The sequence below is a fragment of the Quercus robur genome, chromosome 7 (assembly GCF_932294415.1).
Source record: "Quercus robur chromosome 7, dhQueRobu3.1, whole genome shotgun sequence".
NCBI lineage: Eukaryota > Viridiplantae > Streptophyta > Magnoliopsida > Fagales > Fagaceae > Quercus > Quercus robur.
The window spans coordinates 12,964,735-13,036,823 of record NC_065540.1 but is presented as its reverse complement, the minus strand read 5'-3'; the positions used below and the strand labels follow the sequence as shown (position 1 = coordinate 13,036,823).

The 72,089-nt window shown below is 36.3% G+C and overlaps 2 protein-coding genes and 1 long non-coding RNA gene across 3 annotated transcripts; all 3 read right to left on the bottom strand.

Annotated features, from left to right (window-relative positions):
• Positions 1-15,514: 15,514 nt before the first annotated feature.
• LOC126692320 (uncharacterized) lies at positions 15,515-39,794 on the bottom strand. The gene is made up of 2 exons (XR_007644964.1): positions 39,382-39,794; positions 15,515-15,869 (listed from the first exon to the last, which is right to left on the bottom strand). It is a non-coding gene; the product is annotated as an uncharacterized LOC126692320 (long non-coding RNA).
• Positions 39,795-44,020: 4,226 nt separating this feature from the next.
• Positions 44,021-46,350, bottom strand: LOC126692319 (transcription factor DIVARICATA). The gene is made up of 2 exons (XM_050387881.1): positions 45,192-46,350; positions 44,021-44,706 (listed from the first exon to the last, which is right to left on the bottom strand). The coding sequence occupies exons 1-2, from the start codon at positions 45,614-45,616 to the stop codon at positions 44,205-44,207; spliced, it is 927 nt and encodes a 308-aa protein (XP_050243838.1). The 5' UTR covers positions 45,617-46,350; the 3' UTR covers positions 44,021-44,204.
• An 11,793-nt stretch (positions 46,351-58,143) lies between these two features.
• On the bottom strand, positions 58,144-62,794 carry LOC126692318 (laccase-4). The gene is made up of 6 exons (XM_050387880.1): positions 62,616-62,794; positions 61,095-61,246; positions 60,560-60,804; positions 59,860-59,988; positions 58,818-59,747; positions 58,144-58,525 (listed from the first exon to the last, which is right to left on the bottom strand). Exons 1-6 carry the CDS (start codon positions 62,703-62,705, stop codon positions 58,395-58,397), a joined length of 1,677 nt encoding a protein of 558 aa, XP_050243837.1. The 5' UTR covers positions 62,706-62,794; the 3' UTR covers positions 58,144-58,394.
• Between the last annotated feature and the right edge of the window lie 9,295 nt (positions 62,795-72,089).

The window sequence follows — 72,089 nt, the reverse complement described above, 5'->3', positions numbered from 1 at the left end:
ACATAATATACAAAATGAAGTGATACAATTATTAGCAAATGAAATTAAAAGTAAAATTATAAAAAAGATTAAAGAAGCAAAATACTTTTCAATTATACTTGATTGTACCCCCGATGTAAGTCATCAAGAACAAATGACTCTCATACTAAGATGTGTGGATATTTCAACAAGTCTGATAAAAATAGACGAACATTTTGTGGAATTTTTAAAGGTAGATGATACTTCTGGAAAAGGTCTTTTCAATGAAATTATAAATGCAATAAAAAATCTTGAACTTGATATTAATGATGTACGTGGACAAGGATATGATAATGGGTCTAATATGAAAGGGAAAAAACAAGGGGTACAAAAAAGAATTCTTGATATAAATCCTAAAGCATTTTACACACCATGTGGTTGTCATAATCTCAACCTTGTCCTGTGTGATATGGCTAATTCTTGTCCTAAAGCTATTTCTTTTTTTGGAGTAGTACAACGAATATACACATTATTTTCTTCTTCCACAAAACGATGGAACATTTTACAAGATAATGTGACAGGTTTAACTCTTAAGCCATTGTCACAAACACGTTGGGAAAGTCGAATTGAAAGTGTGAAAGCAATAAAATTTCAAGTTCTAGAAATAAGAGATGCTTTGTTACAATTGGCAAAAACAAGTGAAGATCCCAAAACAAAAAGTGAAGCTGATTGTTTAGCAACATATGAGATTGAAAGTTTTGAGTTTTTGCTATCTGTGACTATTTGGTATGATATATTATTTGCTGTTAACTCTGTTAGTAAAAATTTACAATCGAAAGACATGCATATTGATATTGCTATAGATCAATTAAAAGGTCTCATGTCTTTTTTAAAAAAATATAGAGAAGATGGATTTACATCTGCTATGAATTCATCTAAAGAAATTGCAAGCAAAATGGAAATAGAGCCTATATTTCGTGAAAAACGTATCATTCGTAGGAAGAAACAATTTGATGAGAATGTCAATGATGAGACAACACAATCCGCTGAAGAATATTTTAGAATTAATTATTTTTTATATATAGTAGATCAAGCTATTTTTTCAATTGAAAGTAGGTTTGAACAATTTCAAATATATGAAAATATTTTTGGTTTTTTATTTAATTTTGAAAAACTAAAATCACTAGATGATGATAGTTTGAAAAAAAATTGTCTTAATCTTGAATCTTTTCTTACACATGAAACTTATTCTGATATTGATGGCTTAGATTTATATTCAGAGCTAAAAGTTTTAAAAGAAGTTTTGCAAATAAATGATAACTCTCCAATTAATGTACTAAATTATATAAAAAGGCTAGAATCTTTTCCAAATACATGTATTGCTTTCAGAATATTACTAACTATACCTATTACAGTTGCTTCCGCAGAAAGAAGTTTTTCAAAATTAAAATTAATAAAATCATATTTAAGATCAACTATGTCACAGGAAAGATTAAGTGGATTAGCTATATTATCAATTGAAAAGGAAATGTTAGCGGAACTTGAATGCAAAAATTTAATTAGTAATTTTGCCTCTCAAAAAGCAAGAAAAATAAATTTTAATTGAAAAAATATATATTAATTTATAATAAAAGGCCCCATTTAAAACTTTTGCCTAGGGCCCCCAAATACGTTGAGCCGGCCCTGCTCGCAGCTACATTCACCACCGCCACCAATTCAGTAAGTCAGACACAGACCCCTTTACTCTTGTGTTACACTATGCTAACCAATTTAACAACAATATCCTCGCTCTTCCATTCTACAATGATTCTGGGGACGGCGGCGGTGGCAGTGACGGTGACGGTGACGGTGACGGACTCGATTTTCTCAACTTTCTTCCCGATATCGAAGGAACAAGAAAAGGTTATACCTTTTCCATTGAAGCTTCGTTCAATGACTTATTGCTGGTTTACAGAGAAGTTCCACATATTTTGTGCCGTTATTGGCATTGGATTGGGCCAGCCTTTAGGGCGTATTGCATCTGCAATCCGCTTACCAAACAATGGATCACGCTCCCTTACCTTCCGTTCCCGAAGAGTAACAGAGTCGTTTTGGTGGGCTTTATATGCAATCTATATAGCTGTGATAAAGAGCAGGGATGTACTACCAATGCCCATTACAGTTACAAGGTGGTACGCATTCTTTCTCCTACTGAATCCGACGCTACTCAGATACATATGGATATCTTTTCTTCCGACACCGGTGAATGGTGCGGCTCTCTTGTTTCGTCACCACGCGGATTGAATCCCTTCCATAAAAGGTCTTCGAATGCTGGTGTTGTTGCCTGCAATGGGATGCTGCATTGGGTGGACGAAAATGATAGAACGATCAAAGGCTTTGTCGTGTTCGATCCATTCAACGAAGCACATGGATGCCGCTATATTGATCCGCCCAGTGACCTTTGCCCTGGAGACTTCGTCTACCTTGGAGTGTTCCAAGGGCGTCTCCGGATATTCCAAAGGCCTTTTTTTAATAACAATTTTTCTGTTTGGGAACTCGAGGATTACAATAATGCAGGAAAATGGGGTTTGAAATACAAAGTTTACTTCAAGGACATGGTTTCAGAGTACACCGATCTTGTGAAGATAGCAAAGCAGATCTTGCCGCCAGTGTTATTGCTAGATTTCCATCCAAATGTTGGCGAAATTGTTTTCTTACAATTTCACGATTACATTGTCTTGTGTAACATGCGGACGAAGGTGTTAACAATGGCCGGCCGACTACGAGATAGGGGAAGAATCTTAGCAGGCAATTTCAGCTTGCAAGCGTACAATGGATATGCAAAATATGTCTTCATAGTTGGGCAATCATCGTGGCCAACACCAGTTCCTCTCCCATTGAAGCGTGAATGGGATTTCCTACTTACACTCGCAGAGGTTGCTTCTAAACTAGACAGCGCAAGGAGTTGAGGGCAACCACCGCGGCTAACACCAGTTCCGAAGTTTGAAAGGCCAGCAATTCGAAATGTTTTTCTTGTTCTCTTTGTTCCTTTTAAATTATAGTTGATACTTAGTGAAATTATGTTGCCAATATGAATTTTGTAGCTGTACCATTATATATTACTCTATATATAATGAAGAGTAAATATCATAGAAAGAGTAACATATAATGGCATAGTGCTGTCATGCCTTCATTCGTAGCTTTGTAATTTATAGACCTAAATCAATTCTCTAATATTTAGCTTGCGTTTGGTATGAATTATTTTTGTCAATTTATTTTACTATTCAGTTTATTTTTTCTACTATTCATGGGTTCTACTGTACTTTTTAGTACTATTTATAGGTTTTATTATACTATTTCAGTTAACTTTTACCTTTATCTATAATACTTTTAATAAAAAGTTTTCAGTTTCAGCAAAATAAGCAGATCCCAAATTGACACTTACTCTTCATTATATATAGAGTAATATATAATGGCATAGTTCTACTAGATGAGTTATTTATGGAATATCTCCTGAGTTTTTTTCTTAATTTGTGAAGCAGGATTTTACCTTAATTTTGTCTTCTAAGGCTTTTCCTTGTTTTGCAAATGAGTAACTGCCTTAAATATTAGATTTGTATATTCATATCTTTCATATTTAGAAAGTCTTTCACTGAAGTGGAAGAAAATGCTATATTAATGCAACTCAATAAAAGTGTAGCAACAATAAATATTATGCTTAAAATTTTAGATATATATATATATATATTTAAAAAAATTTGAATTTAAAATAAGTGCTCTCAACTCAAACATGTTTTTTATTTATATTTAACTGCACAAAAATGGACCAAAATAGACCGAATAGAACAAAATATACGAATGTGGACCGAATAGGATTGAAGTGTACAGAATAGGACCAGTGTGGACCAAATGGACCGAATAGAACCAAAGTGTACCGAAGAGGTTAGAATGGATCAAATAGGACTTTTGAATATTTATTATTTTTATTGCATTTTTAGAACTCATATTTCTAATTTCTAATGTATTTTATTTGTATTTTTTTTAATCAAACTGAAAAGTTTAGCCTAAATATAATAAAATTTCATACTTTTCTACCCAAAAATTAAGAAAATAAAATGAATTGAGTTTAACTTGAAAAGGCAACCTATAAAAAGAATCAATTAAGACCCAATTGGTCCAAAATGGACTGAAGAAGACTGAAATTGAACAAGTGGACCAAATTGGATTGAATGGAACCAAAGTTGACCTAATTGGACTAAACATATGTAAATTATTTAAGTTTTATGGAGAAAAAATTTTGCATTATATTACAATTAGAAAATAATTATTTATTCCCTTGTATCGTGTGGGTCTGCAACTAGTAGAAATAAATATGGAAATATAAAAGAGATTGAAAAGTGTCCTCTTTAGTTCTTTCGTTTTGTTGATTTTGGCAACGAAGTTTTATGGTAATCCTTAGGGTTATTTATTTATTTTATAGATAAGGTAGAATTTAAACCTATGACGTCTACTTTATAATAATTACTCTTATCATTAGGCTAATACACCAGTTAGTTTTTGAAATAAACCAAGTTTGAACCTCATATTTCTTATTCAATAATGATAGACTTTATCAGTTGAACCAAGTGGAACCATTTCCCACACACACATAATTGCAAATAAAAAGAAAAGGTTAATAAGTTGGAATCTACCATTTAGCATTAATTACAACTTTTATGCATTCTTCTATTTTATCCAATATATATATTTGCTTATAATAATTCAGAAAGAGGCATTCAAATCCAAGTTCCATAGAAAAATTAGATAATATTATTAAATTACAAAATTCTTGACAATATTTAATTATTTATTTTAAAAGAGAAATGAGGATTTAAAGAACTATACCATACAAAATTCCTTAAAAACTTCTATTTTTGACGCTATGCTTTCTTGGAACTAATCAATCTTAATCCTACTAGGTAAAAAGGTATGGTTTCTTGTAGCTATAAAAGTGAAAGAGTAGAGAATAGGTACTGTAAAGTTAAAATCGTTCGAACTTGGAAGTATTGTAATTTTGTAAACGATCTGTTGCATTATTGGTGACCAATAAGCATCTTCTGATACACAAAAGGCAAACCTCTTGAGAAATTTATGCTTATTGTCTTCCAAATCCAATTAATGGTTGTGTCACATTGTGAGATGAAAGATCCTTTAACGATATTGCAGCATGCAATGCCAACACTTTTCTTTTTCTTTTTTTCTTTTGTCAAGTAGTAGCGATATTGATAGGTCAAGAAATTACCGTTGTTCCCTCCACTTCAATGAAATTGCAAATATGTAAGATTAATGTTCACTATTTTTTCCCCCAGCTATATAAACAATAATTTATTGAAAAAGAAAAAAAAAAAAAAAGAAAAAAAGAAAGAAAGAGAAACGCAGAGGATTTCACATTACAAACCAAAAGAAGCATATGAACCAAGACTATCTTTATTCTTTCCCCTCTTGCTTGAAAATTCAAACAGGCAAGGTACATAGAGAAATGGGCTATTCTGCACAGAGAGACAAAGTCACAAAGCCCATCTAGTTGTGTACATTATGAGCTGTTAGGTTCTAAATACTTAGGATTTTATGTATTTAGAACTCTAATTTGTATCGTTGGCAAACCATGATCAAAACAATGTATTTAGAAGTGTTTTAGTCTAGCTCAAAGTTGTGCTTTTATGCAAAGTTGAAATCAAGTTAAAGCAGGAAAGCATTGTGCCTTTCGGCCTGGTTCGATCGATCGAAGCTTAGGCTCGATCGATCGAAGCTCGGGCAGAATGATTTTCTGCAGATTCTTCCAACTCAGCCCTAGGTGTTTTAAAACGTTTTTAGGGTTTCTTATTTGTCCTAAGTATAAAAAGCAAACCCTAGCCACGTTTTAGTGTTGCTCATATTGCGGTTTGTGTAAATCTCTTGTGAGATCTAGAGGAGCTTTCTTTTACACAAACTTAGGGTTTTCAAGGAAAAGATTTATCTATACCTTGATGATCAATTCAGTTGCTGCCATTGAAATTTAAAAAAAACACAAGCGGGTGTGCTTGTATCTGGTGGTGAATCTAAGAAAGAAGGACTCCGTGGATTCGGAGCTTGCACGTGGTCGTGTCAGTAAGTTCTACTGGTTGGTAGCAATAAGAAGTCGAGCGTGGGGGCTTGTAAGTCTTATTGTACGAACTTCGATTCTTTCAAGATAGTGGATTCAAGTTTACCTTGAGGATAACTAGGTCAAATTATCCCCAGGTTTTTACCGGTTTGGTTTCCTGGGTGATCATATCTTGTGTTATTTATTTTCCGTTGCTTTGCATGATTTGATCTTTGTTATTGTGATAACCTAGACTTGTTTAATTGGACTAAGTAACAACTTGCCTATTTACCTAGGTTAAATCAATTGTTTTAAGGGGTCTAAAAACTATTAAGTGGTATCAGAGCGGATTGCTCTTTTGTTGTTGATCCTTTGATCACTGAGCTGATCCTTGGCCCCTGTTGTCATGAACACGGACACTCTCTAGTTATTCCTCCTCACTTTAATGGGAATAATTATGCTTATTGGAAAGTAAGGATGAAAGCATTCCTGAAACCTATTGATGAGAGAGTGTGGAACTCCGTTGAATACAGATGGGAGAAGCCCATTACTCCTGTTAGTGAGTGGGAAACTTTTTAAAAAGAAGCAGTTGCGTTTAATAGCAAGGCTATGAATGCGATCTTTAACGTTGTTTCTATGGAGGAATTTAAGAGAATCTCTAATGTTGAGGTTACTCATACTGCTTGGAATATCCTCCAAACTGTGCATGAAGGCACAAAGGCTGTCAAAATCAATAAATTGCAGCAATTGACTTCTAAATTTGAAAGCATTAGGATGTCTGATGATGAATCTTTTGATATATTCTATGTTAAATTGAATGATATTCTTAATTCTGCTTTTTAACTTGGGTGAAATCTATGATCAACTTAAAATTGTTAGGAAGATTCTTAGATCTTTAACTGAAGACTTTAGACCCAAGGTGACTGCCATTACTGAAAGTAAGGATGTGGACTCCATCCCTGTTGATTAACTTGTAGGATCTCTTCAATCTTATGAGTTGGATCTACCCAAAACTACTAGATCCAAATCATTGGCTCTTAAGTCTGTTGATGATGTTGAAGGTGGTGGATTTGATGATGAGCTCTCTGCTACAGAGATTGCTTACCTTGCCAAGAACTTTAGAAACTTTCTCAGGAACAGTAATAGAAAGGCAAAAGGCACAAACATTGCTGAACCTAGAAACTTTAGGAAGCATGATCCCACTAAGGTTAACAATAATGATAAACCTAGAGAAAAAGTAGGTCAATCTTCTAATAATTCTTTGGGCTCTCAGTGTTTTGGATGTCAAAGGTATGGACACATGAAATCTGAATGTCCTACCTATTTGAAGTCTAAGGGTAAGGCTATGGCTGTAACCCTTAGTGATGGTGAAGTTTCTGATAATGAGTCTGATTATGATGAGGATGGAAACTTCATTACTTTCACCGCTACTGCTGTAGTCGATGAGAGCATATCTGTTGAAGAGAACTCTTCTGATGGGGAACTCTTTGAAGATGCAGATCTTCAAGAGGCCTATAATAAACTTTGCAAAGTTGCTGTAAAAGATGCTATGAATGTTGAACTTGGTCTGAAGAAAATTGAATCTCTTGAGCTTGAAAAGAAGAATTTGCTTGTTAAACTGTTTGATGCTAATGAACTTTTGAACAATGTGAAAACTGAGAATATGCTTTTGCTTGATAAAGTTAAATCTTTGGAACTTGATTTATCTGTTGCTAGATCTGCTAGTTCTAAACTTGATCAAATGCTGAGTGTTCAAAAGTCTTCTTCTGACAAAACTGGATTAGGTTATGTTGAAAGCATCTCTGTGTCTGCTCCCCATTCCACAAAGTTTGTTCCTTCATCTTCTTCTTATGAACCTTTTGTGAGTGAGATAGTGAGTGAAACTGTCGAACCTCTTGTGTGTGAGATTGTCAAACCCATAGAAGTTTCACCATCTAGGAAGATTAGGGTTGATCTGAAAGAGTCTGAGTCTAAGTCTAAGAAGCCTACCCTATCTAAGGACAAAACACATGATAAGCCTGTATGAGTTTGTCACTTTTGTGGAAAGTCTGGACACATTCGTCCAAACTGTTACAAGCTGCAAGCTGCAAAGAGAGCAAACAAACCAAAAGTACCTGTCCCTCAAGCACAAGATCCTATGGTACTTATTGGTGAATTAGTAAAGGTTTTAAACCTTTATTCCAATCCTGGAGTTGGTAATCACTCTCATGTGAATAAAAACTCCAATGCTCATGGTGCATCTAAAAGGTTTTGGATGCAAAAGACTCGAACTAACTGAGTCTTTCTAACATGGTCCTTGTGCTTCATTGCTCTACCCTTTGTGATCATTGTTCTTTGATTTTGTTTAGTTTTGTTTTTTTTTTTTTTTTTTTTTTTTTTTTTTTTTTTTTTTTTTTTCTAGGATTTGCATTGCATAACATTCATGCATTTCATTCTAGGTGTTTTTTTTAATTAAAAAAAAAAAAGGAAGAAAAAGGAAGCAAATTTTGTTTTGTACTATTCTTCTTGGTTTTTGAGAACAAGGTTGGTCAATTTATTTTCACATAACATGTCTTTTGTACCTTGTTTAGCTTTGATGAGCTTACTTAATGCATTTTACTAGTTGAAGCTTTGTAGTGCATGTTGTGTGAGAAAGATGTTTATGGTTTTTGATTACTCTGTCTTAATCTTGAAGTCACATGTTTTTGAATGTTTGACTTGAACTTTTAGAGAAAGGCATAAATAACCATCTCACCACTGTTCACTAACTAATCATGAACACCTTAGTGCATATCATAAGATTTTGTGCTCGAGAAAGTGTAGCACATGCACAAAAAGAACATAAGGTGAAGCCTCGGTTTAAATTGCTTAATTCTTAAAATTAAAATTGGTGTGTACTATTAGGCTTGATGCCAAACTCAAATGACTTAAAATTGATATGTATATTATGAGGCATAAATTCAAGAAACTTACATGATTGCAAGCTTATAATCTAGGAGATATGGGAGTTATATGATGTAACTCTTTAGGTGATAGTCTCTTTTAAATTCTTTGTGATGAATTTTGTAGACTTTGTGATTGATTGCTATTCACATATCACCTCACATGTATCTCAAGTTTTTGCTAGTTGCACACATTACACAAGTTACTCTTTGTTAAACTTTGTACATGTTATTGTGTGTGTTTATGGTCTGACCAACCAAGTTTTGCAAATACTTTGAATTTTGTGCAAAATTAATTTGTTGCTTGAAAAATTGTGGAGAATGCAAGAAATTTTGTTTTTGGGGAATTTGGGCTTAAAATTCTTGTTTTGAAAATCATATCATCACATACTCATGCATTTTGTTCTTAAATTTCAATGCTTTGAGTTGATTCTAAATGTTTTTCAAAAAACTGTGTTTTTCCTCAAATTTAGTGAGCCTCTGCCCATTTCGATCGATCAAAAATTTTTATATATGTTCGAGAGAGCCTCTGTCTGTTTCGATCGATCGAAACTATTTTTCGATTGATCAAACGCTTTTCAAATTTTTTAATAGTGACTCTGTCTGTTTTGATCGATCGAGGCTGTTTTTCGATCGATCGAAACTCGTGAAACATGTTTTTTAAAAGGTCAAAATGTCTTTTTCAAAAATTTTCAACCTTCCCTCTCTCTCCGACTTGGCTAAGGCTCCACCAAAGATTTTTTGTCGTTTTCCTCCGGAATTTTTGCAAGGTTTTTGTCTTCCAAAGTCGGTAAGTCCGTTTTGCCCTTCCTTTTACAATTTATTTCATGATTTCATGCATTTTTCATGCATATTCATTGGGTATTTTCGGCACTTTTCACATGTTGGGGGTTTTTGATGTTTCAAATCTTTTTTGGTGAAATTGATCATTGGGTTTTTGTTCTAGGATGTTATATTACTGATCCTTGTTGGTTAATTTGATCAATTTTATGGTTTTTGAAAAATTGAAAATTTTAGGGTTTGGAATTTGTCCGAATTGGAGATTTTGTCAAAATTGGGTTAAATTGATGTATTTGGTCATTATTTTTTAAACTCTACCATGTCTAATGATCAATTCTTCAATATCTTTCAAATTGAACAAGTGGTTTTCAAAATTTTGGGGTTTTTGTGTTAATACCTCTATGTTCAAGCCAATTTTATGAATTTGAACTTTTTGGACTTAATTGCACTGCATTAGAACATACATCATATCATTTAAATTGCTCAAGCATCATATAGATTTTTATTTTATATTTTTTTTTGTGCTAACTTGCAGTCTGCCCTTGGTTTTGTCTTTTGTGTTTTTGTTTTTTTGCTTTGTGTTTTGGTCCTTATCCTAGCACCATGCCTAGGAAAACTAGAGTTCATAGGACCCCTTCCACTTCCTATGAGTCTCCCTCTAGGAGTGAGGTGTTTAGGAATGATAAGTGTAGAGATGCCTTTGATACCTTGAACTGTAAGCGTAAGATATGGGCTGAGCGAGCTGTTGTGTTAGATGAGCTTGATCTGGCCATTAGGGCTAACTTTGAGTCTAGAGGTTGGTTGCCTCTCTTAGAGATAGATCATCCACCCCCGACCGCCCTGATTAAAGAGTTCTTCTCGAACATCTCTTGCCACGTTTATGATTCCAACACCCTTATTAGGAGTTGGATACGAGGTGTTGAGTTCACCATTACCCCTCGGGTAGTGGCTGAGGCTCTTGGGGTTCCGGTTGTTCGGGAGCCTGTCTATCCCTATGATGAGTCACCCTCATTAGATGTTGTCATGTCATACATCATTGGGTCATCTATCCAGTGGGGTTCTAATCCTCGGATCACGTCTACTGAGCTTACCGAGACTGCCTATCTTTTCTTTAGGATAGCGTGTCATTCGTTGTGGCCTATTTCTTACTTCCACACCATCCCTTTAGAGCGATGTGTGTTTTTGTTTGCCTTTGTTTCTAGAGCGTCTATCAGTTTTCCTCACTTGTCCCTTCGTTTTTTGAACGAGGTTCATAGGAGTTTTGCTATAGGGCATGCGCTTATTCATCCTATTTTCATTCATAGGATTTTGCTCTTTTTAGGTCTAGATGGTTTTCCGTCTGGTGAGTCTGTGCATGTTGTTGTTCCTATAGGTGCCATCTTTTTTAGATAGAGGGCTGCTTACTTGAGAGTTGCTCCTTCACGTCCTAGAGGTGCGTCATCTAGTGGTGTTCCCCCTCCTCCCTCTTCTACAAGTGTTGATGCTGCTGAGACATCAGGTGCTGCTGCTGATGATGATGTTCCTCCACCGACTGCTTCAGACGATTCAGACATTCGTCGTACGTTGGATCATTTCTTGACCGTTCAGGCGGCTTATGGACAGATTTTGGTGGACATGCTTGATGAGATCCGTGCCTTGTGTGCGGAGTTGGCGCAGTTTAGATCACCTCCCTTTTGATGATGGATTTTGTTTGCCCTTTGGCATTTCGTCACAAAAAGGAGGAGTACTTTGTAGAGTTTTTGCTTTCAGGGGGAGTATATGTTTTTGGTTGGAGCTTGTGTGGAGTTTAGATTGTATCTAGGTGCTTCACTTTGTACTTTACATTTTTAGCTCTTGCCATGCTTTTGATGGGATATTCATGTTAGGGGGAGTATTTTTTTTTTTTTTTGTTGGTACTTTCTATGTTTCTTGTTTCAAACTGTTTATTGATTTATATTTATGAGTTATTCATTGATATATGTATTTATTGTGTGTTGTTTGAAATCAAGAATTTAATTTGTTTACTTGTATTGTTTCCACACATGCGGTTATGCATTTTGTTTAGTGTTTCAGGAGATATACAGGTTGATTTAATTGAGCTGCTGTCTACACTTGCAACTGATGGATAGTAGTTAGGATTGAATTTGTTTTATGAGCATTATTTTGTAAAGGGCTTTTTATTTTGTAAACTTTGAGTTTCTAGTTGTGTTTTGTCATGGATTGCCAAAGGGGGAGTTTGTTAGGTTCTAAAGACTTAGGATTTTATGTATTTAGAACTCTAATTTGTATCGTTGGCAAACCATGATCAAAACAATGTGTTTAGAAGTGTTTTAGTCTAGCTCAAAGTTGTGCTTTTATGTAAAGTTGGAATCGATTTAAAGCAGGAAAGCATTGTGCCTTTCGGCCTGGCTCGATCGATCGAAGTTTAGGCTCGATCGATTGAAGCTCGGGTAGAATGATTTTTTGCAGATTTTTCCAACTCAGCCCTAGGTGTTTTAAAACGTTTTTAGGGTTTCTTATTTGTCCTAAGTATAAAAGGTAAACCCTAGCCACGTTTTAATGTTGCTCATATTGCGGTTTGTGTAAATCTCTTGTGAGATCTAGGGGAGCTTTTCTTTATTTAAACTTAGGGTTTTCAAGGAGAAGATTTATCTACACCTTGATGATCAATTCAGTTGCTGCCATTGAAGCTTAAAGAAAACACAAGCGGGTGTGCTTGTATTTGGTGGTGAATCCAAGAAAGAAGGAGTCCGTGGATTCGGAGCTTGCACGTGGTCGTGTCAGTAAGTTCTACTGGTTGGTAGCAATAAGAAGTCGAGCGTGGGGGCTTGTAAGTCTTATTGTATGAACTTCGATTCTTTCAAGATAGTGGATTCAAGTTTACCTTAAGAATAGCTAGGTCAAATCCTCCCCAGGTTTTTACCGGTTTGGTTTCCTAGGTGATCATATTTTGTATTATTTATTTTCTGCTGCTTTGCATGATTTGATCTTTGTTATTGTGATAACCTAGACTTGTTTAATTGGACTAAGTAACAACTTGGCTAATTACCTAAGTTAAATCAATTGTTTTAAGGGGTCTAATAACTATCAATGAGCTATAAAAAAAATGAATAAGAAGAAAATCCCAGTACACAAAACTCTTTTGAGTAAACTGTTTGATATCAACAATGAGGTATGGAATCCACCAATTCACAATTTAGTAACTATTAATTAAGAAAATGGGATTACTATATTGTCTGGAAGAGAAAATGATAGCAGAAGTGTTGGGTTTTGTAGAGCCTAGTTATGTTTGATCCGGTTGATAACCTGACCTGACCCGAATAATGTTGCATGGTTTTTAATGGGAGATTTTCTGAGGCTTAGTCCATGGAGCAAAGGCTTGGGCCGATAAGCCCAAGCTGTTTTGGCCCGTTTTGAAGCCAATTGTGAATCCTATGCGCAGGATGTAGAAAACGCAATTTTGGTGATTAGGGTTTGTTATTGTAGTTTTTTGAGAGAGAGAGAGAGAGAGAGAGAGAGAAAAAAAAAAACTATATTGCCGCACTTTGTATTTTTTTCCTTAATAATAGTGAAATCCCTGCAATTCCGTGGATGTAGGCAAATTGCTGAACCACGTAAATATTGTCTTGTGCGTGTGATTGTTTTTTCTTTGGCGTGTGTTTTCTCTATTTTTTGTTTCTCACAGGTTGGGAATTTTGAGTTAATTCCTTACAACTAGTATCAAAGCCTAGAGTTAGGTTTGAGTGGGAGCAATGTCAAAGGAAGTAGGAAAGGCGTCTGGAATAGAAAAGATCAATGACACAGACTTTGGATTTTGGAGGATGCAAATCGAGGATTATCTTTATGGGAAGAAGTTGCATCTGCTGCTTCTAGGGGAAAAACCTGATACTATGAAGGCTGAGGAATGGGCTCTTCTTGACAGATAAGTGCTAGGAGTTATCAGGTTAACTCTGTCTAGGTCTGTTGTACACAATTTTGTAAAGGAGAAGACCACAATAGATCTGATGAAGGCTTTTTTTGGTATGTATGAAAAACTGTTAGCAAACAACAAGGTGCATTTGATGAAGAAACTCTTTAATCTGAAGATGGTAGAGAATGCATCAGTAGCACAAGATCTGAATGAATTTAACACTATCACAAATCAATTGTCGTCTGTAGAAATTGATTTTGATGATGAGATTCGTGCATGATCGTTTTGGCTTCTTTGCCAAAAAGTTGGGAGGCAATGAGGATGACAGTAAGCAATTCTACAGGAAAGGAAAAGCTAAAGTACAATGACATATGAGATTTAATTCTAGCTAAGGAGATTCGCAGAAGAGATGCAGGTGAAACTTCAGGATCTGGTTCTGCCTTAAACCTTGAGACAAAAGGTAGAGGTAATAACAAAAATTCAAATTAGGGCAGATCAAAATTCAGAAATTCTAATAAGAACATAAGTAAATCTAGATCAGACCAACAAGTACAATGCTGGAACTGTGAGAAAATGGGTCACGTTAGGAAGCAATGCAAAAGTCCTAAGAAGAAGAATGAAGATGATTCTGCTAATGCAGCAACAGAAGAGGTACAAGATGCATTGCTTCTTGCAGTAGATAGTCCACTTGATGATTGGGTTTTGGACTCAGGATGTCACACCCCAAACCCAAAAGGGTCCAAAGCATGAGAAATATATCCCTGTTAGGACATATGTGTTTCACATGTTAAGAACATATGTCATGATTTTATGTAATTGGCTTATCCTTTGACAAAACGCACTTTACTTGTATTTGGGTAGATTTAGGATGTCTTTAAATATTTCAAGAAACCTTGTTTCAAGATCAAGTATTGAAGTCTTCAAGTCTGTTCAAGAAAACAAGTTCAGAGTGCAAAATCATTAAAGCTCGACAGTTGGCTCTACAGCTGCATCTATCGAGCTTAAGGAAGCTGTTCTACATTTGGTGTGCTCGACACCTTCTCGACAGCTGCTCGACACCTGCTATCTGTCAAGGTTTAAAATTTTCAGAATTTCAATATGATTTTCTTGGGATCCGTGAATGTGTCTTTAGACTTTCTTTTCTCCTAACCCTAGACATATAAAAGGATTAGTTTAAGGCCCGTCAAAGTGTTCACAAGTTGCACAAGCTTTAAACAAACTCTATTCAAGCAAATTGTGACCGGAGACGAAGTTCTTGCCCTAGTTCATCTCCTTCTCTTGAAGAAGTTGCTGTGTATGTGCACCGTAGGGTTTTGTGGCCAAGCATCTTCTTGATCTTCATCATGTGGATGAACTGAAGAACTTTGCAACCAACAACCTTCTTAGTTGGTGATTAAAGTTGTGTACTGGGATTCGCGCAATTGGTTAGTCACGTATTAGGAGTCGTGCATCTGAAAGGGGAACTGTCACTACAGAACAAGTCCAATTGGGTATTGGGGTAATGGTTCAACTGTAGGTTGGTAAGGTACTTGGATTCCTTTACTTGTAATCGCTTGTTGTGATAATAGTGGAGTTTCGGGAGTGGTGACCTGAAAATCACTCGATGGGGTTTTTGCCGTTAGGTTTTCCCCATTCCTAAACAAATCACCGTGTTATTTATTTTCCGCTGCATATTTAGTTTATTGGTGATTTGTTTGTGTTACCACGCGTTTGCATGATAAATTGATTAATTAATAACTTGGCTAATTAATTAATTAATTTCTATCACAAGGGGTCATTTAGTTTGTGGCCTATCAATCCCAAAGGTACCTGTAGATTTTTCCTTTTTGGACAACCAAACTATAGGAGATTTTTATTTTCCTTTCATTTCCACATTATAAGAATATATAACCATAAATCTCCACATTACAAGTCAGAGCTCTATAACACATTTACGAACAAAAACTAAAAATCATGTGCTTCCACATAATACATGAATATATATTACAAAACTCTTGGATTACACAAAATCACAATCTTATCAAGGATAAGGAATCTTAATATCGAGTCTAGGTCTACCATGCCTAAGGCTAACAAACCTCAAGTGACCAACCTCCAATAGAATTAATTAAGGTCTCATTGAACATAGCAAGATCGAGTCACCAACCATTAGTAATGTAAGTCTCCCAATTTAGCATAAAACTCCAATCACTATCGATAAGGCAAGCTCCATTCCCATGATATAGCTAATTAATCTGTAAGACTGTGAAAGATTGGGATGAGCTAAAGCCCAGTAAGTAGCATAATTAATGGCGGTGGGGGAAATGCGAATTTTATCTTCAATAATAATAATATGACAAGAATGATTTAATAATGAAACACAAAGTTTCTCAAAGTAAATACCTTGAAGCTATATATTATAATCTGTGAGCACTAACAATATAATTTCCAAAACCATAATGTCTAACATAAGGTAAATTATCACAAATATACCCCACGACCACATAGACCGGTCAGGGGATCCACCCATTCACAACTGGCATGATATTGTCCTCTCTGGTATGCAGACTCTTGGCCCCATGGACAGTAGCCTCACCCATACCCTCAAGGTTTTTCTTTCCCCCCATGGGCAGCAGAGAGAGCGTGTCAAATAGGACCTCTCTTGCATGTGGTCTCTTGGCCCTATGGGCAACAACTTTATCTACACACAATCAAGAAACCTCTTCCTCCCATGGACAGCAGGGAAGAGCGTGTCATCCAAAGTGAAAGAGCACTGACCTAAATTTGATTCCATTGTCACAAAGACTACAGAAACCAAATCGGGTGATCACCGGAAAATCACACATGGCATGGTGTTAAAACAACTCACAGGTTACATTACATTGAAACACATAGTTCATATCCAGGTAGTTTCAGAAAACCTTAAATAATCTAACTTCCACAAAATTTGTAAGGTTTCAACTTGATTCTTGTCAAGAGATTTTCTATCAATTTCCCAAATAATACAAGACAAGATAAACATCTTTAAATTTTTCAATACACCATAAAATCAATGATTTTCTTATCAACGATTAAATAAAAGATGCTCATTTTTCCATATCAACAATTCATGCATTTCCCCAAATGCAATACCAAATATGATGCATTTTCATATATAATGATATATAATAGGGTCACAACACAATAATTTTAAGAAAATATATATCCATATATAATTTTCCAAAATGTGTTTGACCCAAAAACAACATTTATAAAACATGGTTATTTTCCAAAAATCCTAGTAAAAGCTACTTACCTTACAACCCGCAAAAAGTCTAATTCTCCAAGCTCCAAAGGAGATTAGTTAGAATCTCAACAATATCAAGCAAACCTAACACAATAAGCATAAAGCTTAAAATTGTATCTAACTAAAATTTAGGAATTGCCAAATAAGCACTTAATTAGGCAAGCCTAGTATTTAACCTCATCAATAATAATATATCCCACTTCCAAAGTTTCTCAACAAATTGATTCACAAGGCATAAACTCCAATTTATAAAGTTAACCCATTTAATATCATCTTCAACATTATGGCTAGCTTCCAAAAATTTACACTACATCATTAAGGGACCCATGAAAGCAAAATCAATATATCCTCCAAGACAAGAAATTTAGAATTTCAACTAACTCCAAATAAACCCAATGGCAATGGAAAAATTAAATTTACCAACCATCGCATGTTATAACTTAAAACACCTAAATTTTCCACCATACATAAATCTTAAGTAGTTATCATTAGCACAAATTATAAACCCACTCATCAAATAATTTCACCAATACAAAACTCATACATATAAACACATAAATATCACTTCCAATACTCATAAATCACATGGATATCATTATCAAAACTTAGACTAAAGAAACTCAAGCAAAAGCATATAAACCCACCAAGAAGATTAGAAATATTTACCTCAAAAAAAGGATGTGAAGGTGCTTATGGGTTTTCAACAATTTTCCGGTGATCTTGTTGGAAAAATGATGGTGAAAATGTGGTATGGAAGTACCGGTGTGAGGTAGTGGAGAGGAGTGTTGGACGGGAAATGAAAAAGAAGAAAAAGAAAGAAATGAGAAGTAAGGAGCCGGTCAAAGAGATAAGGGGATGAGTGAAATGAGTGGTGGGGAAGGGGTTAGGTGGGGTAGTTGGGAGGCACGTGGGAACTAAAAGAAAATCTGCCCCTCCCCCCCCCCCCCCCCCCTTTTTTTGGGTCTGATTGGGATGTTACACAGGATCTTCATTTCATACCACTCCACACTGAGAAATCATACAGAACTATGCTGCAGGTGATTTTGGTAAGGTGTATTTGGCTGATGGTACAGCCTTGGATATTGTGGGTATGGGAGACGTCTATATATTGTTGTCCAATGGGTCCGTTTGGTTACTGGAGAAGGTTTGACATATTCCTGACCTGAGGAGGAATCTGATTTTTGTTGGACAACTTGATAATGAAGGACATGCAATACTATTTGTTGGTGGTACTTGGAAGGTTACAAAGGGAGCCAAAGTATTGGCTCGTGGAAAGAAGAGTGGTACTCTATATATGACCTCAAGTCCAAGAGACACAATTGTAGTTGCTGAAGCAAGTATTGATATAAGCCTATGGCACCGCAGACTTGGTCACATGAGTGAGAAAGGGATGAAGATGTTGTTGTCAAGAGGAAAACTACTAAAATTGAAGTCCATTGATTTTGACATGTGTGAAAGCTGCATCTTAGGAAAGCAGAAAAATGTGAGCTTCTTGAAAACTGGTAGGACACCAAAGGCTGAAAAATTGGAGTTAATACACACTGATTTGTGGGGGCCTTCTCTAGTTGCATCCCTTGAAAGTTTAAGGTACTACATCACTTTCATTGATGATTTAAGCAGAAAGGTATGAGTTTATTTTATGAAAAATAAATCTGATGTATTTGAAACTTTTAAGAAGTGGAAGGCCATGGTTGAGACAGAAACATGTTTGAAAGTAAAATGTTTGAAGTCAGATAATGGAGGAGAGTACATAGATGGAGGGTTCAATGAGTATTGTGATGCACAAGGAATTAGGATGGAAAAGACCATTCCTAGGACACCACAGTAGAATGGTGTCGTTGAGCATATGAACAAAACTCTTAATGAGCGTGCTAGGAGTATAAGGTTGCATGCTGGACTACCAAAAACTTTCTGGGTTAATGCTGTTAGCACTGCAGTGTACCTGATTGTGTTTCTTATGTTCATATTGATTCTGATACTTGTAATAAACTTAATGCAAAGTCTAAAATATGTTTTTTCATTGGCTATAGTGATGAGAAATTTGGCTATAGGTTTTGGGATGAACAAAACAAGAAAATTATCAGAAGTAGAAATGTGATATTGAATGAACAGGTTATGTACAAGAACAGGTCAACTGTAGTATCAGATGTTACAGAAATAGATCAAAAGAAATTTGAGTTTGTCAACTTAGATAAATTGACTGAAAGTACTGTCTAGTGAAGAAGATAAGGAAAATGTAGATTCACAGGTAGATCAGAGTACACCTGTAGCTGAAGTCCGTAGATCTTCCAGGACCATTAGACCTCCACAGTGTTATTCACCCACTCTAAATTATCTCCTGTTGACTAATGGTGGTGAGCTAGAGTGTTATGAAGAAGCCTTGCAGGATGAAAATTCAAGCAAGTGGGAGTTAGCCATGAAGGATGAGATGGATTCCTTGTTAGGGAATTAGACATGGGAGTTGACTGAATTGCTAGTAGGAAAGAAGGCTTTGCACAATAAGTGGGTATACAAAATAAAGAATGAGTATGATGGCAGCAAGCGTTACAAGGCCAAATTAGTTGTCAAAGGGTTCCAGCAAAAGAAGAGTATTGACTACTTAGAAATATTTTCTCCAGTTGTGAAGATGTCAACAATCAAACTGGTACTGGAAATGGTGGCTGTAGAAAATTTACATCTTGAGCAGTTAGATGTGAAGACGAGATTCCTTTATGATGACTTAGAGGAATACATTTACATAATTCAACCAGAAAGGTTCATTGTTCAGGGACAAGAGAATCTAGTATACAAATTGAGAAAGAGCTTGTATGGCCTAAAATAAGCTCCAAGACAGTGGTACAAGAAATCTGACAGTTTTATGCATAGAATTGGGTTCAAGAGATGTGAAGCTGATCACTATTGCTATGTTAAGTTCTTTGACAATTATTATATCATTTTATTGTTGTATGTGGATGATATGCTTTTAGCAAGGTCTAGCATTGAGGAGATTAATAATTTAAAGAAGCAATTGTCAAAACAGTTTGCAATGAAGGATTTGGGAGCTGCAAAACAAATCCTTGGTATGAGAATCATTAGAGACAAGGCTAATGATACATTGAAACTTTCACAGTTACAGTATGTGAAGAAAGTTCTTAGTAGGTTCAACATGAATGAAGCTAAACCAGTGAGCACACCCTTGGGTAGTCATTTCAAACTAAGCAAGGAACAGTCACCAAAGACAGAAGAAGAAAGGGACCATATGAGCAAGGTGCCCTATGCCTCAGCTATTGGCAACTTGATGTATGTTATGGTGTGTACAAGGCCAGACATTGCACATACAGTGGGAGTTTTGAGCAAATTCATGAGTAGGCCAAGAAAGCAGAATTGGGAGGTAGTTAAGTGGATTCTGAGATATCTGAAAGGTTCATTAGATACATGTTTTTGCTTCACAAGTGCAAGTTTGAAACTACAGGGTTATGTAGATGTTGATTTTGTTTGTGATATTAATAGTAGAAAGAATACTACTGGGTTTGTATTTACTCTAGGTGGTACTGCTATATCATGGGCTTCAAATTTACAAAAGATTGTTACTTTGTCTACTATAGAAGCTGAGTATGTTGCAGCAACTGAAGCTGGAAAGAAGATGATTTGGCTATATGGCTTCTTAAATGAATTGGGTAAGAAGCAGGAGATGGGCATTCTACATAATGACAGTGAAAGTGCAATTTTTCTTGCTAAAAATTCGGCTTTTCATTCAAAGTCGAAGTATATACAGACAAAATACCACTTTATCCATTACCTTGTTGAAGATAAGCTGGTAATACTTAAGAAGATTTGTGGATCTAAGAACCCAACAGACATGTTGACTAAGGGTGTCACTATTGAAAAGCTAAAGCTGTGTACAGTTTCAATTGGTCTTCTAGCTTGAGGACAGGAGGATGAGTTACAGGAATGAAGGATTGGTTTTTTGGAGGATTGTGATTGATGTTGACGACCTGACCTGACTCGAATATTGTTGCGTGGTTTTTAATGGGAAATTTTCTGAGGCTTAGTCCATGGAGCGGAAGCTTGGACCAACAAGCCCAAGTCGTTTTGGCCCATTTTGTACCCCATTGTGAATCCTGTGCGCAGGATGTAGAAAACGTAGTTTTGGTGATTAGGGTTTGTCGTTGTAGTTTTTTGAGAGAGAGGAAAAAAACTGTATTGCCGCACTTTGTATTTTTTCCCTGATAATAGTGAAATCCCTACAACTCCGTGGACATAGGCAAATTGCCGAACCATGTAAATATTGTCTTGTGCATGTGATTGTTTTTTCTTTGGCGTGTGTTTTCTCTATTTTTGTTTCTCAAAGGTTGGAAATTTTGGGTTAATTCCCTACAAGAAATGTTTTACAACTTTTTATTTATTTATTTATTTATTTTTTATTTTTTATAAACTGCATATTCATTCAAGAACTTACGAAGGAAAACAATAAGGGGTATCTACCTTACAAGTTGCCTCAATGGTAAGAGTGACCATACCTTCAGAAAAACAAAATGGTTGCAAACAGTTGAGAGCAAATCTTGTAGCTACATTGGCTACAGAATTGCTACTCCTACGCACCCAACCAAAACTACAAGAAGTAAAATAGGAAGAAAAACTACGGATATTACAAATGACAGTGTCAATAGACTAATTGGGAGTCAGATCAGAGTGGTTCAATGCATTGAAGCAGATTTTTGAGTCTCCCTCAAACATGACAGGGTACCAACAATTTTGGATGGCGAGATGGACAGTCCAAAGAAGTGCCATAGCTTCTGCTTGTAAAGGAGAGCAGAGTTGGTTCTCTTTTCCCCAAACAAAAAGCACCTTTCCTAGGTGATTTTGGGCAACCACAGCTAGAGTAGACTTTGATGAGTTTAGAGCCACATCCACCTTAATTTTGATGTAATCTGGTGGAGGAGGTGACTAGTAGTTAGAGCATGATCTCTGGATGGGGGGCTGGTTGGGGCAAAAACTTTAGAGATTTCTTGAAACCTTGTTTGCACACAATGCTTGGCCTTGATTAGGTCGACTTGCTCTTGTTTGAAAAGCTTTCGGTTTCTAGAGTTCTAGATTTCATCCATGATGAGAGCCATGTTTAGAGTTACAGTCCATTGCTCATTTGCTGGAATTGGTGCATTAGGTGGATTAATGATCAACTTTAATAAGTCTTCACCTAAGGTAAATGTTGCAGTATCAAACCTGATGCCCCAACCTGCAACTGCCCAAATGGCTCTAGCAAACGGACAATCTAGAAAAAGGTGGGTGTTGCTCTCAACTTCATTGTTGCAAAAAGTACAAGCCAGGTCAATATGTTGCATTTTCCGTTGGAGGTTCACTCTTGTGGGAATGACATTGGCTTCGATTCTCCATAAAAACATTTTCAATCGTTCTGAAAGCCTCGCTTTCCACAAATCCTTCCAAAGGGAGTTAACTGGTCTTCCATCACTAACTTGGGTAAAAGCTACATGGTGAACAAATTTTACAATAAAGGTTCCCTTGGGGTCAAGCAGCCAAATGAGCCTATCTTGCTTGAGGTGGTGTGGGATTGGGATTGAGAGGATTGCCTGCACATCATTAGTTGAAAAGACTTCTTTTACCATGTCTTCATCCCATGCTTTAGAGGTATGGTCAATGAAATGGTGTGCCTTGATTGGGAGCTAGAGGTAGTCATCTATCGTTGGCTTTGGCTTAAATTCCTTAATCCAAGGCACCCACAGATCAGCCCATACGTTAATGGACTTCCCATCTCCCACCAGGAAGCAAGCTCCTTTTTCAATCAACTTCTTTACTCTTTCTATCACACGCCATGTAAGAGAAGTAGATTTACTTGGCTTTGCCTTAAGCCAATCCTCCTTAACTTTATACTTTGACCGTAACACTTCTATACATAGGCTTTGTTTGCTAGACGCCACCATCCAAGCAAACTTGGCTAGAAGTGCTTCATTAACCTCTCTTGTTTTTTTGAAACCAAGACCACCTACACATCTTGGTTGACATAACTTATTCCACCCTTTCCAAGCAATGTATCTTCCTTCCTTCTCTTTGGGTTTCCACCAGAACCTTCTAGAGAGCTAGTCCAGTTTGTCACAATTCTGAGCAGGTACATCAAAGGAAGAAAGAGTGTAAACAGATAAGGCTTTAGTTACCGAGTTTATGAGTGTGCATCTGCCTGCCCAGGATAAGCAATTGCTCCTCCAACCTACTAATTTTGCCTCCAGCTTGTCTTGCAGAAATTTAAAGTCCTTAGAGGGTGATCTAGAAAGAAACAATGGTGCTCCAAGGTACACCGCATCTTTTTTTAGTCTCTTCATGTTAAGTTGCTACCTTATTGCTCTTCTGCTATTAGGCCCAGTATGCTTTGAGAAGAAAATCCTAGATTTGCCTTTATTAATGCTTTGCCCTGACCATGTGTAGTACTTCTCCAGGAAATCAGCAAGCCTTTTTGTATAATTTCTCGTTGCTTTATAAAAAAGGACTATGTCATTCGCATACATAACGTGGGTTATGGCAGGTCCCCTTATGCTTGGTTTTGCACCACTAATATTGCCATCTCTAAGCTCCGTATCCAGCATCCTTGATAGAACTTCCTGACCCAAAATGAATAAATACAATGACAAAGGGTCGCCTTGCCTTAGCCCTCTGCTTGGTTTGAACTGGTATGACTTGCCCCTATTAACTAGCACTTCAAAGGATACTGAAGGGACATAGTTTAGGATCCAATTGATGAAGATAGAATTGAACTCGAGTTTGGTAAGAACCGCATGGATGAACCTCCAGCTGAATCTATCATAAGCTTTTTGAAGGTCAAGTTTAACGGCCATAAAACCATATTTGACTTTCCTTGTCTTAAAGCTATGGAGAAGCTCGTGGACAACTACCTAATTTTCAGCAATCCATCTACTTGGTATGAAAGCCGATTGGCAAGGAGAGGTTATCTTGTGTAGAAGAGGTCTAAGTTTTGCATCCAGCAGCTTGGATATGATCTTGTACACAACATTACACAAGCTTATGGGCCGGAAGTTGTTTATAAATGTTGGGTTGGTCGTTTTCGGAATGAGAACAATGAGTGAGCTATTGGCTTCTTTAGGCAAATATCTGTTAGTAAAGAAAGATATGACTGCATCTGTTACTGCATCCCCTACAATAGGCCTGAATTCTTTGTAAAACAATGCAGGGAAGCCATCGGGGTCGGGAGCTTTAAGGTTCTACGTTTGGAACAGTGTTTCCTTGATCTCTTCTCGGGTTGGAACCTTTTTAACCATGGAATTCTCCTCCTCAGCGATGCAACTTGTGAGGAGGTTATCAAGATGTTCTGGGAAGTGCACACATTCCTCAGTAAACAAACTTTTGAAGGAAGAGTAAAATAGATGCCTAGTTTGGTTTGAATTGGTAACCAAACTACCCTCCTCTGTTTTGATAGCATCTATATTATTTTGCCTTCTTTTGTTGATGGTAGAGAGATGAAAAAATTTCATGTTCCTATCACCTTCCTTTAGCCAAAGCTCACGGGATTTTTGCTTCCAAAGGATTTCGCTTCTGAGAAGCCATTCTGACAGTTCAACTTGTAACTCTTCCTCAATTCTTCCTCCTCAGCTAAAGGCCTCGTTTGGACTTCAAAAATCTTGTCCATCAATAGGTTGATTCTGACTTGGCAATGCCCGAACACTTCTTTATTCCACTTGTGGAGTGCTTCCCTTATTTTTGGCTTGCTTTTTGTAAAACGTAGAGAAAGTTGGTCCTCTAGTTTCATCGTTCCATGCTTCTTCCACGTTGGAGTTACACCCATTATCTTTGATCCAGGCAGCTTCAAACCGAAACGGTCTGTGGCCAAAACAATCTTTTGGATAAGTTACAGCAGATGAGTTACAACAGCTTTTGGAAAAGCTAAACGCCATGAAATACTACCAATGGCTCGGTCAAGCCTTCTTTTAATACTGGAGTTACCCCCATTTACCTTTAGCCCACATAAAAGTGTTACTAGAAAAACTAAGATCAATGGCACCGAACCCGAAGATAAGTTCCTTCAGAAAGTTAGTGGTTGTTGATTCACCTCTTTTATTCCCCCCGAAAATTTCCTTGTCATTTATGGTGAAGTTGAAATCACCAATACCCATAGGCGTTGACATGAATTTAGGAGAACCATAAGGTTTTCCCAAGCTTTTTGTTTCTTTGCTGGATAGGGAGGGCCATAGAAACAAACCAAAAGCCAATCACAGAAAGCATCAGTCACTTTGAAAGCAATGAGATTTTTATTATATTCCATTTGGTGAATAGAAAGACCCGATTTCCACATCACACAAATACCACCTGCAATACCTTTGGCCTCAACAACACACATATCAGCAAACTTTATTGCTTTCAAAACTACCTTCATCCTTTCTACAGAAGCTTTGGTTTCACTAAAAAAAATAATATTAGGGCTATTCCCCTTAACATGAGCCTTAAGGGCTCTTACTGTCGCGGCGTTACAGATGCCATGACAGTTCCAACCTAAGATTTTTATGGGGAGGTTGGGGGCTTGTGAGAGTGCCTTTTTCGTGACACTCAGGCCCAAGGATCCCGGGTCTGAATGAAAAGGAAGGATTTGGTGGACCGGGCCTTGACTCACCGCAACTAACGAGCTGTTTAAGAATCAAGTGAATGCAGAGAATAGTCCTGACAATATAAAGAAAAATGACAAACAAGGATATCGAAGAGTGCCAAAAATTAACAACGTAAATTCAGAAGGAAAGAAACAGGATTAGCAAAGCGATAAAAAATATAGTGCTATGGGGATCCTGAGAATTATGAAGCATTGTTTCATTAATACATTATCTGTTTGATTACAGAAAGCTCACTAGGACGTGATACAAGGTCCAATCAAGCTCAAAAATTGCAGTCTTGAATGGCTATTTCAGCCTTCAAAACTTGCAAAGTTTGATTCTCGTTGAATCCGAGTATGTGCAATAGTGGCCTTTACAGGATACCGGGAAGCAATATTTGTTTTTCCCTTAGTATTTTTCTTTCTGCACAGATTTTTCTGATAGTTTTTCCTAGAGAATTTCTTTTTTTCTTGTGTTTCTTGCTTTTTTTCTCGCTGCCTTCTTCACAACCCATCCCCTCCTTTTATAATGGAGTTTTCTGGGCTTCCCGGGGAACCGTTGGTTCCCCTGTTTTGTTCTTTTGCAAACAGAGCATGTCCTGTCTCCATCGTCTCGGTAAGTCCCTTTTCCGTTTTCTCTCATTCTTTCCTTCTCTCGGTTCTAATTCTTTTGAAAGCTTCTGGTTGGCCATCCTCTTCGGGACGTGCTGAGGTATGCCCTTCTCGGCATCCCCATTTCTGGCGTCTTCCTCTTTTCCCTTTTCTTTCCTATTTGGGCGGAATCCTGATCTGCCATTTTTGAAAGTCGTTTGTTATCATTCTTCTTCCCTGTCTTGGTTCCCCGAGGCCTTTTCTGTCTGTGCCATGAGAAGTCGCTCGCGTTTTTGCTTTTATTTCTTGTTTTCTTCTTCTGTCTTCTTTCTATCGATCTGTCCCAGTCTTCCTTTTTCTTTGTGCCTGAAGGGATCCGTGCTTATTGATGGTTCCTGAGGATCCTTGCTTCTTTGTACTTTGCCGTGGTCTCTTTTTTTCGGATGCTTCTTTCTTTTCTGGGCTTCAGGATCCTCTGGGCCTTTCTTTTATTCCCTCATGGTTCTTCCGTATCTATTACTTTGGGCTTAGCCTGAATTTTTCCTTTTGGGCTTGACTTGTTCTTCTTTTTTGGGCTTATTTCACTATGACCCTTTTTTAGACCTCAACATTTAGCCCTCCGAGCTCGTGGGTTGCCTGAAGCCCACGCGTGAGTGATTTAGGTTTCCTAAGATTTTTGTGGTATCCCCCTTTTCTCAACTTCTACTGGGTTCCCTTCCTTTTTACTTGGGATCTCGACCCTTTTCTGCTGCTTTTAGTCACCTCCTTTTTGCGTGTCACATTCCCTTATAATTATTACTTTTTGTAGCTTCCTCTTTACACGGGACGTGGCAGTTGAGTATTTGAGGTAAAACTCCTCTACCCACTTTTCTCGTTTCCCGTTATTTCTCATTAATAACTACTGATTAATCCCTTCTTCAAATTAAATTTTTTGGCAACTGGCGCGTCTTTCCATAAACTGTTTTCCCCAACTGCTATTTGCGCCTTTATTGTAGCCGTTTCATCTTATCACTTTGCTTCTCTGAGTCTTTCACTCTTTGTGTTTCTCTTTCTTTTTCTCTTCTTCTCTGTTACTCTGGTCTTCCTCCCTTTCGCACTTTCAATCTCTCTTCTTCTCATAGTACTTGTTGTTCTGATGGCTTCTTCTTCTTCTCGAAAGAGGAGAGAGCGTACTCCCAGTCCTTCTGAGGGTGAAGGTTCTTCTGGTTCTACTCTGAGTGATTCTCACGAGGTTACTGAACGTCCGGCCTTCCCTTTACGGGATCCTTGGTATTCTCTCAGTTTATTTTTCCCTCATATATCTCATGGTGAGGCTCCTCCATCCCCTCATGTTTGGATGTTTTCTGGCCAAGCGGGTTTCGCTGGTTCCGCCCAGGTTCCTGATCCTAGAGAGATTTTCGATCTCCAGATCAGACAAGGAATCCGAGAGGCGGTTCCTATTTTCTTTGATTTTGTTCCGGGAAAGATTCAAGGCTGGCCTATATGGGTAGACAAGGAACTGTCTGATGCTGAGTTTGTGGGTCGTTTGGAGCGCGCCGGTATCCTAAAGGCAGTGGCTATTTCCAGAAACCTTGAGGGCTTCAGAGACGCCAAAGGGCTCAGGCATCTGGTACGTCGTTGGTGCCCTTCCCTTCATACTTTTTTCTTTTCTACTGGTGAATTGACGATCACCTTGGAAGATGTGGTTAATAACTTCCTCCTCCCGGTGTTTGGTGAAGAGAGCCCCTTTGATATTAACCTTTCTGGTGAGGATCTCGTGGTAGAAGATAAATTATTTGGTCATTTTGGTGGTCGCGCCGCCTCTTCTGGTGGTAAGCCGGCTAGGATGGGGAGATGGGTGATGACCCTCTCTCGTGAGAAAGATAAGGAAGTGAGGTGGGCCGGTTTTCTGGCTTTTTGGCTTAGTAAGTTTTTGTTTAGTGAGTTCCTTAGGTACGGAGTTAAGTCTTCATTTTTTCCGTTGGCAATCAAGTTGGCTCGAGGTACCCAGTATCCTTTGGCCCCTCTGTTTTTGGGTCATGTTTACTCTCAATTGGACCAGCTTCATGGAGATGAGACTGAGGGTGATTCTTGTTATGTGATTACTTCATCTCTTCACTGTGCTATTCTTCAGATTTTCATGTGGGACCGTTCTGCAGCTACTTTGGCCAAGTGCAGGAATTTGAAATTTGTGAAGGACAAGTTCCAAGGATCCCCCGACATAGTGAAGGGTCTTTGTGGCAATTCTACCGATGCCTTTCCCATTATTTTTCGTTGGATTAGCTTGAAAGGTAGTGGCCTCAATCTTGTGGAGTTGTTTGACCAAGCAGGGAGCTTACATTGGAGATCCCCTCGTGAGTTTGGTCCTGGCTTTGCGTGTGATTCTGTGTTGTCTTCTTTTTATCTTCTACAGGTAATACCTTTGACTTGCGCCGTGGTGATGAGGGCAGTCTGGCTTATCTTGCCTACATTAGCCCCTTCTGGCTTCCTGTGCCTTCTTCAAGTGGCCCAAAATATACTCATTATTCAGCACACCGGGTGCTCCGACAATTTGGTTTTGACCAGGAAATTCCTCCAGTTTTTAAGGATGTGGTGCCATCCCTTCCTTCCTTGGATCCTTTCCTGAGGCTGCAGGCCTTTTCTTATTGGTCACGGAGGAGCCCCCAATTTGCAGTGCCTAACTCCCAAAGAGGAGTCTTTGCTTCTAGTGGCTATACCAGTTATTGGAGAAGAGTACAAAAGTCTTTTGTTGATTATGTTGGCTCTGGTACAGTTCGGGAAGCCCCAAATCCTAGCATTGTTTCTGCTCCGACATCCAATAGACGTTTATCCCTTCCTACTGTTGGGATTGTTTCTGCTGCTGCAAGCAGCAAGACTGGGTTTGCAGAGTGGCATGCCTCCAGGGAAGGTTGGGTGGCTTATGGACAGGATTTTCCTGAGACTTGGCTGGGTGATAGTCTCATCATTGGTGCTTCCTCTGGAGTGCCCATCAAAAAAGGTGCAACGGAGACAATAAGTGCTGCCACTGCTCCGAGTAAAGGTAAGGATGTCAGGCCAAAGAAAATGAAAGCTGCTGATGTTGGTGAAAGTACAGGGGGTGTGGAGATAGGCTCTGAGGCGAAAAGAAGAAAAACGGGGAAATCTCAAGCACACTTGGCATCTCAGGAAGGCAAGGATGTCAGGGAACCTTTGGTTTCAAGGATCCGGAAGAAGACCAAGGTAGAGTCTTCTTTTTCCCAGGTTCCTGTGACTGCTTCAGTCCATGGTTCTTTAGGATCCTCTGGTTTGGTATCCCAGCCTCCTTTAGGACCCTCTGGGCGTACTCGTAGTAAGCAAAAGACTTCCAGAGAATCTGTAGAGAGAGAGAGAAGGGCAAGACTTCTTTCCTTCTTCTCTTTTTTTTTTTTTTACCTGTTCACCTTGTTGCACTTATTTCTATTTTGCTGACGAGTGGTGATTTCCTTTGCAGTCCAAGCGCAAGTCTGATCACAAGAAGGGTAAGAGCCAATCTTTTGGAGACGACGTGGTATGTGTGTTCCCCCCCTTCTTTTGTTCTTTCCCTTTTGTTCTGACATTGTGTTGTTAGCATTTCCCGCTGTTGTGTTTTTTTTTTTTTTCACTTGGCACTGCCTTCTCTGCTTCTTCTTCCTTTAGGTGGAGGTATCCCCTCCTATGACCGACAAGGCTCTGGGGGAGGAAACTATCACAGCCCTTTCTGTTGTTTTTCCTGCTATGGGGGATGAGCCCCCTACTGATGATCTAGCTGAGGAAACCGGGCATCCGATGCAAGGTTTCCAGGATTCTCAGGATCCCAAAGCTTCTAGGATCCCGTCATCTCAAAGTCCCCATCTTGAACGCACTCCTAGTCCTATCAGGACTGTGTTTCCTCAACCCTTGTCAGATAAAGGTGCTTTGGGAGACACTCCTTTATCCAAACAAACAGGTAAGCCTTGTTTCCTTGAGATAACGTTATATTTTTATTTTCTTTTCCAGTTTTTTTTTTTGAGTTCCTCCTTTTCTTTTTCCTTTTAGGTCAAACCAGTGAGAAATCCGCTCCCAGTGTTGCCTCTTCTTTAGAATCAGAAAGCTCAGAAGGTGAGTGCAAGCTGCTCCCATCGTGTTTCCTTTTCTTCCCCCCCCCCCCTTTTTTTTTTCGCCCTTCTCTTTCCCCTCCTTTTTTTTTTTTTTATATATGGCGAAGCCCCCTGCATCTATTCCTTCCTTTAGCCACTTTGCCATTGGTCCTTCACCCTTTCTTCAACTTGCCTTATGTTCCTTCCTAGAATCTTCGGGGAAGTCAGGAGATCAGGAAGAAGAGGCTCTGCCCCAAGAAGCTGGAACCAGTTTGTTCTTCTTTTTCCCCTTTTTTTTTTTTTTTTAAAAGACTAAATCTGTTCTTCCTTTTCTTTTCTTCTTTTTTTTTTGGATATTGATACAGGCTTTGTAGGTTCTGAGCTCGTTATCCCTGAAGGAATTGTGAGACCTGTTCAAGTTGCTGACCTTCATCCAGAGCAAAAGGCTGCAAGTCCTCCTGTCTCTGCAAGTGGTGACACAGTGATGGGGAATGCCTCGAAAATGGTTGCCTCAGATCTTGATTCAAGGCTTTCCTCTTTCCTGGCTCGCTTTGATCTCTTGGAATTCAACAGTCTTCCTGCCAGCCACTTCCATGTTTTTGGGTCTTCTTATGGCAGCTTCTTGCGCTTCTCTGTTCCTGTGGAAGGCCTGCCGCTGCTAGAGAGTCTGCTCAAGAGTCACGGGGATTTCACCAGTGGCTTCAGGGGAGGCGTTTTTCTAGGCAATATTTTGATGGAGTTGCTGTGTGCTGTGCTGATTTCCCTAAGGAATTCCTCTGTAGATTCCTTGTTTGAAGAAAAGCTTCTGGAGTGGAGAGGGGTGGTGCAAGACCTTCTGGAGGCCAAGTTCAATTTGTCTTTTCTGCTGGATCACTTGCGTCTGCTGGCTCATATGCTGTTTCAGAGGCAATCATTCAAGAGTGTAGACACTGAGATAGCTGCTGCTGAGGAAGCTTTGGCTCATGCTCACAAGGTTTTACAAGACTTGAAAGTCAAGCGGCAGAGGATCCTTTCTACTTTGTCCGTGCCTGTTATTTCTCTGGATGCCTCCCTGTTGGCCGGCCTCATTCCTTAGCTTATTTTTTTAGATTTACATAAACAATTTGGGGTTGTATAAGTTTTTTTTTTGAACATTGCTCTACTCTTTGCTTTCTCTCTTTTTTGTGTTTCAAAACTGCTTCTCATTTCTTAGTATGTGAATCTGCTTTTTTCTTTGGTATATTGCCTTTTCTTTCCTATGACTCTTTTCTTTCCTGAGTCCTGGACCATGGTTTCCACAGGCTTCACTGTAAATTCTGGTTCAGGTACCCAGTAATCTATTATACAAGTACTGAACTGGGTACACTGGTATCCTTTCCTATGTATATATATATTTTTTTGAGATACGGTCCCAGTTCATGAACTTTGACAGGTTCCCCTTTTGCCAAGTGCTAGGCTAGGTATCCTAGATATTTTACTTTTATTCTGTGATCCTAAACCTATGCACTTGGGACTGTTTGTGGGATATCTGAAATTATTTGTGAGGTGGATCCTGGGCCATATGTAAAAGGGTATTACATACTCTTTTTTTTCTTTGACTCAGGTATCCTTCCTTAAATCTATCCAAATTTGGTCTTTGCAGTATTTAAAGAAAAACTTAAATGTTGAAGAAACAGGAACTTCATTAAAACATGGTCATTTTTAAAGGAACAAAGAAAAAGTCTTTTGGTGCAGTATTGACCACAAAGTGTCAATCTATCACATGTTCCTGAACAAAATTATCTTAGACCAGAATTCATGATAAAGGCTGAAAAATAAAAAAGACAAAATAAAAAAGAACTTAGCAGATAGTGAAGCTGGTAAAAGGACCCTGAGGTACCAGGATCCCCTTGTCCTTATGCATAGTATTGCTTCAGCCATTTCCCGTTTATGGGCTCTGTCAGGACTGTTCCATCTTCTTTGGCAATGTAATAATACCCACTCTCATGAGCTGCATTGATGATGTAGGGTCCTTCCCATTTTGGGGTGAACTTGGAAGGCCCTGGCAGGTTCCTCCTCACGTGCTCCGCCATCCTTAGTACTAATTGCCCTTTAGTGAACACTCTTGGGCGTACTGCTTGTGCATATGCTCTGGTCATTCTTTGCTGGTATCTCTAGCTCCTTTTCTTGGCCAGCTCTCTTTCTTCTTCTACTCCTTCCAGATCTGCTAGCCTCTTTTCATTGCTTGCGTCCTCACTCTCTCCTTGATTTTCCTCCAGAACTACCCTTGGTGTAGGAATGACTAACTCCACAGGGCTGATGGCTTCTGTTCCATAAACCAGGGAGAATGGGGAGAATCCTGTGGCTGTCTTTACAGAGCTTCTACATGCCCAAAGCACATCTGCCAGATGGTCACTCCATTTTCCTCCATACTCATGCTTCATTTTCTTAAGGATTTTCAATATTACCCTATTAGTAGCTTCAGCTTGGCCGTTTCCTTGTGGGTAGTATGGGGTAGATCTTCCATGCTTGATGTGGTATGCTTCAGTTAATCCCTTCATATCTTTGTTTATGAATGGGGTTCCATTGTCGCTGATCAATCTTCTGGGGATCCCGAACCTTGTAATGATGTGGTCTCGAATGAAATTTGCTACAGCCGCTCCAGTAGCTTTTTTCAAAGGGATGGCCTCTACCCATTTTGTAAAGTACTCCGTGGCTGCCAGGATCCATATATAACCATTGGATGGAGGGTTTATAGGCCCTATGAGATCAAGCCCCCAAGTATGAAAAGGCCATGGCGTCGTCATATCCTGTAGGACATTTGGATGAGTGTGAATTGCGTCTCCCAGGACTTGGCAAGCATGACATATTTTGACCAGCTCCTCAGAGTCTCTTTTCATCGTTGGCCAGTAATATCCCAACAATAGTAACTGCTTGTACAGTCTTCTCTTCCTTGGGTGACTTCCACAATCTCCAGAGTGTACCTCTCTGACTACTTCTCTAGCTTCCTTTGGTCCCAGACACCTGAGGGGATCCCCATGGTATCCCTTTTTGAATAAAATGTCATTCTGTAGGAAATACCTGCATGCTAGCTTTTTGAGCTTGTGGGCCAGTTTCCTGTCGGTTGGCAAGATCCCCTGAGCCAGGTATCCTATGAAAGGAACCCGCCAATCTTCTGCAATAAACACCGCGTAGCTTTCTTCTTTATCAATTGCCAAACGACATTCCTGGCATTTCCCCTGTATGATTGCTGCTTCCTTGTCCATATCTGGCCAGTAATACCCTATGCGTTGCATCTTTCTGTATAGGCTGATCTTTCCTGCAACTCCGCATGCTTGGGCGTGCAATTCTTCTAGTTTCGACTTTCCTTCCTTCTTGGCGATACATCTGGATAATATTCCTCCTGGTAGCCTTCTGTACAATTCCCCTTCTATCTGAGTGTAATCCATTAGTTCTTTGATGTTTCCTCTAGGGCCTACTTCTTTCATCTTTTCTTTGACTTCATCCCTCCAGTCCCACTGTTTAGACTCTCCGGGGTACATTCCTTGGAGGATCCTTACAATAGAATGTTCCTGCCTTCCTATTTTTATCAGCGTATCCCTCCCATTAAATGGTATTTGGGATCTCAGGGTGGCGAGCGCATCAGCAAACCTGTTTTCACTTCTTTGAGTGTACTCTATGCTGAAGGTTTGAAATTCCATCTCCAGCCTTTGTGCCCAAGTCCTGTAGGCTGCTAAGCTTTGTTCCCGTAATGCAAAGTCACCTTTCACTTAGGAGACTACAAGATTGGAATCCTCTCATATGTTTCACTCCTATGCTGAGTGCTATAGTCAACCCAGTTAAGTATGCCTCATATTCAGCTGCATTATTAGAGCATGAGAAACCAAGCTTGAAAGACAGGGGCATGATATCCCCATTTTCACAGCTTAGTACAATTCCTACCCCATTTGAAGTTGCTGTAGCCGACCCGTCAAACCTTATGGTCCATTTCTTCCCTGGGATCTCCATCACTGCTACCTCACTAGGGATTTCTTCGCTCAGCGGGCCTTCTTCCTTTCCTGGGAATTGAGCTAGCAAATCTGCTATGGCCTGGCTCTTGACAGCCTTGGGAGTTCTTATACCTATATCATATTGTGAGAGCAACACTAGCCATTGTGCTATCCTTCCTGTGAGAAGGGGCTGGTGCAGGAGTGCTTTTATGGGGTGGGACTTGGTTACCAAGAGGATTTGGTGAGTTGAGAAGTACCTCTTCAACCTTTGGGATGCATAAATGATCACTAGGCAGGCTTTCTCTATTCTGGGGTACCTGGTCTCGGTATCCTTGAGTGTTCTGCTTACATAATATATGGGCTGCTCATTTCCTTGGTCATCTTCTTGTGCCAGCAAAGCTCCTATTGCCTGAGAGTTTGATGCTAAGTATAACAACAGAGGTCGCCCACGTACTGGTGCCTGGAGGGTGGGCAGATGATTCATAATGCCCTGAATTCTTTGAAAAGCTTCCTGCTGCTCCGTCCCCCAGGTAAATTCATTCCCCTTTTTCAATAGTTTGGATAGGCCTGCTGTAGCTGAGGCTAAACCAGGCACAAACCTCCTAATATAGGAGACCCTTCTCAGGAAGCTTTTGAGTTCCCTAACGGTAGTTGGTCTTCTCATCGTGGCAATAGTTGTGGCCTTGGCTGGATCCACGCTTATGCCTTTGTGATGTACCAGGAACCCAAGGAACTTTCCAGCAGACACTCCAAAGGCGCACTTCATGGGGTTCATACGTAACTTGTACTTCCTGCATCTTTCAAAGACTTGCTCAAGTACTTGGAAATGTTCTGTTCTAGTTTTTGACTTGACCACAATATCATCTACATAATCTTCCATCTCCTCATGCATCATGTCATGGAAAATGGCTGTCATGGTCCGCTGATACGTAGCCCCCGCATTTTTGAGGCCAAAGGGCATTACAGTGTAGTAAAAGTTCCCAATCGGAGTTCTGAATACCGTCTTTTCTGCATCTTTGGCTGCCATGCGGATTTGGTTGTATCCACTGTACCCATCCATAAATGAGAACATTGAGTTTCCTGCAGCTGAATCTACAAGGAGGTCGATATTGGGCAAGGGGAACTCATCTTTAGGACATGCCTTGTTCAAGTTGCGAAAGTCTACACAGCAACGGATCTGACCATTTTTCTTCTTCACAGGTACAATGTTGGAAAGCCATTTTGGGTGTTGGATGGGTTTGATAAAACCAGCTGTTAGCAATTTCTTGACCTCTTGAACTATTTGAGCTTCTACCTTAGTGTGGAAGACCCTAGCTGGTTGGACTACTGGCCTCATCCCTGGGTCCACACTAAGAGAATGGACTACCAACTCTGGGTCTAGACCAGGCATCTCATCATAGGTCCATGCAAACACATCTCTGTATTTTTGAAGCAAGGTTACCAGTTGTTCTCTTTCTTGAGCCACCAATTGACTGCTAATGAAGACAAGTTTTCGGGATCCTGGTTCTGTCCCCAAGTCTACTTCCTTTAATTCTCCCTCAGGCTGAATCTGGGCCTCCTTAACTGGTTCTTCTGGGATTTCTTCTTGGGCCATCATGCAGCTTGGTAGTCCGGGACCTTCCTGGACAATGCATTCGGGTCCCGCGCACCTTCACAAACGATAGATTAGCCTTCCCCCAGGTTCCCGCACCACCACACATTCTCGGGATCTTGAAGAGCTGGGCTCTCTCTTTTGTCTTTTCCTTTCTAGAAGGTTCCTTAGATCACGGGTGCCCCTCCCTCCTTCTTCTTCTTCTAGGATAGGTGCCCCTGGGGTCCCCGGGGCGGGGTTCTCATCATCTGGCCCCAACTCATCGTAAAACATCGTTTCTGCGAAGTTCACTTCTCCTTGGCTGAAAGGATTATGGTTGGTAGGGATCCTTATGGGCCTCCCATTCAGTCTCCCTTTAATGCATTGATGGAACGTGGATGGAATAAGGCGATGTTTATGAAGCCATGGGCGTCCCAGCAACACGTGATAAGAAACTTCTGCATTAATCACATGAAACCTTGTCAGTGCCACTATTGGCCCCACCCTTAAGGCTAACTGCACGTATCCTTCTGTTGATTCTATCGATCCTCCAAATCCTGTTATTTCCATGGGAGCCTCCAAGATCCTTCTGTCAACTAAACCAACAGCTTCCAGGGTACTTAAGGCTATGAGGTTGAGTGATGCCCCCGTATCCACCATTGCTCTTCTGACTTGAACGCTGTTTATGGTGGCCATGAGATAAAGGGGTCTACGGTGGTCTGAGTGCTCAATCTCCATGTCTTCATCAGTGAAGGTTATTGCATTAGTTTTTTCCAGGAAAGCTCGACTAGCATGTGACTCAGCTGTAAAGCATTCCATCCCTGAATCTGCTGCTATGCTCATAAGAGACTCTGTGGCCACCCTTCTTGCTTCTGGTCCGAATCTTAATTGATTGAATAGTGACCTGAACTTAGGATTCTTCTGGAGGGTTCTGACTGTGCTCGGGTGGAAGGATCCTTCAGATTCTCCTGCTTCTGCCGGGTTCCCATGTATTACTACTGCTACCACCCCTTTTCCTTTGTGGTTAGGTAAGGGGTTCCTCTGCACTTCTGGCTCCTTCTGAGTGAGCTCCAAGGTTCCTTCTCTCAACTTTTTGTGGAAGAGTCTGCGAAGGGTCCAGCAGTCCTTGGTGGAGTGCTTCACATAATTATGGATTCTGCAAAATAAATGATTCTTCATTTCTTCTTCAGTTGGTGGCCTGGACACAGTGAATGGCCTGACAACCCCATCTCCAATCCATTTGTCTAGGACATGGCTTAACTCCTCAACTGTACATGGGATCACTGGTGGTTCCTCAAACACCTTCCCATCTGGTCTCTTCCTTTTCTCTCCTGCTGATACTGTCATAGCTTGGGACGCGGACAGCCTTTTTGTTCTCATGGTTTGCGCCGTCCTTCTGGTTCTCTGTAGCAGGTCAGCAAACTGTGTGATACATAAATTTTCAAGGTTGAGCCTGTAATCAAAAAGCATATTGGCTATACAGGTTTCCACGAGCTCCTTTTCTTCATGGTCTCCATAGCAGTCTAGGGACACATTTTCGAATCTTTTAATAAATTGAACAGGATCTTCTCCAGGTCTCTGCCTCACCATTTGCAGGTTCTGAAAAGTGATTTTGTCTTCACCAGGGTAATATTTGGCGTAGAATTTTTCCATCATCTCATCCCAGGTTTTGATGGACCCGGGTCTCAGCGTGGTGTACCAAGTGTATGCCCTATCCACTAAGGATTTGGCGAATTCCCTTAGACATAATTCTTTGTCTCCTGCATAGGGGCCCATAGTGTGGACAAACCTACTCACATGTTCCACGACACTTCCATTCCTCCCATCGAAAGGATGGAACTTTGGGGGTTCGTACCCCTTAGGGTATGGTTTGCCAAGAAGTTCTAGAGGGAACGGGGGATCCCGAGAGAATTGCTTGGGGATCCCTGAGAGTTTTTCCCTTTCTTGCTCCAGGAGGGCATTGACGTCTGCCAGTGTCAAGTACTGAGGGTTGGCTCTTCCTCCCACTGCTGACCCTCCTTCTGGCTGCGTCCCATCTTGGTGGCCAGTAGGGGGAATACTGTCTCTGATTTCCTGTGTCCTGCCTTCTTTGAGAAGATGAACTTCTTGCTCCAGATCCTTTAACATTGTTGTCATCCTGCCATTAGGTATGGTTCTTGCCTTGCGTGTCTTTGTTCTGACACAACCTCCTGTTCTACCAAGGGTATCCCACCTCCTTGCCTGGAGACTTCCTCGTTTTCTCCTACGGGCTCAGAGGCCGTAGGTGGCACATTAGTTCCTTTGCTGTTTCTTTGTCTTGGAGGCATTCTCTGTGAAGGGGCTGCTTCTTCCTTCTTCTTTGCCCAGTCCCCAGTGGAGTCGCCAAAATGTGAGAGTGCCTTTTTCGTGACACTCAAGCCCAAGGATCCCGGGCCTGAATGAAAAGGAAGGATTTGGTGGACCGGGCCTTGACTCACCGCAGTTAACGAGCTGTTTAAGAATCAAGTGAATGCAGAGAATACTCCTGACAATATAAAGAAAAATGACAAACAAGGATATCGAAGAGTGTCAAAAATTAACAACGTAAATTCAAAAGGAAAGAAACAGGATTAGCAAAGCGATAAAAAATATAGTGCTATGGGGATCCTGGGAATTATGAAGCAGTGTTTCATTAATACATTATCTGTTTGATTACAGAAAGCTTACTAGGACGTGATACAAGGTCCAATCAAGCTCAAAAATTGCAGTCTTGAATGGCTATTTCAGCCTTCAAAACTTGCGAAGTTTGATTCTCGTTGAATCCGAGTATGTGCAATAGTGGCCTTTACAGGATACCGGGAAGCAATATTTGTTTTTCCCTTAGTATTTTTCTTTCTGCACAGATTTTTCTGATAGTTTTTCCTAGAGAATTTCTTCTTTCTTGTGTTTCTTGCTTTTTTTCTCGCTGCCTTCTTCACAACCCATCCCCTCCTTTTATAATGGAGTTTTCTGGGCTTCCCGAGGAACCGTTGGTTCCCCTGTTTTGTTCTTTTGCAAACAGAGCATGTCCTGTCCCCATCGTCTCGGTAAGTCCCTTTTCCGTTTTCTCTCATTCTTTCCTTCTCTCGGTTCTGATTCTTTTGAAAGCTTCTGGTTGGCCATCCTCTTCGGGACGTGCTGAGGTATGCCCTTCTCGGCATCCCCATTTCTGGCGTCTTCCTCTTTTCCCTTTTCTTTCCTATTTGGGCGGAATCCTGATCTGCCATTTTTGAAAGTCGTTTGTTATCATTCTTCTTCCCTGTCTTGATTCCCCGAGGCCTTTTCTGTCTGTGCCATGAGAAGTCGCTCGCGTTTTTGCTTTTATTTCTTGTTTTCTTATTCTGTCTTCTTTCTATCGATCTGTCCCAGTCTTCCTTTTTCTTTGTGCCTGAAGGGATCCGTGCTTATTGATGGTTCCTGAGGATCCTTGCTTCTTTGTACTTTGCCGTGGTCTCTTTTTTTCGGATGCTTCTTTCTTTTCTGGGCTTCAGGATCCTCTGGGCCTTTCTTTTATTCCCTCATGGTTCTTCCGTATCTATTACTTTGGGCTTAGCCTGAATTTTTCCTTTTGGGCTTGACTTGTTCTTCTTTTTTGGGCTTATTTCACTATGACCCCTTTTTAGACCTCAACAGGGCTCAATAAGGCCCGCCTCCTCGGCCATAACAGTAGGAACAAAGCAACATTTAGAAATAGAGCATGTCTTGATGGGGGAATTAGACAGGGTAAAGATAGACATAATTGGCTCACCTTGGTGTTCTGACTTGCAAATGCCTGATGAGTTGAACTTACCATTCTGAGTTTCCCCAAAGAAACGTTGGGCACACCTCAGGAGCAACACCACTTTCCTCAGCGGCGTGAACTTCCAATCTAATTCTTTTGGTATGATCATCTACCTCCTGCCTTGGCACCTTTCTTTTGAGTGTGGGGTTCAAATTGAAGCTTTTTTCTTGGGAAGGTTGTGGTGGAGTGGTTTGAGGTGGTTGAAGTTTAGATGGCTTTTCTGGTGTATTTTGCAATGATTGAGGTTGGGATGTCTTCAATTGGGGATAAGGGGCATTATCTTGGATATGGTTTGTGTTTGTAATAATCAGTCCGGTTTGGTTAGAGCTAGTAACATGTGGGCCGAAACCTGGGGGAAAAGAGGGCTTAACTCATCTATATTGGTGGATATTGGGCTTGGGTTGTTTTCCGTTGGGTCCAATATAGGTTCAGAAGGGATAAGGGAAAGGTTGCCGACAACTAGTGAGGAATGAAAAGGAATGTACCCGTACATTGCTTATGCAATCAGACACATCACACAGCTCATACAGTGTCAGCTTCGTTATGTAATCGTATTTCCCAACAACTGCTTTTTCAATACATATATTTTTTGCCACTTTGTTGATGAAGTCATTATAGGGAATGTATTTTTATAAGAAACTTGTTTTCTTTTGGTACTATTATTATATAAGAAATTTTGTTTCTGTCGTTTGGACACAAAATTCACGAGTTATTTTTAAGCTCAATAATATAATGGCATATACAATCTTCCACTTTCTGCATTGATACAATTATTTTCTGTAATATGAGTCAAAAGACCCTAAGAGAGCATTGTTATATGTCTGTGGACCTGCATCGATGCACTATAGAGAAAAATGATGGTCCTAATAATTAAGCTTTCTGTGACAAAGTTTCCTAAAAAAAAAAAAAAAGCTTTCTATGACAACTCTCGCTTTATTTCTTTCTTCAATTTTAATTCTATTTTGGATAACCTCCCACCCTTCTTTTTATTTATTAATTATTATTATTTATTTTTTAATGAAAGTAGTCACGGATAACCCAATTTTATTTTAAGCATCAATACAGCAATAATAACAAAATCTTAGTTTCATATATATATATATATATATATATATATATATATATATATATATATACATATTGAGTCAATTATGTATCCTCAACAAGGGTCGGCAAGCTCTCTTTTTTTTTTTTTTTTTTTTTTTTTTTTTTTTTTCTTAACAAATAATGTTTTATTGAAGGTATTGGTGGCAAGAATCAGAATATATATATATATATATATATATATATATATATATATATATATATATATATATAAAAGCAAGCATAGAAGAAAACAAAATAGCCAAAAGTGTGAGACTACGGTATGTGGCCTCAAATCAAACACATAAAGGCTTGATCAAAAATAGAATAAAGTAGCCAAAGTGCTTTCCTGTGCAACTTGCATAAAAGCTACTCCTTTTTAAAAAGAAGGTGGGTAATACTGTCATTTAACAAGGACACAATTTTTAGACCTTTTAACATTACTTTATTTCTTTCTTGGTAATGCCTTTCATATTGGTCATTCTGATTGAAGCGTTTGTAGAGTGGGTAGGACCCCAAAAAAGTAAGTGCAAGCAACATGGTGGGCTCTAGCCTCAAAAGTTTAGGACCATAGCCTATTTTATACACTTTACCACAATTCTCATGTGAGGATGATCAGAATTGTGAAGAAAAAATTGTGGATTAATATAAAAGTACAGATAAATAGTCACAATTTGTCATATAAATTATGGTAAAAAAATGTGATAAAAATTGTAGTCCTAAAATAACTCATCTAACCTTCTCATGAAGGTTGCAACAGTAATAGCAATGTCAATGCCAATGCCAGTATCAGTAATTAGCAATAGCTAAAGAAAAGAGGGTAAACAAAACCAATAGCAACAGGAAATTCTATTGTCATATATCACTTTTGAACTGACATTGCATGATATTTGAGGAACTTTTAGCTGAATAATCTTTTGAATATGTTTAAGTCATCATAGATGACGGAAAAGATAGCTTGACAGTGGATAAGGCACATGCCGAGGAGACACCATATTTAAAGATCTTTTTCTTTAGTAGTGCTAGTGTTAGGGGGAGAAAAAAAAGAATGAGATTTTAAATTAATTTTCCATTATAATTTTGTGTACCTACTAGGGAAAAAAATAAAAATGTTTCAAAGGTTGGAACTCCATTTTTAACAAAACTAGCTCACTTTCAGAATTAACCAGATATCTTCTCTTCCCCCCACCCCTCTCCCTTTTTTATGGATAAATAGAGGGAAATGTATTTAACATAAAAAAATCCTGAAAAACAAGCACAACCTTATCAAAGGCTAGTGAATTCTCCACAAAAGGTGGTGGGTTATCATAAATAATGAAATTACAAGATTGTTGAGTTTTTAATGTCAGACCATGAGCTATGTCACTCCACCTCAAAACCAATTGGTGATAAAAAAAGACAGACTCAAATTTTTTATTGTATTCCATATCACAATATTACACCTCACGATCCTAATTTTAGAGCCGTCTAAGGGGGCCAAAATATGGTTCTCCCGACAATCCCCGTCTCACAATGACTCTTCTATGACTCAAACTCATGACCTTAGTTCTAATATCACTTGTCGAATTGTAAGTTGTGACACTCCACCTCAAAATTAATTTGTGATGAGGAAGATACACTCAAGTCTTTTATGACATTCGATATCACATCTCATGGGTTTATTTTTAGAGTGGTAGTAAGGAGTTGAATTGTGGTTCCCAAACATTTAATTTAGGAAAATTGTGGAAGTATTTGCACATTGGTTAATTTCGCGGCAAACGTGTTCTTATTTTCTTCCTTTCCCATCTTATTTTCAAAATGGTCAAATTACTACCGAATGAGATTCAATTCGCATAAGCACTAGTAGGATTAGTTAATCAATTGATAATAAGATCATTCTTTGCAAACTGCACCTGACTAGGGAGACGGATATTAGTACTGTCAGTGTTTTCACAAAATGGAAGGTCATGATAAAATTTCACTGCCCTATTGGAGAATGTTAACGAGCATCATGAGCTTTTTAAAACGTCATGAAAAGCTAGATTCTCAATTGTAATGCGTAGTGTCACAAGAAAGAGAGCAGGATTTGGATAACAGCATGACAATTTTCAAAGTTTCTTTAATTGGTATGGTACACTAGATAATCATAAAAGTATGATGCCTTTGATGTCGACTAAAAAGAGTCCAAAGGAATAGAAAGTCTTTGGCACCATTGAAAACTGGTTTAGAGTGAAGTAAAAAAATCTTGTCTTGTGGTTCAAAAGAATATGCAGAAGAACAAAAAGGAAAACACACATTATAGTTACATGGATTGTTTGATTAATCATATTCGCTAGTACATCTCATTAGATCTTTTACCTCAGCAAGTAATCTAGAAAAAGAGAAATCGTCATCCTCGTGAAGGAATAAAGGAAAAGAAGAATTGAGCATCTGATGCTTAAACTAGTGGCCTTTGGTAATGGCTAGGGTCAAGATTCGATTGTCAAACTCAATCCAAGTGGCCCTTCGTCATGGCTTGGGTCAAGGTTCGATCCCCAAACACTTAGTATATTAATTGCCATTAAGTGTATAAATCATGTTTTATTAAAATGGCATTAAAGAAAAGCAAACAATGTCATTGGGAGAGAGGCATTGTTAGACGGCATATCCTTTTATTTTTGGGCAAAAGAGGCACTTCATTAAAGCTTAAGTAGTTTTATAGAGTCTCAGTACAGAGCCTCTTAACAAGCAATGCAGCATCAAAGTCTGGAATTGAAATGACAAATAGCACCCATAGGAGTTAAAATCACTTCAAAATCAAATGCTTGATTTGCTCCTCTTTTCGTTGGTGCATTTGTGAGAAGGCATATTGGATTAGGCATCTGCTGATATGAACTACTGTCCTCGGATCAACTCCTTCCAATTGGGCTAATAATGCAAATGCATGCAAAGCAACCATATTCCTCATGTTGCACCCCAGGCAGGCATTTTAATTTTCTGCTTCACTACTACAGTTCATTCTCAAAAAAAGAATATTATTGAGACCAATCCTATTCTTCAGTGGGGGCTAACAGTAAATATAGATTAAAGTAATTAATAAACTTGATACTAGATAACCACCAACACTAACTTATTTTATTGTAGAACAATCGTTATCATGCAAAGATCTACATGTCCACCAAGTAACAGAACATAGCTCCAAGGTTTTTTTTTGTGTTATTTTATAACTAAACAATTTATTGAAAAGCGCCAAAGGAGACGCATCCACGTATTCGGGAAGTAATTTGTTCAAATGCATATTGACAAATCACATTTACGAATGATATTCACAAGTTTAAAGCTTTCAATATACCTCCACAAGATAATTATCTCACTAATGCCCGTATCTCATCCACCATCCAAAGAGAAGTGACTGGGTGATAACTTGAACCTATCAACCTACTATATAGTTTTGACCATGATCCTCATTGTAATCTTGTGAACAAGAGCAAAATGTATAACACATGAAAGCACAAGAAAAGGACTGCTTACTACCCTTAATTCCCCAACACACAACATAGCAGCATTAGTGATGAAAGCTACACTTCACATTAATAAACTTTCCTTCCAAGTTTGAATATCAATCATGATATGAACTAACTGATTTCTTTGCAGAGTCTAATTACTAAGGACTAACTAAAAGTCCCCATCAACATATTCACATAAAACCATCATATAGCATGGTTTGGCATTAGATTCCTCCAGAACTCTCACTGATGTTGCATTGGCTGCATCTGAAACATTGTATTGTAAGGTCCAAACTGAGATCCGTGAAGGGTGCTCCGGAATAGATTTTGTTCCTGCAGGTTAGGTCCATATGAAGAAATCCCACAAAATGGTTTCATGAACATGTTTACATTTGCTGGGTTGAAAGCCATGGTTGTGGCCTCATATGGTGTTTTCCAGTCATATTGCTGCTGTCTACTGATAACACCCATCTCTAGATGCTGCTGAGGCTGCATAACCATTGCACAGTGATCTGGTGAAGGAGATCTTTTACTGTCTGAAGAGGGAGATTTAGTTTCTGGAACATTGACAGTAGTAATATCATGGATGCTAGACCTTCTCTTATCCTTCCCTCCTGAAAGCTGCCTGATAAAGTACTTCTGAGCATGACTAGCTACCTGAGTAGGGGTCCTAGTGGTCACATAATTGCGAGCGATATTTCTCCAGTCACCTTTACCATACTTCTTGAGACCCAGCAGAAATTGCCTGTAGTTAGAATTAACACAAAATTAAAACTTGCAGGAGGTCGCTAAGAAATTGAAACCCAGACAGATAGAAAAATGAACAATGATAAAGCAATTTTTAATAGCAAATATGAACAGTTAATCTACAAGTCAAATTTTAAACTAATTAACTAGATCTATCAGGAAAAATTCAATTCTCAAACATATACATCATAATATAAGGTTAGCTTCATCATCTCAATTCAAACCTTATGATTTATAGATACAAACAAGAAAACAAATCTTATTATAGGTTCAATTGTAGTGTAAACTAGCATATAACAACAATAACTAAGCCTTAAACCTAAAAATTTAGGGTCTGTTATGGATTCTCAATAAATTAATCGAGCTCCGCCTCATATAGTGTAAACTAGCATCCAAGAGATAGCCAATCATATCTCATTCACATTCCAAATTGTCAGGGCACATATTTTATACAAATTATATACCAAGGCATGCAATACATACCTGTGCTCTTCTTCTGTCCATGGTATCCCTTTCTTCCTTTCCTGATCAGAAGGCCGAGTAGAGGCGCCCCTCTTTCCACCAACACTATAGAATTGTTTCAAATCACCAAAGCCTTGATTGTTCACCCACTCCAGTGTGAAAGAATTACTACCATAACCAGGAATTGGAATCAAGCCCGCCTCTATGTCACTAACATCTTCTTCCAACTCCCTGTACTGTTTCATCACATCTCCTACAGTCTTGCCTGGGATCGTGGCCGCAATCCTAAGCCATCGATCCGGGGTATCCTTATCGTATAAAGCAAGAGCATTCTCGAACTGCTTATTCTCTTCCAAGGTCCAATTAGTTCCCTTGCTTTCCTGATACAACCAGTTAGAATTCTGCAGATAGGAGGCTGGAGACTGAATTTCAATTTCCGGATTCATAGTTATAAACAGTCAGACCGTACAACCAAGGACAATATCAGCTCTCTCTCTCTCTCTCTCTATGGGAGTTCAAAGAGAGAGAAAACCAAGATAGGAAATGCAGGGAAGTGGAGGTCTTATGGCCAAAGAGGTACTAATTAAGAAGCATTTGGAAGGAATCTGAGTACCTTTTTCACATAAGCATAAGGTGAGGAATAGAGAATCTAGAAAAGACCCAACTTTCCAAAACCCAAGGAAAATTCGAGAACAGTGAGAAAACAAAGCAGATCTTATTTTTCTCAAAGATAAACCCTAGAGCTCCACATCAGATCCAAAACCCCACAAAAGAGAAACAAAGGAAAGCAAGGCTTAGATCAAGTCTGTGTGATAAATTTGACAACTTGAAGCTTCACAAAGTGATACACAGAACTTCCAACCATAGAAAAGAAATAAATAAATAAAAAAAGAAACTTGAAAGTTGAACCAGAATCAAAAGGAAAAAACAAACAATACCCAGTTGATAAAAATAGGAGTAGAAGCTCAGAGAGAGAGAGCAGAGTGATTTCTTCAGAAATGAAGTGGTGGTTACTGGTTATAGTACTAGTGGGAAAGATTTTGGCTTTTTTCGCTTGTGGGGTTATTTTCTTTTTTGCTTTTAGCTTGGGAGGCCAAAGCAAAACCGAAAAAAAAGAGAGATAGAGAGAGAGGGGTGAAAGTGTGAATGAAACGAATCCAAATATGTCAGCGTTTTTGTACTAGTTTGCAAGACAAGGATCTATGGAACAGGGATGAATGAAGAGACTAAAATAAGAGAGAGACAGAGATGGGTCAAAGCTGTTGAGTTGTGATTGGTTGATATGGTACTTGTGGGGGGCGTTGCGGCTTAACAAGAAGAGAGAGAGAGAGAAAGATAGAGATAGAGAGAGAATGAGAGAGTGAGAGAGACCAATCACTCCCAAAGTGTCAATCAAAATTTGTGGGACTTTTTGAGAAGGACAAGCTTTGATTGGCTAACGTGCATTTGGGGCATTTTGGTAATTTAAATAAAAAGGGCAAAATGGTGTTGTTTTTAGTGTTGACGTTTAGCTTCATTTATGTCAAAATGCATGTCACTAACATCACCTCATAATTTTTAATTATCATTAGGACTAGTATTTTGCATTAATTCTATAATTTAGGTTAAGATTCATTCAAGTTTGTTTTGGTAAATCTAATTAATGAAGATTTTAAAAATCTATCAGTGGCAACTACAATTTAAATTAAATTAAGTAGACCTACCCTGGTGCCAATGGTGTTGACGTTTAACTTCATTATGTCCTAATGGGAAACCCAAATTATTTTTGATTTTTTATTCAAAATTCTCTAGAGTTTTGAAAATTCTATCCATACAATTTTAAATTAATTAATTGAATTTTACCATGTTATTCAAAACTAGAATAGATAATTAGGAGGGAAAACAAAAATCTCTCTTCATTGTGGATGATCTTTTTTTGTCTTTTAAATTATTCATTTTTTTAGAGTGAAAATTTTATCTATGAAGTTTGCTTCTGATAATTGCAAATTCTATCCATACAATTTAAAATTAATTAATTGAATTTTTCCATGTTGTTCAAAACTCTATAGATAATTAGGAGGGAAACAAAAATCCCCCTTTATTGTGGATGATCCTTTTGTCTTTTAAATTATTCTTTTTTTAGAGGGAGAGTTTTAAATTATAGTGAGAGAGAGATAGAGACTTTACCCGTTTAACTAACTTGAATCTACTTTAAATTATTCTTCTTCAATCGTACAATAAAACTATCCATTCTTTTTAGCCTATCCAAGAAGAGTCATATTATTCATTTTTTTTTTTGAATTTAATATTGTATTTGAATTCAATACTCTATTAAATAAGGCGGTAGTTTTTAAAATATTTTAAATACAAAACAAGATTATTGTTATTATATCTATCATCACTTTTACAAATACCTAATACTCACTAATAGTATAAAATTTGATGTGAAATTCCAAGAGAGAATATAGGGGGGCTTTGTTAGTTCATTCAGTTGCTCATAAAGTTGAGTAAAAAAGGTAACAAAAATAATTCGAACACATTATTGAGAGAGGGAAACGCAAAAGTTAAGAAGATAGGAAAGAAGTTTAAATTATTGATCCAAATGAGTTCAGACAGTTATGCTAAACATATTATTTTGTATAACTGTACTACAGTCTACAAAGCAAGATCTAAGCTAAAGCTAATGGGACTATATCATACTACTTAATTATTGAGGGTGTCCATAAAAAGTTAAAAAGTGAGGATATCCAAAGCAGCTCTATTTTATTCCTTCTCTCTTCCAAAATAAACAATTGCAAGTTGAAAATCTTAACCAATTGGAAAGCAACATTTAAATTACATAAGTTGTAGGACTATTTCTTTTCACCTTTTTTATTCAAGCCGTCATCCACTTTATTAGTTACAATGATGAATCCTTCAATGATGAATCCCATAGCTTTGACAAATATTAGCGAATGATTTATCAAGTTGACAAATCTTTAGACTAAAAATGCAAATTACATCTTATAAAAAAAAATGAAAATTATATTTTTTAAATTTGATTGAAATTTATTTTGGTCTCTTAACTTTACTTTCATTTAATTGAGTTTTTTTAAGTCTCAAATTTGTTCAATTAAAGTTTTTCTTCCAATTCCATTAAAAATTTGTCATTAAATATGCAATTAACTAATGAAAAACAAAATTTAAAAATTCTCACGTTAAAAATTTATAAATTTTTTTATTAATTTTATAAATTTTTTCATGTGAGAAAAATATTATTTTATAAACAAATTTTTAATGAAATTGGATGGAATGTCTAAATTGAGTAAATTTGAAATTTGGAAAACTTAATTGAATGAAATTAAATCCAGAAAACTTTACTATTTCTTAATCACAAGCGCACCACACCATATTGATATTGACCGTTATGTATGCTTTTACTATTTACCTTGTGGCAATAATCAATTAATTATGATGTTGGGACGGATGCTCAGAGTCAAAATTCCCTGTCAAAATGCATTAATGTGTTGTGCAGTGCTATATGCCTCAGTGTTGTACGGGTGAACATGCCCTCTAATTAATTCGGCCTTTTAATGCCCCACTAGTTCAAAACCCATTAATGGATCAACGGTAATTCCAGGGTTGGTAGGTTTTTTTTTTTTTTTTTTTTTTTTTTTTTTTTTTTTTTTTTTCAATAATTAAGATAAAAGGTTTTAAATTTTAAAGACCCCTTTTAAAAATACATATGAGTGAAAAAGTGTATAAAAATAATAATGTAATATTATTTAAATATTGAAAATTATTATTTAAATAACGATAACAAATAGGCCTTAAATATTTCTATTGGATTCAAAAAATGTCAATCAATTAAATTATGAGACTTTTAACTCAGTCTTTTAAGTCACATAATTTTAGGGAAAATTATAGTAAACTTACTTGTGATTTGGCCCGTTTTCATTTTGTCTGTCCATTTTCACTTTGCCTACCCGTAGTTTAAAACTTAACACTTTGCCTACCTGAAGTTACTTCCATTAAGGCTCTATTACCTACCTCTGTTAAAAAGAAGATTAAATATGTATTTTTGCACCATTTTTACATCTCTCTCCTCCCAAAACATAAAACACATAAAAATTCAAGAGAAAACTAGATCAAAATGTTCTATTGGTAAAAAATATTATGCAATTTCTTAGAACTTCAACTTGTATTTGAACTTATCATCTCAACCACAAACAAACTAATTATACATCTGAAAGCAGGATAAAGGCGTATGAGAAAAATTGGATAAAAATTAAAACTCCTAATCTAACTCAACAACATTCAAATAAATCAAATCAAATCTCCTACTCCTCATGTCCAAAAACTTGAAATCTAGAAAAGTTGAAAACCCATAAAAGTTCAAACAACAAAAATTGAAAACCCAGAAAAGTTCAAAAACTAGAAACCCAAAACTGGCACTACAAAAACAATTAGAACCCACAACTGACACTAGCACACCTACAGTCCACAACCACTGCCCCAAAAATTCCCCAATTTGCCCCGATTTCCCCCAAATTTTTCCGAGCAAAACAACACCCAATTGCTCTAACATGAGGTCATCGATTTCACAATGGTGATGGTGACCTCGATGGAACGGCCGTTGAAGGATCGAGAGTCATTGTTGGAGTGTAAGCAAAGTGATTTCTACAACGTTTTGGTGGCGTTGACGAAGCGAGAAGAGGAGCGGCAGTGAGTTGAGTTGCAGCAGAGGAAAGACGAGCTCATCGCGAAGAATTGGTTGATGGGTTCGGAGGAAACTTGGTACGGCATTGACGAGTTTTACCACCAACGACGATGGTGACCTTGATTTCACGACGTTGAGATAGTGCTTTTTGAATTTTAGCGTGAGAGATGAGAGGGATTTTGTTTTTTTTTTTTTTTTGGTGTTATAGAGAAATTTTGTACTTGGGTTATGGGGTATAGTGTGTTACAGGGATATTAAAAAAGGTCCCAATGTAGACCTTTTTTAATGGTTCATCATAAACAATTCTATCTTTCTTACCTTCTTCCTTTCTTGATTTTTTTTAAAGGTTTGCATAGAGACATAAAACCCCATAACCCAAGCTCTTTCAAAAAAATTCATACCCTAATTTTTCAAATCATGTTGTGTTATGTTTTGGTGGTAAAAGTTGTTTTTTAACGGAAAAGCCAAAGGTGGGTAACAGAGCCCTAACAGAAGTAACCTCAGGTAGGCAAAGTGTTAAGTTTTAAATCACGGGTAGACAAAGTGAAAACGGGTCAAACCGCAAGTGGATTTACTGTAATTTCCCCTAATTTTATTATTAAGAGAAAATATGTTGAATTTTTCTTCACGTTCAATTCATTATGGATCGTATAAAATTTCCAAATTAATAGTCATTTTAATTTGCTAAGGAAAAATAACATAATAATTTTGCCCATTTTTTATTATTATAGATAAATAAGATAAAATTTAAATCTATAACATTTTTTAAATGATTATTTTTTATCATTAAGCTAATACATCACTATTGTGTTTTTGTTTTTGTTTTTTTATTATTATAATAAGAGACTTTTAACATTTGAATTAATTAAAACCTATATTTATTAATTTTTTTTAATAAACAAAGGTATCTAGACCTCTTCGAATATCTGACTATCCCCTTTGATATATGCAATTCCCTTGTCGTGCACACACCAAGTTATTATAGGGAGCAATCCCATGGAGGAGGTTTTAAGATAGTGGCAAGAGATTTCAAAACCAAAATCTCATGAATATCATAAGACTTTAGGAACCACTAAGTCAATCCTTTTATTTATATTTATCAATCTTAATGGCACATTTTGTTGGACTGATCAGAATAACCACCCTTTCTGTATTTAATAATGTTCCTAGTCACATTAATTAATTATAAAGAAATGCAAAATGGGCTTTGCTAAAGCTAGGTTACACACGCGCATAGGGATCTCAGGGTCCAAATGAAATGGGGAAGCAAAAGTGGGATCTGTTGATTACTTTAAACCTAAAAGGAGATTTTTCATGGTACTTGGGGCTAATGACTCAAAAGGTGTATTAAGATTGTCATTACTCATAAACAAAATGCTAGATTAAAAAATTATAGGTTAGGTAGACAACACCGTGGACATCAATATTATACAATTCACAAACAACATTACGGTATCAAGAAATAAATTGATACATTACAAAAATGGCTTCCTAAGTTGGTGTATTATATTTTTTCATTCTCTTTTATCATCATGCAATTGACTAATGAATAAAATATAGGTATACCATTCCCACCATTACTTCTGTGGCTTCAAATTTTTTTTTTTTTTAGAGAAAATTGTATGTAAATATTTAAATGTAATAGGGATTTGGATCTGGTACATTACCCAAGGGTATTGCACTAGGTGCAATTACACCACTCCCTCTCACATTAATTTTTACTATTTTCATTTTTTAACTTTAACTTTTTAACTTTTTCAACTTTTTTTTATTTAATAGTTGAAATTGAAAGTTTTTTTTTTTTTTTTTTTTGAACTTTCAATCTCAACGTAATTACTATTGCATCATGTGCAATACTCTAGGTAGGCTATAGCCTACATATATAGGTATCTTCTGCTTTATCTTCATAAAAATATGAGCAAAAATGTTCTCTTTTTTTCTTTACTAATAGGAAAATACAATCACAACTGACAACCAGAACCCTTTTCCACTAACTCATATGCTCCACTTACTGCTCCAAATTATTAAATACATCTTTGTTTGTCCCTTCTGTGAATCGATTTGGTGTTCAAGTTCTCTCTCTCTTAAACAAAGAACAGTCCACAGGTATACATGCTTTTATCCATAGGTAATCCTCAAGTGAAGCTGAAGCTGAAGCTATAGTGAACTTCTATTTTCTCATTAATATCCTTATATTACAATTAAAATACTTAATCTATTTAAAATTTGAGGATAGTCGTTGTAAAATCAGGTTATAATTTGAATTTGAACTGGTTACCACAACTACCATTATTGTTTATTAATCAGTTCTCTCAAATTTGACAATTAGAGATTAAATTCCAATCTCTTAAATACTCACAAGTCACAACTACCCATTTAAACTAAAATTTAAATTATTTGAAAACTTCTGCAACTTCTGTTTCAATCATATCCCTTTCTAATGTTAAAATGTAATGGTTTCCCTTTTTTACCATCTTCCCAAATACTCAAAGTTATTATTTTTTGGTCAAGAGTTTTGAAACTCAATGTCAATTATGGTTTAAATCCATCATTACCTACTTGTTTTAAGCCAAAAAAAAAAAAAAAAAACTACCATTTTCATTGAAAAAGATGAAAAAGTCAGATACATTGGGCAATGTCTTTATAAATATATAATATATTAATTATCATTTAAAAATTTTATATGATTGATATTTTTGGGGGGATTTGGGGAGGGTGTTTCATAACATTGTCAATGTTAGCATAGAAGTAAAAAATACTAGCACATGCATTGTCAATGTTTATAAGCTCTTTCAGCAACACATAAGGGTTATTTTGAATCACATTTTAACGTGTACATGCATGCATGTGGTCCACAATATATTTCTAGGTCGGTATAATAAGAGAGGCAAAAGTAACTTATTAATTGAAAAACTTTGGGAAGGGCCTGTCATTCAATTGATAGACTTCAATCACAACTGTCAAGAAGTTATTCAAATTATGGTTAAAGACTTGAAAGCATGAATTAGTTTAAGAGAATTTGGATGTGAAAATTTCTATAATGTATGCAAATTTGAGGGCAAGAATTCAATCATGGAGTAATTACTATGAATATTTATTTAGTACTTCGAGATAATGGGTTTTATAGGTAAACTTCATGATGAGATCATTTATGTGAAAGGAATGGATATTAAATAAATATTGGACTTTGAAAAAGTATATGTTTCATAAAAATGTAGAACAAATTTAATTATTACTTAATTAATAAGAGAACTTAGAAAATACTTAATTGAAGAATTGCAATTCAAAAAGCACCTTAAATAAACTATGAATATAATAGTCATTAACAAACTAGAAATTTAAAAGACAGCCCATTATTTTGAGTTGAGTTGAACCTATCATTCTTTTCTAGAAGTAGATATCATTTAAAATTATGTCTCACTAAAACTTTCCACTTGTTTCCTCCAGTTATAAGTCAATTTTTAAGATAATCATTCTCCATTTTTTTTTATATTATAACATATTTCAAGTTAATTTTCATTTAATTTAACTAAAGCTAGCCATAGATCTATGTATTATGACTGCGCTCTAATCATTTGTAAGGAAACGCCCAAAATATCACAAAAATTTCTTATTTCAAATTGTATAGACGTTTAAGTGCAGCAATTTACATTTTAGTCCCACACATGTCAAATAAAAACTTTTTTTTATTTTATTTTAACTCAGAGAGGAGGGGGAAAATAAGAACATTTCTTTCACGTTTTTTTAGTGATCCTAACATTACTTGATTGAACTGCCGCATGCAGTTTTAGTACATTTTCCCCCTCCCCTCTGAGTAAAAAAAAAACCTTAGTCTCACATTGATTGTGGTGATGTGTGTTTGTGCACTCATATACTGTTCCGCGGTACAAATTGCTGGATGCAATTTTTGTACTGGCGTGTGGTGTTGAGTTCTATTTTCTCCCTCCCCTCTGAGTATCCAAAAAAAAAATACCTTAGTCCCACATCGATTGTGGTGATGTGTGTTTGTGGGCTCATATACGTACTGGCGTGTGGTGTTGAGTGTCAAATAAAAACTTAAGGAAATAAAAAACTAAAAAAGTGAAAAGAGAGAATACTTTTTATGTGTAGTGGAGCAAAAGATCCAACCACTAAATTATGAATGTTTGAACTTTGGTGCTTTTGTAATTAATTTATTGTTGTTGTTTATTATTTGCTTTTTTATTGAGACTCTAATTATTAATAATGTAATTTTAGGTTAAGAGTTTTATAACTCAACTAGATGCTAACTTGGTATTTTATAATGTTTTTTTAATATAAATTTTTTTTAACAAATAAAGGTATTCAGATTTCTTTGAATATCTGATTATTCTCTCAGGTGAATGCAATCATTTCGTTCTACACACACCACATTACTAATTAAGTAATGAATCTCTTAGAAGTGGCTCCAAGATGTTTCAAATGCACGAGACACTAGGATTCAAACCCCTCCACCTAATTTTTGAATTATTAAAAAAAATATAGTAATGCAGTGTTATGGGTAATATTCATTTGGATTGGGGATAAGCACTATGTCCAATAGGGTAAACCCTACTAATCTTTTATTTCTGGAGGGCGGTGCCTCATTGGTCCTGCCTCCTTTTCGATCCACCCTTGAATTCATGAAGAATAATATACATACATATATTTTTTTCTTAATCCGGAAAAGTTAATGTCTCCCACTCAGACCTCTGAAAGGGTTTACTCTAAGCTTAGTGTTTGTTGGAAATGACAATGACTACATATTATACAAAGCAGAGAGGATTCCATAAACAAATTAAACAAAGATTCTTCTCCTAATTTCCATAAACAATGACAATTGATTATACTTGGTCACGTTAATAAGCTTGTTTCTCTACTGAGGATGTCCATTACTGCATTAGCTCATCTGAGTGGCAGTGCAACTTGCAAAGCCATGTATATAGTATATGCTGCTGCTCCCGAGAAAATAGTAATACTATATATATTCCCTACCCAATTCCAGGTAAGTGTGGGCATGCATGTGGGGCTCCCGGCTTAAAGGAGGGCACTTGGCACTGTGGGGTTGTCAATGTGCCATATACTTTTGACTGCCCGAGAAAATTTCATTTTAAGATTATTGATATTGTGGCTTGTGAACATGCTAGGTAGGATTAATTAGTATGAGGGTCTTTTGAATTAGATCGAAGGATGTAATAAGATCATAGTAGGGTTATTATATCGATCCTACCACCATTATGGAGGTGTGGCTTTGGTAGTAGGAGTTCTCGTATTGCTTTACATGATATTTGGTAAGAGTTAAGCGGTTCAAATAGTGACGTTTCAACAAATGTGTTGTACCCACGATGATAGTCTTATCAAGAAATCAGTGATACACATAGTATTATCAATTATTGTCATGTGACTTGGGGTCGATGAATCTACATCGGACACCTTATTTGTATTCAACAATTCCATTATTTAGATTTTGATTCTAGTATTCTACCCTAAATTTTTTTTTTTTTAAATATATATATAAATCCGAACTTTCATTAAACTGTCTTTCTTTTGAGCATCTAAGAGAGGACCCAGGAAGGAAGAGTAATTACAACCGACATAACTATTGGGAGAATTAATTAAGTTAGCTAGAGTTTAATTGGGTAGGACTGCTCCATTTGCCTCTCTTTTAACCCATTCAAGAGTACCGATAGAAAACAATTTGCTTAGCTCTAAAGCATAACTTATTTAGATATAGACATGCCAGCAACCATCCTCATTAGCACTATTAAGGGCATCCATACATATCTTTGTGTCTCTTTCCACAATGACACTTCGAAATTTTCCTCCTTAGCCAAATTAAGATGCCAAACAATATCAACTGCTTCTGTAGACAGACTATCACACAACAAATTAATGACTTTTGTCCCAAGCTTTAAGAATATTAACATTTTCATTTCGACCTTAAAAAAAAAAAAAAAATCAATATTTTCATTTCAGGCAACCACAACTAAAGAAGTGAAAATAATTATCCAAAAAATAAAGAACTAAAGAAGTGGAATTCTGTGAAACAGCTGCATCAAACCGGGCATCGCCATTCGCCACTGAGCTAGAAAAATGTGCTTGTCTTCCTGTGTTAGCTCTAAGACAACATACTACACGAAGCTTAAAGTTCCAAGGCGTTTATGATTTTTGCAATATTGACCTCTTGAACTCTAATAATTATAGATCCTAAAGCGATATTTTTCGTTTAACGATTTTAGGATTGTAGTATATTAAGATTAGGAAAATTGCACTAACCTTCCCTGAGGTTTATTCAAGTAACACTGACCTCCCACCTACTATTAGATTGTACACTAACCTCCCTTACTTTCAAAATAGTATGGCAAAATACATTTATGCTTTCAGCATCACTTTTTAATTGAAATTCTCATTTTACACTCACTTAAAATTTGTGAAGTTTCCCATTTTATCCTCCACTCACTCGAAACTTCTTTCTGTTCCCAAATTTTTTTTTTTTTTTCTCCTTCTTTTCTAACGTGAAATAAATTCAGCCCTATGATTATTGAATATGTAAAGTAAAGAGCTCCGCATGAGTAAGTAATTATTGAACAAAGCACTTGTTAATTATTGACCTAATCAACCATAAGGACTTTTAGAAGCTAATGATGATTCATGTGTCAATTTTCTAATTAGTGGTATTCTTGCTTGAGTTTTGACTCCATATGTAACTATGGTGAAGTCGTAAATGTGGAGCTAGCAATGGATCGCGCTGTAAGTTCATTATAGTCGTCATATCATCAATTATGGTCTTGACTTGAGGCCATCTTGCTTGGTAAAGGTGATTTGAAAGCTTCTTTCACGTGTAGGCAGTAGGGTTCGAAAGTTTTGTTTAGGTGTAGTTCAAGGAAGGTAAAATTGGAATTTAACTTGCTCTAAAAAATTATTTTCTAAGTAATTGTTTAATTTCCCTTAGTAGATATATAATGGCGTTAGGGTGTAGGGGAGGTAAGTGTAATTTGCTTTGAAAATAAGGGAGGTTAGTGTACAATCTAAAACTAGGATGGGAGATCAATGTAATTTAAGGTTGTGTTTGGCACTATGTAAAATGTTTTCCTAGTGTAAAATATTTTCAAGTGAAAATATTTTACGTAAAGAAAAACATTTTTTGTTGTTTGACTGTATTGTGGAAATTATGCCAGAAAATTATTTCTTGTGTTTAGTCTTACATGTAAGAAACCTATTTTCAAAAAAGGTAAACACAAGCCACCAGCCACTACCACCCAAAATCCATATTGGGAAGAGGAAAAAAACCACCACCACAGCTCCGTTGCCACCAAAACACCACCATTCACATCATCACCACAACAACAAAATCATAAATCAAAGAAACAGAAAATCAAACACAAAAATAAGTGGGGGGCTTGGGGGGTTTGGTTTGAGTTAGAAAGAAAAAGTGAGATGAAAAGGAGAAGACCACCGTGGAGTGGTGTTACCTGGGGTTTGTTGCGGAGGAGCCATGAAGGCTTCACCTTGCCAGATAGAAGAGAAGAAGAGAGGGAGGGTAAGACCGATCCAGATCGAGAATGTCGTGAGTGAGAGTGGAAGAGAGGGTGTGGTTCTTGAGTGAAGGCACTAGATCGGTGACATGCAGTGTTCGATCTAGCCTTGGTTGGTTGGAGGGAAAGAGAGAGAAATAAAGAGAGATGAGAAAGAGAGACGAAAGAGAGGAGGAGGAGGTTACCTTCACTGGCGAACACAAGGGACGACAGATGGAGCATGCAAAGGGATGGCGGTTGAAGTGATGGTGGAAGCTTTTGGGGCTCTCTCTCTCTCTTCGGGTTGTTGGAGTTGTAAGGGAGATGGAAATTGATTGAAGGTAAAATGAACATGTAAAACATTTTACACTCCAAAAGGCTTTATTTTACGGTCAACTAAAATATATTTTTAGTTTGACCGAATTTTCATGTATATCCAAACACCCTCAAGGGTGTAAAATGTTTTCCCAATTTTATTTACATCCGAAACAAACACAGCCTAAGTAAACTTCAGGAAAGGTTAATGCAATTTTTCCTATTAAGATCTTATGATCGGAAATGGGATTTCAACTTTAACAACTATTCTCCTAAGCACCTATCACAAATGACACGAAAGGTCTCGATTCCAAAGTATTATTGCTATCAATTATAAGGATTCAATTTGTGTTGTTTCAGTTAATGGCTTTGATTAAATTAACAAAAAGAAAAGAAAAGAAAAGAAAAAAAGAAGGCACAAGCAAGATCCATTGGAACTTTATAATAAGATAACAATTAGACATGCAAATTCCAATAAATACACTTCCATTAGCAAAAAAGATAAACACATTTATTTCAACAACTAAAATGCTCGCACAAATTTATTCAGACAAAGCTTGAGCAAACATTTTTATTCACTCAAGAAACAATTAAATCTTATGTCTCAGTTGTTTATTAGAACTATTTAAGTCTTTCCTCGAGTTGCCTCTGTCTCTCCCACCATCTTTTTCCAGGTGGTGCTTTCTCTACAAGTATGGTTATAAATATATTCTCTGTGGTTCAGCATTTAGGAAGATCACTTGGAGGAGGTAGAAGTGACTCATTAGGTCCTTTTCCGTTGTCCACTACAAATGCCATCTTAAGACCCCATGTTGTGTGCACTTCCAAATGACAATGCATGAACCAAACTCCTGCAATTGCACAATAGTCAGAAGTCAATAAGGAACCTTCTTCAAAAAAAATAAGTCTAATCACACAAAACTTTTCACAATGTTTTCAAAATCACGGGTTACCATTTCAGCAATTGTGATAGTGGTTGTTTTATTACACACCAATCACAAATGGTTATGTTAGCAGCTATGAAAATTGTCATATCCCTATACTTATTTGAAAAAAAATTATCAAGCCAGGTAGAGACTAGCGAGAATGAAATTGAGGAATTATTTAGGAGCCAAATTTAAAAGCTGGACCTATAAACATTACCTGGATTGTCTGCTAGAAATCTGATTGCAACCCATCCACCAGATGGCACACCAATTGTGTTCCTCTCAGCAGGATCAACAAGGTTGAAACTTTTGGGATCTGTCTTTGGATTATAATTCCCTAGCCCCCTACCAACAGCAAAGAAATTAAACCCATGTAAATGGACTGGATGGTTCTCAGGGGCAATGATTCCAGTGTCTTGCAGAACAAGTTCAACTGTAGAATTGTAAGACAGCTTATAAGCCTTTGTCCCATTATTGGTCTGTAAAACTGATGGTGGAGTACCCGTATAGTTAAAAACATGTGGTGGCTGGCCAGGAAAATCAGTAGTGAAAACACCACTAATGTTGAAGAAATGTGCTTGAAGTAAAGCAGTGGTTGGCATAACAAATGTGACATTGTTAACAGAAGCCACTGCCCGGCTTCCATTACCAGCTTTGCAAGTAGCACAAGGGTTGATTCCTAGTCCGACAGTGAACAAAAGTTTATGATCAACCTTCAATGGGACCTTAGCGGGGTATTTTTTCGAATTAAGGCTTCGGAGAGAGGTTATAAATTTGTTTGCAACTGCTGTAGCATTTTGTGGGGGTGGAATAGTTAGAGTTGTGGGGGAATTAGCAAGTGTGCCTGAATAGTGCAATGTGGCAGTCGCGGTTGCATTATCAACAGTAATATTTGGAGTGTCCAGGAATGGTGAGGCAGCTACTAAGTATTTTCCAGAATTTTGATTAGCAGTTACTAGGACATTGGTGGTTTGGCCAGGGGCAATCAAAATTGTGTCAAGCTTGACTGGTTTTACATAGGTAGCATCTACTTCTACTATTGTGAGTGTATGCCCAGCTATTTTGAAGAAGAGCTCTTCATTGAGCGCAGCGTTGATTATGCGTAGCAAGTAGGTGTTACCACTTTGGACTGGCAATGTGAACCCACCTGCACACGATTGAGATAAGTTACCAAACATAGAGTACAAAGAATTTTTGCTTTATATAACTTAGCGTAAAAGTTTTTATGTGATTTGCTGGGTATATTTATTAAGAAGTACCTTCTGAGGAACAACTTGTGACTGACCCTGGATGGCCATTAATTGTATGAGCATCCGAGACATTTGGAGCTAGTCCGGACTGGAGAGCCTCGTTGATCACGGCTTCAGTGTCTGATTTCCACCATTCAGCTGCAATTCATATGAAAGAATAAAATTGCTTAGGAGTTTGCATTTGAATTACTGTAGGATAGTAAAAATAATTTTATTAAAGTTAACCAGAACGTGTTACAAGCAGAGAGAGATATGGACAGAATTATACTTATATGGGGTAAATTATATTAATTTGGTTTGGTTCTTCAAATTTAAAAAGTTTGGATTTTTGTTTTTAAATTTAAAAAATGAAACAATTTTGTTTCCCTATCAATGAAGTCAATTCAATTTTGGTTTCTAAATATTGGTTTGGTTCAATTTTCATCTTTAAAATATGAGATTAGCTCAATTTTGCCCATAAAAATAGCAAAATTAATCTTGTGCACCCACTTTATGAAGCAAGACTCTCACAAACATTTGGGCCTATACTATTAGCCCACATCCTTGTTAATGATCCGCTCCAGGAAACTGGTACACAAAATACTTTCTCAAAGAATAGAAAGCTCAACCTTCCATTAATTACATAATTTGAAGAAAAATAAAAAGGAAAGAAGATTGACTGACCAACCTATACCAAATTTCAAAAGAAAAAGAAAAATGTTATTCTCACCTAATACGACAACAACTTCCTTGTCTGGTTTAGGGAATGGGTATGGGACACCACGCTTAGGCAAGATGATTAAGGCACCGTGGACGGTTGACCTTAGCCACAAAATATGTGCATGCCAAAGGAGTGTTCCCCGTTGGCCGGTGAGGGTGAAATTGTATACATAACTCTGCCCTGTCTGGATTGGGCATTGAGTTATGTATGCTGGCCCATCTGCCCAACCTGTCCGAAGTTGCCTAACTCCATGCCTACCAAATCATTAAGAAAACAAAGTTATTAACTTTTAAGGTGCAACATGTTTATATAACAAGTTTCTTCGACTTGATGAGATGATAAACTGTGATTAATGTAACATAATTTTCATATTGGTTTATTACAGATTCCGTTTTTATCATCTTACAGTTGTGAACAAAATCTGTGAAATTTGTTGTGTTTGTATGCATGACTATTTATCTTATTTAAATATTTTATATATGCATGTTGAATATAAAGGTTTGAGTAATTTATAGTGTTGAAGTGGATGATTTGGTAGTTTTACCAGTGGATGGAGACATTATATGAGACATGGTTGACGACCTTCACAAGCACTGTATCGTCTTCCCTGGCATAAAGTGTGGGTCCTGGAAACTTGCCATTCACGGTGACAATGGGCTTGGTTGAACAGAGTCTGGTAGTATTTCTCAGCACCACCTTTACACGTTACCCAGAGATCAAAATCAACATGTTAGACTATAAAACTTGAAAGCAACATTGAAAAGTACTCAATTGTCTTAATGAGTTTGTTAAGATATTACTATTAATGCACAGTGGTCTCGTAACAACTAGAGGGTGTAATATCTATGTATTTTTTTTTCTTTTTTTTTCCTTCTTTTTTAGGTGGTAGGATTTGTTCAACTGATGATAGACTTTCGCTTTCAGAATAAATGAAATATGATTGGTTTATGATTTTGATATTTTATATCCTCGCAAATCAGTTTTATTAGAAGAAAAAATGATTTAAACAGATGAAACTGCTTGAGAAGTATAAATTAATTATTATACTAAGTATATATATTTCTATAAGCAATTATTATGGAGCTCTAAAATTCAAATCGTGGCAAGTCTTAGTCTTATCATTATATATTTCCAAAAGTTGAGAAAAAGCTTAAATCACATGACTTGACTTCATGGGAAAAAATGAGTCTCTTGTGATGACCTCTGACTTTTAGTGTCAGGTTTATTATGTGAAATTAAAGTTAGAGTGATGTTACCGATATGATAAAATTAATTAACTACATAAACCTTGTAAATTAATATGTTACTAATCACACAAAAAAAATGATTTAAACATTTAATAATTATGTAATTGAAGTGAAACTATTATATCACATTAATTTGTAAATCATTTATAGTTAAAATTAATAATAACTTTAACATATTCTTTAAAGTTAAAAGGTAGCTAACATGAATGCTTGAGTGACTGCACTCAAAATACTTCATACTATACAATATTTTTAGTGTCAGGTTTATCATGTGAAATTAAAGTTAGAGTGATGTTACCGATATGATAAAATTAATTAACTACATAAACCTTGCAAATTAATATGTTACTAATCACAAAAAAAAATGATTTAAACATTTAATAATTATGTAATTGAAGTGAAACTATTATATCACATTAATTTGTAAATCATTTATCGTTAAAATTAATAATAACTTTAATATATTCTTTAAAGTTAAAAGGAAGCTAGCATGAATGCTTGAGTGACTGCACTCAAAATACTTCATACAATACAATATTTTTGGTACATAATTGCATAATGCAAAATTTTAATGGGAGAAAAGAAAGAAAGTGAGAAAAATTATAATATTTGGTACACAATTGCATAATGCAAAATTTTAATGTGGGGAAAGAGAGAGAATGAGATAAATGAACAATCAGTGAAGGAAAATTCTCAATATATATACATTCATGGGCAGACTAGGTCTAGCTTGGCTTGAGCTCCAACACAAACTTCATAGCTCCATACAATGGCAATTATATTAAGAATGAGGAAAGAAAGAATTAATGTATACTTACATTAAACTTGTAGTTACGAACTCTGCATTGGACCAAAACTGGAAAAATGCACACCACAAGAACTAAAGCTCGAACCCAGAAATAATTCATTTCTTTGCTCTTTGATCTTTTCTCAATATCTCACTTTAGTTCTTGTCCTTACCTTTTGTTTTTCTTAGCTTGTTGCAGTCATGAAAGACTGGCCAACGCACTCTTATAGTGAAATACAGAAGCTTTGCTCCAACGTCGTTTTTTCTAGGTTAGGTGGACTACGGGATTCTTGTTTAACAAGATAGAAAACGAAGGCTTCCCTCGATAACTTGCATGCTACATAAAGGTGTTAAGCTTCTCGTGCCATTCTCACCTGATTAATTAAAAACCTTATTATACTAAAATTAAACTCAGGTTTCATATGTTACTTTATACTCGCCTCAGTTGCACTCCACTTGGGAACCTGGCTAACAATCATTGCTTTGATACAATATGTGGTAACTAACCTATTCAATCACCAGATATTTATTCCACAATGAAATAATTTAAGTCATTAAATCTAAAGCTATAGCGTATAACCCAATTTTTTATTAATAAGTTAATGAAGGCAGAACTAACTTTTTGATAAGTACATACATTTATGCCAAGCTTAATTACCATTCATAAATCACCATTTAACTTTTTAAGTGGTTTCTTAGTCAACCCAGCTAGTGGCTCCAATAAAATCCATTGAAGTTTTACAACACATAGCTTGCTTTTACATATGACTAGACTAAGGGTATGACATATAAAATTTTTTTTTTCAATGATATAATTTAAATTTTCAACCCATAAAATTCACTTCATGATTATATATGAAAATTTGAAATTCCTTGTAAAGGTATATAGGTAGTCCTACTTAGGATAATTCCAAGAGTAACAAATAATAAGTTTATAACTATACGATAAAGTTTAGAGAGGTGTTACGTTTACAACGTTTTCACAACAAGTAATAAGTAGTTAGTTGTTAATGATTCTAATTTGAACTTACCATTGAAGTTACTTTTCTATCCCACCAATAATAACCCATAACAAGGTTGATTCTTGAGTATGTAATTTTAGAACAAGATTTCTTATTTTCAAATATCTCATAAGCAAACTCCGTGATGCGGATGTCTCACAAAACCTTTCCCACAAGCCTATGAGAGGTCCGTTCCAAGGAACAGGTATAAGAGTTTTTTTTTCCTCTTGTCGGTCTTTAAACAAGTGTCATTTTCGGTATATGTAATTTTCAAAAGGAGTACACATCATGGTACCTTGTAGAGGGAGAGTTCAGTATTGGTTGATGCTTTTTTTCTTTTTGGGTATGCTTCACATACACAATATTTAATAGTTGAGAAATGCCTTTCAGGTGATGCATCAGATAGCAGCCCAACCTGAAGGTCATTATGTTTTGTTTGAAAGACAAGATTAAACAAACGGTGGGTAAGTACCAACTCATCAGCTAGCACCTTCCTCTTTGCTTGTTTTCATGTTATGTTCCTTTTTCTTTACCTAGAGGTATTTGTGGTGAAAAAGAAAGTGTAATTTTTTGTTCAATTAATTAGTCTTTAAAAAGATATTTTTTTTTTTTAAAAAGGTGGGTTAAGTACCAATATAGCCCACCTTACTCTGCCTGTCCTTTTTGCATATTGCAATATTACATCATCACCTTTCTCTATCCTAGAGGGCTTTTTATGGTTGAAATTGTCATTTTCTGTTGCGCAAAATATCATATTTATCTCCTTAAAAGACAAAAAAGTTGACGGTAGAAATGTACTTTTAAACTTGTTAGTCACTGCATCAAAGATTTGAGAACAAAAAAACAATTTTATTGTGTTATGAATTAGATTATCTGGTCAGAGGTAGATTTCGTTTGTTTTGCGTAAATTCAGCTCAACCCAAGAAATTGGCCCTACACAATACACATGGTTCTCTTTTTTCTTTTTCTTTTTTGTTTTTTCAATTTCTTATTTTCTCCTTTTGTTATTTTATTTCTTTAAAATAATTAAAAAGATAACTTTATATCCCTTTGTACGGAATTAATCCTCACAAGAATCTTATGAAATATAATCGACAACTCCATGAATTTGTGAATTGAAAAAGTAAAAAAATTAAAATTAAAAAAAAAAAAGATTTCCTTATAAATAAATAACATGATAAGAAAAGAGTTCCTTATTGGGAAGGGAGTTAAAGTTGCGTCATACATAATTTCTTTGTCACTTAAATGCCAGGTGAACAGTCCCTTTTAACCCTTTGATTTTAAACACTTTTATACTTGTTAAAGAAGAAAAAGAAAAAGAGTCTTCATCAAGTTATAAGTACATTTGAATTTTGAAATTGTTAAGAAACTTCTATTCTAGGTGAAATCTGTTTACTATGTAGTTCTAAGAAGTTTAAATTACTATTTACATTTTTATTATTAAAAAAATTAAAAATTATAAAATTATAAAATATTTTAATCATCTTGGTATATTTTTTATAATTTAATAGTTATAAGTACATTCAAAAAGAGAAGTTTACTAGGTTTTTTTTTTTTTCCTTAAAATATTTTCTCCTCATATCTTGAATGCCTGAGATTCTGCTTCATGCCGCCACAAGAGACAAGATAAGAGCAACGAAACATAGCAAGTACGAAGCACGCACGTCCATTGCAACCTATCCAAAACAAATCTTTAGATTTAGATTGGTAGCGACTTCTTTCTTAGTCTTAGAAGGCAAGCAAGAAGAACTAATGCTATAGTCTAAAAACGTTCACAACTCTTATGATAAGGTTATAAATTATTATTAATTTTTACCACCAAAAAAATTTATTATTGATGTTCACGTGTGTTCATTATTAATGTCATTTTACTTGTCATGTTAAGGGTTTTTTTATAAATAAAAAAAATGGTGAAAAAGTTATGTGAAAAGCTAAAACTAAAATTGATAAACATAAATTTTAGGTTGCATTTGAACCTAATGAATTTTTTTTTTTATATCGTTAATGGGAGTGTCCATAGTTCTTTGAAAACTTATCTATTTTTTTTTTTGGGTGCGTATAATCTCATTGTCCTACCCACTACATAATTACAGGAAAAATCTCTCAAGGACAGGTGACCCTAATATGTTTGCTAGTGGTTTCTACTAGAAACTTTCTAGCGCCACCTCAGGGCACCGCCAAACCAAAATTGACATTACTTTGACGGGTTGTAGAGTGTAGACTTGTATCTAAGCAATGATGCGTTTAAAGGGTTGGCTTGAATTGCGTGCATGCACAAATATAACTTTCACGACTAATGCTAAAATGAAAAGGATTAAAGAACACTACTTTGTAAGTTTAAAGTTAAATACTTGAATATATAATCACATAAACAAAAAGAATAAGCCTACGATGTTCTTCCCAAAAATAATGATAAGAAGAAATAAATAAATAAATAACCGATGTATTCTTGGAGATTTGAAGATCTTCTTGAGCTGAACGCCTAATTTAAATTTGTTAGATCAAGTGTTTATTCACTGCTCCAAAAACTATAGTTGATGATAAGAACACATCTTTATCTCCTTAAAGGGTGGTTGCTTAATACCAACAGCCCAACAGAGACTCGGCCCAACCTAGCCTCCCCGTCTAACAGGCCCAACAATCCCCAACACCATGCAGCAGGGAAGTTGAATCCATGACTAACTTTGATATCAATTGTTAGGATTAAATGCTTTCCACTGCACTAAAACCTATAGCTGTTTAAAAGGGCCAAAATGGCCCATTAGCATTAATTTTTGAAATATTTAGCAACAGAGCACTGTTTCGGAAATAATTAGGGAAATACCACTTTTTCTGGTACTCGAGCTTGGTGAGCTCGAGTACCATCTTTTCATTGGTCAAACATCTTCTCAAAAAAAAAAAACGCCGCTATAGGGCCCGAAAACGTCACTATAGGGCTTAAAAACGCCACTATAGGGCTCCTTGAATATGGGGCGACAGTGGATTAAAAAAACATGGTACTCGAGCTCACCAAGCTCGAGTACCAGAAAAAGTGGTATTTCCCTAATTATTTCCGAAACAGTGCTCTGTTGCTAAATATTTCAAAAATTAATGCTAATGGGCCATTTTGGCCGTTTAAAAGGGTGCAAATTTATTTTCTCAAAGGGTGGTAGCTCAGCACCAACGGGCCGACTATACTCGATCTAACCTGACCTCCTTTTCTAACAGAATTGCTGGACTTAGCCCACTAGGCTCCTCCCAACAAAATTTATTTTGAAAGTAAAGTTACATTGCCTGATTTTTCCTCTCTTCAAACAAGAAAAACACTAGTTACCTTCATATATTTCTTAGTTGCCTTGCAAATTTTTCTTTACAAGTTGCATTAGACTTCATGGTTTGGAGTAGCAGTTACAAACTAATGTCTTTCTCCCCCTGCTTAGTTTCTTTGAGAAGGCCACTGTGCATTTGGATTGCGCTTGCGTTTGGGCATTTAGGCGTTTCCTTTTTTTTTTTTTTGATGCACGCATTTTAAGAGACACTATGCACTGTTCAATGAGTCTCGTGCATTGTTCACGGGACCCACAAATACTTTATTCATGAAAAAAAATTAAAAATGGGTCCCACGACACTATTCACACATTTAAAAATTATTTTGCTATAGTATTTCTAGTTTTTAGTTTTTAGTTTTTAACAAAATAAGCAGTATTTAAACGGACACTTAACTAGATAAAATTAAAGGCTTGGTGAATCCACAAGCAGTTCCAGATGACTTAGGTGCAAGGTGTGCCAACCATGCGGAAAGGTTTGGCAACAACACGGTTTATTACCATTGTTTTTGGGTTACCAAATTAAATGTCTTTAGGATAGTTAATTTTCATTGCCTTTCTTTGTTTAAAAAATAAGTCATATAAAAATGCAGGTATAGCTAAAAAATAGTGATGATTTTAAAATTTAAAACTAAAATGCATGGATTTCTTAGATTTTTTTTTTTTTTTTTAACCATCACTATTTTAAATACAGTCATAGATTCATAAATTAAAACCATGTCTACCGGGAGGAAGTATTGAAAAGAATACTATATTAAAACTATATTTGAAATAACAAACAAATTACAAATGCATGTTGTTCTATAAAGGGGTTTTTGTCATTTTCAAATAGTAATACACTCGAACTAAAAGTGAATCTATACAATGATAGAAGAAATATTTCAAGCCACATGCATTAGTAATCAGAAATGGAAGTAAATAGATATCCCTTGGCACCCCTCCACGCATAATATGCAATTCGAGTCTCTTAAAACCCTGCAGCCACAAGTCAAAATTCAATATAAAAATGATCAATCGATTAAGGAACTGAAAATTGTATGAAGACTATTCAGCGGGTCCATATAGAAAGTAACTTGGCAGAATCACACACATGGTTTACACACAATATCAAGCCATTTGATGTGACACATTTTAACAATCCCTCACTAAAAAAATTACTAATTCACAAAGTCTATTTTTACTTATAACATTCATAATGCATTTAAGAAATCTTTATCCTCAGTTACCAATTCCTTTTTTTTTTTTTTTTTTTTTTTTAGATACAAGATATAATTTCTACTCAAGCCTAATCTAAGTGTATATGTGTGTGAAATTCTCTCCTAGAGACTTGAACCCCGACCCTTGCCCCTCACACCCCACAAGCATTTATACTTGTAGAATGACCATCATACCAAGGGTGCACGATGGTCTTAACTACCAATTCTCAAACATTACACTATTGGGGGAAAAAAATCAAGATAATTAATGCACTTATAAGTAGACCTAACATAATTGCACCCAACCCAAACCCAAAGGACAATAACTCAACCTGGAATAAAAACAGGTTAACTTGTAATTAGACTCATTTTTTTGAGTTAGGTCAAGTCAACCTTGTTGATTTGTAACTCGACTCATTTTTTTTAATGTTTCTTGATAAAAAAAAAAAAAAAATCAAATTTGTTTAATAACTTCATACTTTCATTGTTTGGTTTATTTTTAGGTAAATTTATATAATATATAATCATAGTTATAATAATCGTATTTTCATGGTATATATACTTAAGTTATATTAAAATTTTGTATTGTAAATGAATGACAAAGCTACTCTCCAACTTGAGTAGCTATTTGCAAGTATAAGGATTTGATGGATCTACTACTAACGTTGAGTCAATGAAGGTGCAATTCATATTAAATATTTATTTATACTTATTTGCCTAATAAGTTATGCTTTATTTTTAAGGCCTATTTTAATTCTTTTAATTAGTAATATAATTTTATTTTATTTTACATGCAATCGGTACAGGAGCACTTGAAGACTAACAACTTGAAATGGTCTATTATATCAAGTTTTTTTTCTACTGAATTTAATTTGTGTGTGTTATTTTATGGTTATGATATTGTTAGTGTACTTGGAATTTGAATTGTGTAAACTTTAAATAGATAAATTTTAATTGGTTTGTTTGAGTTTTTATGGTGAGTTTGAATTCAAGTATTGGATTTGTTAAATAATTGTGCCTTTTCCATTCCAAGTTTGGTGGTTAGAAGCTTTGATTTTTTTTTTTTTTTTTTTTTTTAATGGTGAGTTTGAATTCAAGTATTGGAATTTGCATACACTACATGATTATATGAAGGAATTATTGAGAGTAGCCTTAAGATGCTAGCTAGAAGTTTCTAGTACTTAGATGCCACCGCTGAAATTGAATTTGACACTACTTTTAGGAACAGTAGCTAACCAATGATGTATTTAAGTAGTAGAGACAGAGTTAGGATTTCAAGTTAATGGGGCCAAAGTATAAGAGAAAAAAATTAATGAAATTGAAAATAAGCTTTCATTTTTACATTAACAAATTATCAACAAAAATAAAAACACAAAATCTTTGTTTCATAATACATTACAATGTAATCATCTACTAACAAAGATAATTATACAAAACATCATTGTTTCTTATAATATTACAGCATTCATATAAGCATGTGCAAAAATTATTATTTATTTTAGCATAAGAACATACTTTTTTTTATTAAAAAAAATATTCACTTTTCAAAGCACCTTACATTAGATTATTATTTTATACTACACTTCATTAAAATATTATTTCCTTATTAATTTATTATTATTATTATTATTATTATTATTATTATTATTATCCCAAATTATATCTTTCTTCCTCAACCAAAAGCCACTGCCCTCATTGAAAAGAATATTAAAATATTCATTTGCATACCTATAATAACTTTACATAGTTACTGTTGCATAAATATATTTTTGCACAATGATACATAAATTGAAGTGGGTATATTTTGGAATTGATTGGGAAAATTTGGGGCCTAATGTTATCTAAAATTGTAAGGGGTCAAGATTTTTAAGAGGAGGCCTAAGTATAAAAGAAAAAAGTTTAGTTACAAAATTAATTGTAGTTTAAGGCTACAATCTTACTCAATATTTTTTTATAAAAGGTAAATTTTGACAAATTTACCATTAGATTATATTTTCTTCTTATATCCTCCATGCTTGAATAATTTCTAGAAAATTAAAAATCAATAACTATGTCATCAATAAATTATTTAAATTGAATTTTTTGTAGTTTAAAATTATACATAAAATATAATCTCGTAGATCATATAGTAAATAATATCCAATTGACATAAAATTTGACATGTGTATTAAGAGTATAAAGAACATGTAACATATCGATTAGATTTTCGAAATATGTAATTATGTTAATGATATTGAGTAAAGTTGTAATCTTAAATTACAACCAATTTTATATCTAAATTTTGTCCAATATAAAATTGTAGAGAATATACTTTTTTTTTCTTCTTTATTTTCTTCCTTTGGGCACCCAGGCTCCGTTCCATTTTAAGGTTTGGCTTGAATTGCGTGCATCCACAATTATAACATTCAGTATCCGTACGTTTATATATGGTTGAAACGCTGAATACTTGAATAAGCTCATCATAAAAATGAATAAGCTTATTGATTTTTATTTCTTTTGGGTAGAAGAATAAGCTTGTTGATGCATTCTTGGAGACAAGGGGATCTTCAAGAATGCATACTACGTGGGATCAACACAAATCTTGTTAATAATCTCAATTTTGAACCAGGCTAACACACTGTTGAGGCAGTCAATAATGTGACAAATTGGTCACACAGTTACTTGGTCAATGCCTACGGAAAAAATTGGCTTTTGTCCCTTTCAAAAAAACAATCCAGCATTTTGCCCTCTTTTTCAAATTAATTAGGGAAATGCCCCTCTTTGGAAACTCGATTTTCTCAAAATCAAGTTAAGCCCTATAGTGACATTTTTAAGGAGCCTATAATGACGTTTTAAGGACTTATAGTGACGTTTTATAATCCGATCTTCATGAAGTCGAGTTATAGGTAAAAAAAAGAAAAAAAAAATTGCATGTAACTCGACTTCATGGAGATTGGATTACAAAACGCCACTATAGGTTCTTAAAACGTCACTATAGACTCCTTAAAATGCCACTATAGGGCTCTAGAATTTTTTTTTTTTAATAACTTGATTTTGAGAAAATCGAGTTTCAAAAGAGGAGCATTTCCTTAATTAGTTTGGGAAAGAGGGCAAAATGCTAGATTTTTTTTTTGAAAGGGGCATTTGCCCATTTTCTCCCAATGCCTACTTGGGATTGGGAAGACACTAGACGATTGTTGGGTCTCTATTATTTATGTGCTTTTTGTTGTGAAAATATTATCTCATGTAACTTAAACTGGGATATGGTTTCAATTTTTTAAATGTTAATCTATATGTTGATATTTTTTTTTCCAGGAAATAATCATTATCTTTCATTTCTTGCACTTGCAGGGTATGCCATTGTTGACACTACTGGCTTCTGTTAATGGTCTAAAGCCACCTTGAGCGCTTGTTTAGAATTTAAAGACAAATAAATGTAGGACTTTTTTAGAAGAACTCTTCGTACTTTAAATTTATTTTGAAAGTGTTGAAAGTTACTTTGCCTATTTTTTCTCCCTTCGAACAAGAAAAACACTTGTTACAGTTATAAACTAATGTCTTTCTTCGTCAGCTTATAATCCGTTTGGATTGAGGGAGAGAGAGAGATGGAGAGGGAGAGGGAGTAAAGTAAAATAAACTAGATTTGACCTAAATTAGCTTATTTTCAGCCAACTCTACTCTACTCCCCTCCCCTCCAATCCCCCTCCCTACCCCTCAGTCCAAACAAGTCCTTAGTTTCTTTCACAAGGCCATTATGGAGACTCAGTTAGATCTAATTAAAGACTCGGTGAATCCACAAGCAATTCCAAATTAAATTAGGTGAAAGGAGTGCCAATTTGCGAAAAGGCTCAGCAAAAACATAGTTTATCATCGTTGTTTCTAGGATAACATATTAAGTGTCTTTAGGATAGTTAATTTTTATTGCCTTTTGTTTAAGATATAAATTAGAAAAAATACAGCTATAGGCCTATAGCTAAGGAAATAGTGATGCTTTAAAAAAATTAAACCTAAAATAAATTATCCC

Excerpts from the sequence above, each read along its gene's own strand:
- LOC126692319 (XM_050387881.1), bottom strand. The coding sequence starts at position 45,616 with ATGAATCCGGAAATTGAAATTCAGTCTCCAGCCTCCTATCTGCAGAAT. Across the intron at positions 44,707-45,191 it reads TGGACAGAAGAAGAGCACAG|GCAATTTCTGCTGGGTCTCA; the intron begins GTATGTATTGCA and ends TTCTAACTACAG.
- LOC126692318 (XM_050387880.1), bottom strand. The coding sequence starts at position 62,705 with ATGAATTATTTCTGGGTTCGAGCTTTAGTTCTTGTGGTGTGCATTTTT. Across the intron at positions 60,805-61,094 it reads TATAATGTCTCCATCCACTG|GCATGGAGTTAGGCAACTTC; the intron begins GTAAAACTACCA and ends ATGATTTGGTAG. Across the intron at positions 59,989-60,559 it reads GGAAGTTGTTGTCGTATTAG|CTGAATGGTGGAAATCAGAC; the intron begins GTGAGAATAACA and ends TATGAATTGCAG.